General features: G+C 43.0%; 2 protein-coding genes across 9 annotated transcripts; both read left to right on the top strand.

Annotated features, from left to right (window-relative positions):
- The first annotated feature begins 4,760 nt into the window (after positions 1-4,760).
- Positions 4,761-35,820, top strand: LOC114796629 (E3 ubiquitin-protein ligase Midline-1). Of its 7 annotated transcripts, none has more exons than XM_028990993.1 (11): positions 4,761-4,911; positions 20,321-21,045; positions 23,062-23,115; positions 26,911-27,006; positions 30,275-30,406; positions 32,404-32,552; positions 32,659-32,786; positions 33,156-33,299; positions 34,333-34,494; positions 34,593-34,800; positions 34,896-35,820. In XM_028990993.1, exons 2-11 carry the CDS (start codon positions 20,380-20,382, stop codon positions 35,236-35,238), a joined length of 2,082 nt encoding a protein of 693 aa, XP_028846826.1. In that variant the 5' UTR covers positions 4,761-4,911; positions 20,321-20,379; the 3' UTR covers positions 35,239-35,820. The 7 variants fall into 7 exon arrangements, with proteins under 7 accessions (XP_028846826.1, XP_028846827.1, XP_028846825.1 ...); XM_028990994.1 differs by lacking the exon at positions 4,761-4,911 and adding an exon at positions 7,776-7,859; XM_028990992.1 differs by lacking the exon at positions 4,761-4,911 and adding an exon at positions 12,892-12,998.
- A 1,155-nt stretch (positions 35,821-36,975) lies between these two features.
- LOC114796648 (conserved oligomeric Golgi complex subunit 3-like) lies at positions 36,976-49,898 on the top strand. Of its 2 annotated transcripts, none has more exons than XM_028991039.1 (23): positions 36,976-37,176; positions 39,208-39,354; positions 39,450-39,511; positions 40,100-40,265; positions 40,359-40,433; positions 40,525-40,617; positions 40,841-40,966; positions 41,043-41,123; positions 41,307-41,350; positions 41,478-41,604; positions 41,684-41,775; positions 42,106-42,245; positions 42,628-42,788; positions 42,882-42,990; positions 43,491-43,606; positions 44,646-44,735; positions 45,470-45,590; positions 45,717-45,805; positions 46,299-46,433; positions 47,089-47,164; positions 47,343-47,470; positions 48,172-48,270; positions 48,416-49,898. In XM_028991039.1, the coding sequence occupies exons 1-23, from the start codon at positions 37,009-37,011 to the stop codon at positions 48,443-48,445; spliced, it is 2,475 nt and encodes an 824-aa protein (XP_028846872.1). In that variant the 5' UTR covers positions 36,976-37,008; the 3' UTR covers positions 48,446-49,898. The 2 variants fall into 2 exon arrangements, with proteins under 2 accessions (XP_028846872.1, XP_028846871.1); XM_028991038.1 differs by having other exon boundaries at positions 43,488-43,606; positions 48,416-49,897.
- The last annotated feature ends 11,050 nt before the right edge of the window (positions 49,899-60,948 follow it).

The following is a 60,948-nucleotide window of genomic DNA, read 5'->3' as shown; positions in this document are numbered from 1 at the left end:
CCTGTGATGGGGCATGTCGATGGGGCAGTGGCGGCCTAGCCGTTAAGGAAGCAGCCCCGTAATTAGAAGGTTGCTGGTTTGAATCCCGATCCGCCAAGGGGCCACTGAGCAAAGCACCGTCCCCACACGTGGTGCCTGTCATGGCTGCCCACTGCTCACTAAGGGTGATGGTTAAAAGCAGAGGACACATCTTGTTGTGTCTCCGTGTGCTGTGCTGTGTTTCACTTCCACATTCACCTCAGTGATTCGAACCGGCAACCTTCTAATTACGGGGCTGCTTCCTTAACCGCTAGGCCGCCACTGCCCCATCGACATGCCCCATCACATATGGGGTAGCAGGTCAGGAAGATATGATGCTGGTTTTGTTTGTGGTTTTAGATTTGTGGCCAAGCAAAGTTCCATGCTAGAGATCCAAACCCCAGCTCTTAATTAAATGTTATTCAAGACATAAAGCTACAGATTTTAGCATAATAATGCAATTCATTCTCAGAAATAATGTTTGATTATTATCGTATTTATGGTGTTATGATTTGCATAAATAACCTATCTGGGAGGCAACCATGGAATTCCAATTGCTGTATTTTATTTTCACCCCCTCTCCCTCCATATTTGACGTAGTTTGGATTGTTTTACACTGGGGTTGAGAACGTGGTATTCTGAAGAATAGGCTTTAGTAACAGAAATGGAAAGAAAAAACCCACAAACATTTTTTTGCTCCAGTGAAAAAACAGAACTGTAATGAAACAACTGTGGTTTGGTGACACTCTTCCTGGGAGAGGCCATTGTTAAAATACATCTGGCCGCCGTTGTCCTAATATGCTGCTGCTCCCTTTAGTCAGCCAGGGAATTTCCTCAGCCCTGAAAAATGTGGTTAAAGTTTGTGGGCTGTATCAGGCCCTGCAGCTGAGAGCTGCAGCGTTCATCTCAGGCCACCGGCCTCTGTGTGGTGGCTGGGAGCGAATGTGCACTGACCTAACAAGACTGTCAGGACCGGATTTTATGCGCAGCAGCACCATAGTCTTGATGTCAGCCCCTCTCCTCTGTACATAAACCATTGATTGTCAGTGACGGTCACTTCAATTGCTGCTTCGTTGGCAAAGCCAAAAGCCTTTGGTATGCTATCGAGCCAGAGCTTTCATTCAAATCTCAGCGTTTTGAGGAATATTCCTAAAGGAACCTTTCATACTTTCATGTGCAGTAATAAAACAAATGAGAGCAGTAGTAGACAGGCACTATTATTAAGGAGAAGAAATTAGTGCGGCGCCATTATTGTGAAGATGCTCCCCCAAGGATTTGAATAGGAAAGGTTATTATAAGAATTTATTTGCAGTCAAAATGAATCGAAAGGTTTCGGTACGGCAATTGCTACAAACGTAGAGCGCAGCCCACGCAGGTCATTAAAACCAGTAAAACCGGAAACAAAATACTCCACCCCCCCACCACCCCTCCAGAGTCTGGGAAATTTGACTGCACACCCAGTCTCTGAAGGTTCATGACAGTAATGAGTTTACCAATACCAGTGCATGAGATCAGTAGAGAGCTGGAACATTCGTAGCATGAGGACTGGGGTGTTTGGGGGAACGGCAGCGGTTATCAGCGATAAGTCCACGCTGGAAACAGCACGTTCATGTCAGTCCCTACAGCTGTCAAAACTGCTTTGTGGTCAAATTATTGTTATTGGTGATTAAAGGATTTGTTCCTATTACATTAAATCCGTAACCCCTAAGTTGCTTAAAATCCAACTAAAGGAACAAAATTATGTAAATGAATGTACAGTCCATCCGGAAAATACGCAATGCATCACATTATGTAAGGATTACAGCCTTATTCCAAACTGAAATAAACAATTTCCTCAGAATTCTATTTAACAGAATTCTATTATTTAACATAAAAACACCACATGTCCATAAGTAATCACAGCCTTTGCTAAATACTTTGTGGATTCACCTTTGTGTGATGCCCCGGGGCCATGGGGCTGTCACAGCAGTTGCCCATGCACCTGATTAGGGAGTCCCGATCCATTGCATGTGGCACTAAATGGGCTTTAATGGATCGGGACTCCCATAAAACCGGAATGCAGCAGTCAGTCCAAGGCGGCGACATTGAAGTGGACTCTGTTACTTACTTTATGTTTGTTTTCAGTTCCTGCCAATTGCTACACACCTGCGGGTTTGTTTTTGCTTGTTTCCTTGGTTTTGGCCCTCGTGCCAGTTTTCCATTGTTATATTTCTTAATAAATCCCTTTATGTCTTTTTGAATATGATGTTATAAGCTGGGCACACATATCCACAGCCAGTTTGGTCCAATGCTCTTTACAGCACCTCTCAAGCTCCATCAGGTTGGATGGGATGCGTCGTTGCAGCCATTTTAAGATCTCTCCAGAGATGTTCAGTCGGATTCAAGTCTGGGCTTCGGCTGCCCTACTCAAGGATATTTACAAGGATATTTCCTCCAAACGTGACACCTGGCATTCACATCAAAGAGATCACCCTTTGTCTCATCCGACTAGGGAATTTTGTTTTTCATTGTCTGAGAGTCCATCAGGTGCCTTTTGACAAGCTCCAGGTGTGCTGCAATTTGCCTTTTACTAAGGAGTGGCTTCTGTCTGACCACCCTATCCCAAATTGTTTGATTGCTGCAGAGATGGTTGTTCTTTTAGAAGGTTCTCTCCTGTCCACAGGGGACCTCTGGAGCTCTGACAGAATGACCATCAGGTTCTTGGTCACCTCCCTGACTAAGGCCCCTCTCCCCCAAATCACTCAGTTTAGGTTGCTGTCCCGGTGGTTTTGAGCTTCTTCCACTTATGGATGAAAAATGTGAATTGTAAAAATAAGAATTTAACACAATTACAGCAAATAATAGCAATATACTAAAATACAGTTACGTTTGCTAGTGTTGATGTCATTGTTAAATATTGCATTTTTACTTCAACACAGGTTCTAAAGTTTGGACAAAACTATCAAGGTCATCTGTCTGCTTTGTGATTAATGTGGCTGCACTGTATTTGTGATTGTGATTGTGATTGTGATTGTGACATAGCTACTTTTTGGCAGATACATCAATCATCCGGTCATGGCGAATTGATTTATAAAGTACTTTTGACAGAACTTTTGTGTATTTATACTATGTATACAATAAAAAAGTACTAACAGAAGAATCTAAAATGAGAACTGATGCAAAATTATATATACACATCAGCCCCAAAATAATATGAAACCCCAAAATTAACTTATAAATACATTTTAATTCATGTCATCCTTTTAACGTTCTAGATATTTCACAGAAGACACAGATGAACTCTGTTCCAAGCGTGTGCTCATCTGGTCTGCCTCAAACACATGTCATCTGCTGGTAAGTGATAATTATGCAAAATGTACGCTTTGATAATAAGCAGTCTTTTTATTTTACTGGGCCGTCAGGACTAAGGGAAATTCCTCTGGGTTAGATCAGGCCTCCTATCTGCTTTAAGATTCTTCCTTTCATGTACTTTCCCCTCCGGTTCCCCTGAAACTATGTTGTCGTAATATATATATCACTATTCGAACCACAGCAATCGGCTACAGCTGTGGTCAACATTCTGTTGGTCTGAACCCTGAACCTCACCATACAACATGTTAACATTTACAGAATTCTTACATTCCATTTTTATTCATGTAGTGAATTCATACTACATGGCAGAAGTTTGGGTCCATTATTGGACAAAAAAAAACAAAACAATAAAGAGCATGTTGCTTTTAAAAGTCTTACTTAGAAAATACTTAAAACAGTAGTAGTAGAAATATTTTAAACAAATGTAATTGGCTGGCTTTCAGTATTTCAGAATTTGTAGTAGCACAACACTTAGCCGTAAAAGCTCAAACTGTTGGTTGTTGAACAAGACATATTACATTGACATTCAATTTGCATGCCCTCGTAGGGTTTGCACCCAATAAGGAGGCAGTGTGAGTTGACAACCATAATGCTCCGCCCAATTTAAACTATAAAAACTTCCTTAAAGATTGTGTTCATTTTCGAGAAACAGATATGAGTCAATTTATATAAATCCATATGACACCTTACATTAACACTGGTGAACACAAGCTTAGATCTGTGATTGGTGTCCGTTTGAAAACCGTGCACATAGAGTATGTTGTAAGATTTGCTTTAAGTATTTCCAAGGACAGGTGCGAACTTCTGGTCTGTAGTGAATGTCTTTGCTGAGGCCCAGTCGGTGACGACCAAATGACTCTGTGAATGTTGCGTGATCAGGGTGATTGGTTTTGCTCTCATTACCAGCCCTCAGTAACTCAATCCTGTGCTCCATAATGGCAAAGCCGTTATTACATGTTAAGCCCTCAGGACTCCAAGTAAGACCCAGAAGTTTTCCCAAGAACTGATTTCCTCATTAACATCAGTCTACCGAGGCCCAGCGAGTGATAGATCTGTTCGATTTAGGAGCGAAGAGGGAACCCATTAGAAGCAGGGCATCAGGGCTGAAGAGTTAGTCCTCTGGTCTTGGCCGCAGCATTACAGGTAAAGCAGAATAATGAGAATATGATTACAGCAGCGCTAACAGAGATGGAGCATGTGGACTCTCATGGCTTTGGTGCACACATTTTTGTACCACTAACGTGTAAAAATAGTGTGTTGTTCTAAGCCAGTGAGCATTTTATGCCGGTAAGCTCGGGGTTAATAAATCATCCAGATTCTGCCTGCTCCTGTGGGAACCTGCAGGGCAGATGTTCACATCGGTTTTGTCTGAGGTATGTGTGAACACACCCAGAGCGAGGGCCGTGAGCCTCGTAGCAGCAGCCCTCCTGATGTTCTACATGCGAGCGCCGGCAGACGACTTCCTCAGACCGGCATATATCAGGACCTTTCAGTTCCTGACTGAGTGACGGCAAAAAACACACAGTCACAATGGGGCAGCAGGTAAGAAACAGACCCTATGCACAGCACCTATGCAAGGTAGTGTGGATGTAAAAATGATACTTCTTCAAAACTGCAGCAAATTCTTTTTTTTTTTCATTCACTTCATCATTCACTTTTTTGTATTGACATTGCTTCCTTGATGTGGCACATTGGAAACCTTTATTGCATCGTATAGATTTGCACACATTCTTTGATGTCTACCAAAGTGATTCAATTTGAGAAAGCCAACTGCAATTGGCTCAGTGCATCCTGTGCATTCAGTCTGGAAACATGGCAACATTACTTATGTGAGCATAAATTTAAAAAAGACTTGCTATTATGTTTCAGGACATATAATATTTTCACAGCTTACACAGACGTGCTAACTTTTAAAGGAGAGTGGAATGATGTTCAAGCGAGGAGAGGATAATCATACATTGCTTTGGGCAAGTCGTTTCTTGTACTATCGCACGGGTTTCTAATAGCGTTGGCGGGGATGCAGCGAGCTCTGCGGGAGACTGGCACAGTTTGATGTGCATGTTTGGCTAGCATCCATTTCTCATTCTTCTTTTTATTCTGCATTTATAGCATGTGGCCTAATTGTTTGATCACATGTGTTTAATCACATGGACAGGCCATATAAAGCTGCCTTTATGACATTTCGATGCAATTACTTTCACTCTCCAAACACATGTGGCAATAATTGTCAATAGATGTGACCATAAAGAGTATCACTTGGCTGGAGCATCCTTGTTTTTTCTAAGTGTGTTTTTGTGAGTGTCATTTCCATCTTTTCCTCTAGATTAAATATTAGTTCACATTTTATTGGCGGGAGTAAAATGTAGCAAGGCTAGGGTGTTCAATTAATCAATGCTGTACTGACTACAATTCAATTTATACAGTGATCTGAGAAACAAACAAGCTCCTTTGTTTCATGTATTTGTAGAATTAGGTATAGGGTAACATTCAATGTATATAACGTGGTAAATTGTAATACAAAATGAATAAAATAATAAAGTAAATTATAATGACAGATTGCTATCCTTATTACAATTCAATTCAACCTGTCATGGACTCAATAAAACATGTTAGCTGGTTGAAGAATGATAATTCTTCAACAACACATCAGGTCACATTTTTCTGTATAAAATGTTCAGTGGTGGGCTACATTACATTAATTTAAATCACATAAGCTGTAAACACACTGTTGAATGTTCTTTTGTACAATTGATTATTAATGTACAACAAATTGTTAGATTGAAGACCTCTTCAATGCCACTTTGGCCACAAAACAACATGAAATGAACAGAGAAAATTCTAAAGAAAGTAGAAAGTGAAGTGATTGTCATTGTGATACACAGCGGCACAGCACATGGTGCACACAGTGAAATGTGTCCTCTGCATTTAACCCATCACCCTTAGTGAGCAGTGGGCAGCCATGACAGCCACCCGGAGAGCAGTGTGTGGGGACGGTGCTTTGCTCAGTAGCACCTTGGCGGGTCGAGATTTGAACCTTCTGATTACGGGGCCACTTCCTTAACCGCTAGGTCACCACTGCCCCTAAAATACATTACTGTATCTGTACTGTATCTGTGCTATCATTATTCACTGTCTTTTAAAAAAAAACTTGGAAGCAATTACATTTCTTCAGCTACCAGGAGAAGAAGTGGCATCCTTTACCACATCCTAACTAAAAAAAAGAATAAATACACATAAACACAAAGTCAGGGTATATGTTATTTTAGTTCTGCTATTCCATTCCCACCATGTCTTGTTGCTGTTGTTTTGTTTTATTATTATATATTTAGCGAGAGCACAATGCCATTTTCTGCGTGATACATGGGACTGTCCAGTGGCATATTTTTCACACATGAGTGAGATTATATTAATTTCGAGACTGTTCCAGACTGAATGATTATAACAGACCACCGGCCCTGTTGGGAGAGATGCTCTTGAATTTCCCAGCTGACATCACCATGGAGCTGTCAAGAATTTCACCAAAAACCAAGGACAAGGGATTACGCTTGTCTTGCTGTAAATGTCTGCCTTCCTAGGTCTTTACCACCAGTGTGTACTGACTTTTATATATTTATATCTATTTCACATTCCATTTCCAGCCACAACATTCCTCTTGTGGGCAGAAATCGGACTGACCTTAACTTATAGCTCTTTGCAACCACGGTGGCAACCTAAAGAGTGATTAGCCTTTCCATTTACTCCAAGGTAATACACACTAAGCGTATTCTGAAACTTTACACTCCTTCGGCTGCCATTTCTTTGTCAAGATGTGTCAATGGCATATACATTTGACACAGGGCAACTTCAACATTGTTACAAATGCAGTTTTTAGTATTCCTTATTTGAATAGGAAAATCAATTGTGCTTCTGGCAACCTATGCTCACCCATAACAAGTGCAGATTTTTGCAAAATCCACTTTGCATTGCAACAGTAAAGTATTATATTGCATTGGTATAGTGATAATAATAATAATAATAATAATAATAATAATAATAATAGTACTAATAATGCAACATCATGCTGAGTTGCACACAGGATGCAATGATGCAGAAAATCCTCTCTCATTGGCCCCATCTGTGCCGACTGCTTCCCTCACCCCCCTCTCCAGTCCAAAGTCCCTGAGGTGTCTCTCATCTCTTTGTCTTCCAACTTACTCTGCCCTTTGTTTTTAGGTCCAATCCAGGAGAGAGTGTGGGGCCAGAATAAAGTTCCTGTGTTAATGGGCACAACCGCCATGAAATAACCCAATGAAAGTGACGCTTCTACGGCACGCTTCACGCTCATATGGGCATGCAGTCGCTTGGGGAGGTAGAAGAGGCGGTCAGGGGAGGGGCAGCGTGGGCTGGGTAATTGTGTTTTGTTTGGTTCCGGAGTTTCATACATGTGCTTCTAACGGAGATAACCTCACGTTGGAACATTTCATTAGGGGACATCTCAGAGACCAGAGCCTGTAAGTATTTGACATGTTTCTGTGCTTAGAATAGCAAAACATTTATTCCATTATCAGTTTAACAAGGTTTGTTAGAATAATGAAATTTTATTTTTTGTGACTTACTGAATGAGCTGACTGTGGGTTGACTCAATTGGCATTTTGTTAATGTAACAAGATCAAAATAATTCAGTTGTGTGATGCGTGCGTGTGTGTGTGTGTGTGTGTATAGTATAATGACCCGTACATATAGTATAAACAGACTAAATTCAAAAGATATAATGAACCTCTCGGACACCATGCTTTCATTCCTTTTGTCATCCAAGTGCAACTTTGAAAGGATGTTTAGGGCTACTGTCAAGGGATGCCCGCTGACACATGGCTGTTAGCTATATGTGGCCTTATTAAATTGCAAATAAATGTCATTTCCTCTGAAATAATTATCTTTCTCTTAAGTGTCAATTACCATATGAAGTTAAATGTCCCATTTACCCGTGTATGTTCATACTCCTGCATTTGTATTCGGAACTGGACCATGCCACATCAATGATGTATGAGGCTTTGTCTATGTACTATAGGCTCCAGGGCAGTAGTGTTATGCCATATTCTTTCAGCTTGGTTGGTCATCCATTACCCTGTTGTAAGGATGGCTTACATTAAGAAAAGCCATACGTATAGCAAGATGCACGGTAGAGTGAATCCATCCACAGTCTGCCGCTCAGTATGTGACAGTACCATACATGGCATTTAAAAATACCATGAAAGAAAGCTATTGACATGCTCATGGGAATAAATCTTACACACTTACACACGCACATGCGTACACATTGCACAAAACAATACAAAAATATATATGTATATATTATAATTTTTTCTTCGTCTAGCACTCCGAGCATACTCTTTGCTGACAAGTTAGGCCTTATCAGGGCTCTTAGTTTTGTAAACTCAAAATTCTATAGAAATCGAACGAGAATTGCTGGTGTCTTCCTCCTGTAAGTCGCTTTGGATAAAAGCATCTGCAAAATAAAAATAAAGTAAAGTAAATCTTTTGCTGAACCATGGGAACTGGATGTGGCTGAATGTGCACACCTAAGGCCTTGTGTGTGAATGGCTATTGCACTCAAATATCCTCCTTTGGCCAGACATGGAAGAAAACTATTTCTATAAGTAGATGCTTCTGCAGCAGCCGGAGTCGTTGGCTGGGATATTAAAAAAACAGTATAGTGTGTCACGGTAAACTTGCTGATTCATGCACGAAAGAAATTGGGGAAACAATGCCTAGAAAACACATATGGTGTTTTACCCAGTGCCGCTTGTTTCCACACAGTTATTCTGCCCTCCGGTTTTACTGCACTGCCTCATGAGTCACTGCGAATTGAGAGTCAGGCTGCATTTCATGTGGGGAAGGTTTGGAGACCTATTCCAAGCCACAACCCTAGAAATGTCTTTTTGGAATCGGTCAAATGTAACGAAGTTTCCAGTCAGGCTTATTTTGTCTGGAAATTGAGCGTTTATGGTCTCGACCTTCAAATGGGCATGTTAACTAGTTGTTATCGCTAGAATATATTGACCCATAACAACCGCCACTCAGAAATGGCATATTTAATTAGCATCTGAGTCTCTTCAGCCTGTAGGAGTGTTTCTCCGCTCCAACCCATCAAAACTCATGGTCACTTCAAGTTGAGCCACTTCAAGTCACCGCACGCGTAGGAAAATATCCACGGTTTCTCTCTGGAGGCACCAGGGTAGAGAAGGTGTCGTCTGCAGATTATGCTCATGGTGCATTTTCAAAAAGTCACGGCAATATGTTGCGGTGCCCCTGAATGAGCACGCCGTGCACGCCTGGGTATGAACTCAGCAGATGCCGTGAGTTGCTGCATTAAAAAATACAATAACTGCCCTGTCAATGACGGGTGCCGTGCTGAGTTACACCGGTTACCCCCTCCTCTGCAGACCAAGTGAAGCGCGTCAGCTGACATCAGCGAAACGACGCTGAAATGAACTGAGGAAGACTTAGCATTCCCGTCTTGATCCTGCACAAGTGTTCCTCCACGGGAACCATCACGGTTTCCCATGTCAAGTTGCCATCTTGCGAGCTCTCCTCGGGCCGCTGAAGAATGGAAAGGGCCTTCGCGGGTCTCCGTGCACGGTTTACAAAAGAAAACAAATCGCTTTTTCCTGTCCCGAGTCGGCCGTCCCTTCGCGCTGGGCAGCCTCTGTCCCCAGAGAAAGAGAGAGAGAGAGAGAGAGAGAGAGAGAGTGGGGGAGTGACGGAGTGGCAGCCAGCGCTGCGGCAGAGGACCAAACAAGCAGGCTTTCATCTGAAGGGACTGGAAGCCAAGCTTTGAAAAGATTAGAGCGGCGCTGAGGAGGGGGGACAAGACGCGGCGAGGAGCGCTTGCGCACCGCCATGGCAACGGCCCACACGATCTCGGGCTCCCAGCACTTCCACCTTCAAGAAGGCCGACAGTTTACTGCTTCCTGCTTTCCTCATTTGCTCCAGCGTACGTTCAAAGGCCGGCAGACGGTAGTTAGAACGGTGCGGTTCCACGGCGGTGGCTTGCAGACGCGCGGTTCCAATGACAGGCCCGTGCCGATTCTGTGACGATTTTGTATATATACATATAATGGATATATACAATATATATATATATATATACATTATAATTTTTTCTTCATCTACCACTTAACAATCTCCGTGCATGCTCTTTTCAGACAAGTTAGGCCTTATCAGGGCTCTTAGTTTGTAAACTCAATATTCTATAGAAATCGAACGAGAATTGCTGGTGTCTTCCTCCTGTAAGTCGCTTTGGATAAAAGAGTCTGCTAAATAAAGTAAAGTAAAGTAAAGTAAAGATTTCCATATTCCATATGGGCTGCGTGCATTCAAATGCGTGCAACAGGACGGCATGCAAAAAAGCAACGCGAGGCAGACGGAAGCTTGAAAGCAGTTTGCCGGCCCCTCACACGGAAGCCCCTGATTGACTGACTTTCTAAAGCCGCTACGTTCAAGCTCTCCGTTGTCCGCCACGGTTGCCATGCGAACGAATGCACAGGTCACAGCGGCCACAGCCCCGCACTGGCAAAGCCCGGGGTCCCCTTTTCTGTCCCCTAATTACCAATCAGAGGTGTCTCCTTGGCGGCCAGCCGCCGTCCCACCCAGCCAGGATGAGTGACGGCTTCGCCTCGGAGGAGGGGGACTATTTACCTCCCAAATTCCCCGGGGACCGAGTTAATGATCCCGGCCAACAGAACAAGGGCGAGGAGGAGTGAGGCGAGGAGGGAAGAAGCTGCCATTGGGGACTGCGTGCCTCTTGATAGAGGAGCCAGTGCGCCGGCCCGCCGGGTGCGAGAGTGTGTGAGGGTCCTTCGTGTGTGAGGGCACTTTCCTCCAAGGCAGCCAGGCTCCTCGTTCACCTCTCGCTCAAGCCGTGGACGGCAGGCTGGTAAGGCAGAGCTCGTTCGCACAAATGTGTGATGCTGTGATGAATGAGACATGATGTGTTGGGAAGGAGGACTGGGGGGTTTGCGAGAAACAATGGCAATTTCACCGCGAACAGAATGTCCACGTGCAATGTTTGTTGGCAGGAACGCAGTGTTGCAATTCACTTTTTTAAAGAGAACGGCAACTACTGTCGCCAGGCACGGACGCAGAATTGCTGATAGCATCCTCTGGGGAGCGTAGTAACCGGCAGGCAGGGCAGCAAAGTCAATTTGAATAGATAAGAGATCGCTGATGTTTTTTTAATATGACCTTCAATTCTTCATGTGTGGTTGTCTTTGTAATACTTTCGTGCTCAAACCTGATTTGCACTCACGTCAATCCACATTTCCTGAAGTGCAGCTAAAATGTAAAAAAATATTCCCCACAGTCATAAAATATGGTATAAGGCATAGTCCGATTGAGGGGGCAGCGTATGCTGTGTTTGTGTCGGGCAGCGTAGTGTTGGTTGTATTTATACACCCTGTATTACGTTTTAATATGGAACGTAAGGGCTGACGTACCTCCGTAAAGTCACGCAGAGTTAATGCTATCTGCATAATGCTCATTACAAAGCCATGTTTGTGCGCAGAATTTGCATTGCTGAGTTAGGGAATTTGCCTCAGTCTGTCAAATTCAAGCTGTGTCTTTGTTTTGTGGTTCAGCGGCGAGTCTTTTCTGTGCCAAGAAAACAGAAATCTGCTTCATGACTTTCTCAGGAGTCAACCCGACAAACAGCCGAATGCGTCAGAGGGGGCATTTTGCGACTAAAATGATGCATATAGTGTGACCTCATTATGTGGCGGCGGCCAGCTTTATTTACCCAAAGCACTGCGATGGCCGAGGACCAAGGTGACAAGGTGATCCGTGCTCGACTTGTGTGATGTGGACACAACGGACTATTCCTGCCAAACCTGTCTTGTAGCACATGACAGGGAAGCCTGTATCCTGCCACATGCCCACTGTGTGATGAGTCCACCATGCTGGAGCAACCGCTGATGGCGTCTGAGTCGACTGTTTCAACCGCAAACACATTCCTGAGTTTCATCATAGTAACAGAAATCGGCAATGTTTGCTTATGTGTGCAGCCACTGCTATTAGAGACCAGAAGTATGCACTTTTCACTTATTACAATGAAGAGTGAATATTGGGCACTGAAAATGCAGTGCTACTGTGCATTAATGGCACAGTGTTTTAAAAGAGCTAAGGATCTGTCAAAAAGAAAATTGCTAAATATCCAACTAAACCTGGCCAATAGATAAAGAAGCGTAAATTTCAAACATAAAAAAGTAAGTAAAAACATGCGTGCTTTAATTGTCATGTTCATTTTATAAATTAGAAATATACTTCCCAAAATGTTTATTTATTTATTATGATTTCTCCAAAGCTATACTGGTTTTAGTTTGGTCTCTGAGGAACTGATGACGACCTCATTTCTCCTCGACACGCCCACTCTCCCCACGAGTCCCACCCCTCCTGCGTGATTGGCTAAGGCGGGCTCCGGGCCACGCCCACTCTCGTTTCTATTGGCCGAGCCTGAGAGGCTCAAAAAGCGCCGCTGTGTTGGTCTTAAAAAAATAAAGTCGGACGAGCTGATTCATTTCGGGGTCGTTTTTTTTCACGCACTTTTTCATATTTCGCCTGTATAACTGGACAATGGGATTCTAACCATGTGGCAGGTAAATAAATACCTGTTCTTTCCATCATGCAAATTGTACAAAGTTGTCAGTGGATTACGAGATACGGTGTTTTAATGTTCAGTACTGGTGATGGGAGCATTTAAATTAGCAAGAAAATTGTAAATGAACAATAACTGAACAGCAGCAGAGGCATTTCAAAGGGAAAAGAAAAAGTTGTCTCAATAATAATTATTGAAAATAATAATTGATATATATATATATATAGCAAAAGTAAGCAGTGTGCACACTATGTGTCAGCAGAGCCCAGAAAGCATTTTATGTTTCCATGATGTGGATGTTTGCAATGTTCTGACTTTTTAGCAAATTCTCCTCCATGCGACTTTGATGGCGTTGGTGCGCGGTTGCCCACCTAACTGTGTAAAAATCTCAGGAATTTCAGTAATGTGGCATTGCACTGTGTGTATTTGTATTATTGCAGCTTTCATGGCGGTCGGATGGAGCAGGGAAACTGCAGCTTTTGAGTTGTGCACATTCATGGCAGTGAGATAAGATGAAATGAAGAAGTTGGCCGCTGTGGTTTTCAACCCCTTCGGTAAAAGTTTAAAGGCATGCAAAGGTTAAAATCTATCATCCATTAACTGCTGTTCTCCCAGTTCGGTCCCTGTCAGGCGTCCCCCACCCTCCCCGCCTTTGGTCACTTTTGCGACAGAGACTCACACCCAAAATGTTTTTTTATTCCAGGCGTACCGCAATTTATAAAACCGAACCCCAGCACGGACGTGCATGTGAAGACGGGCTTGTATGTGGAATGAAGGTGGGGCTGTTTATTTTAGAGCAGAGTGCTGGGATTGGCTGCGGTGTCACACCAACCTTCAGTGGCAACTGTCTCACCAGGTCAAATAAATAAGAAAGTGTCCTTCAATCCGTACATCATATGACAGAGAAACTGCCGCTGAAATGTCACCAGCTATTCCGGTCTCCGGTGGCACAGTTTTTAGATTTTACCACAAGATGTCACTATTAAAATGCCTTTTGGGCCAGAGTCAGATTTTCTCTTTTTCCGTGCTCGTCTGGCTCTCTTCTCTCTCCAAATCTGTCTCAGAGAAGGTGTCCAGAGGCTGATGTTGTATAATGGCCATGTGCAATAATGCTGTCTGTATTTATCCCTCCAGATGACCATAATTACTGTCCCTGTAAAGTATAGTGGCTGCAGGACAGTGTGGCTGGGAACAAGAATGCGTTGGAATTTTTTTTTCTTTTCTTCCATTCTTCCCCATGTTTAAGTGTGTTGTCGTGTCTTTTTATTTAATGCAGTTACTCTTATTTGAGCTCTTTATGCCATTTTTTTTTGCCATGAAAATACGATGCACATTGTGTATCTTGTGAGGCCTGTGAGCCACATTTTGCATGGCTTGTCTGTGCTGGATTTCTTCTCGGGCGTACGGCACAGCAAGCGGCTCGCTCGCCGCCACCGCCACCACCACCACCACGCCGGCTCCGAGGAATGCGAGCCGAGGTCCTGTTTAGAGTCTGCCCGAGGTATTTGAACTTGGGAGACTCTGGCCTGCGCCGTGGTGCATTCCAGGCCCTGCAAGTAACACTCTGCGCTCACGCCAAGAGTCCCTTCAGCGCATGGAGAGCTATCAGCTAACAGCCGCACAATACAACTTATGTCCGATAAGAAGGTTTTTACTCGTAGCCCGTGCATTTATCTCAACATTATCAATATCGCTTACATGCTTTGTCCTTAAAATCATCTCGGAGCATGTGGCCACTGAATGAGGTTTGCTTTCCAGCCATGCCGTAGGTCAGACCTTCCATTCCCGAAAAAGTGCAGAATGCGGCGCCATAAGGGCAGTCCAAATCACATTTCAAACAGACCCACACGACTGAGTTCAGTTGGGTTTTTTTCTAAGTGGAGCAGAATAAAGCCAGTGATTGGACACAGATATGTGGGAATGGCTGGATTACAGCTGAACTGGTAAAGGGTCCCGATCTCTTTCTGTGCCAAAGATGATGCTAGATTTCAGATGGAGGCTAGGCTGTTTACTCCCCCGTCACCATACCATAAAACATAACAATATAATATCTGGTACGGTGGGCCTATTGAAAATTTGGCCTGTAGCTGATACGTGGCCGGTGCCAATGACAGAAACTGGCACGTCCTCATCAAAGCAAAAAAAAAATCCTGGAAGTCCCTTTTGTATGAGGCCATTGTTTTATTGTTGGCTGGGCCTATCAGATTTCAGTGTGTCATCCAAATATGCTAAGCTAATAGATGATGGAAACCACAGACTGCATTTTAACATGTTTTCCAGCTCATTTCTCGTCCTGTATGGAAACTCATGTAAGCACACACACTCACACTCACACACACACACACACACACACACACACACACACACACACACACAGAGAAAGAGAGAAAGACGAAAGAATATCTAATATCTAACATCCCATCTAACATCTATCTGTCCCATCTTTAATTCAGCATCTAATATCTTGAGCAACAAATGTTCTTTTTTGTAGACATCCAATGAATCAAAATGGCTGTTTAATCCCTAACTAGACACATATTTGGTTTACCCATTGATCTGAAGGGGTATTCATGTTGCTTGAGTTGAGTTGAGAACATTTACATGAACTCTTTATGGACATCAATGTCATGGTGGTTCCGGGCTTTCACTGAATTTGTAGATCTGTTCTTTATATAAGGCAGAATGAGTTTGCGTTTGGGTTTGTTATCCTGAATTGGAAGACTTAATTTTGTCCAAGTTTCAATGTTTCTAATGATACTGCAAATTTTGGAGGTTTTCCTTCTTCCTTATTCCACTGACATTGTGTTCTGGACAAGCAAAACATCATTTTACTTGGTATTTGGTAAACTTGCAGACTTTGCTCCAGAAGGGTTTTAGCATGACCAAATATGCAGTTTGAAAGTGCAGATTTTGGAGCATGGCCCTCTTTCTTGGACTGCACCCTCTCAGTCAATGGAGACGTAAAACTCTCTCCAGCCTACAAATGTTCCAGCAGTTTCCAGTTCATTGAAGGCTTGGGCCTTGGCGGTTCCGGGGATAACCAATTTCCTCTTTGGTTCTTGGCAAATGTGTTGGAATAAACTCATATAAATACCTTCTGGCCCAAATTAAAGATGGGTGTTACACACTCATTTCACCCCAAAATGAGCTGTTCAAAATAATAATTCCAATCTTCCAATGACATTCAAATCCCCAATAAGTGACTGCAAACATCTGGCGATAACTGTAAATGATGCAACTCTAGTGAATCACATTAATAGCCAATGTTAATAACCATTTAAATAAATAAGCAGGGTTATTTGGGTTAAAGTGGCTCAAAAAAATTAATTGAAGACTCTTGATGACGTAGAGTTAGCCCCCTACCCACATTCGAATATAATTGTACATTGAAGCTGTTGGCGAAGTTACACTTTTATGTCTTCCAATAATCAACCCTTAAAACTATGAAAATGGAGTGTAATTGATATAAATATATAAAAGCTTTAAGATTAGTATCACAATATAAGTTTAAAAAAATAATTAATGTAACGGATAGTTTGCCAGTTATAAAGAATAAAAGAATTATGGATCTTGCAAAAGAACAGTAAAAAAGACCAACAAAGCTACAAAATAGCAGCAAGAGAGAACATTACCTTGTGTAGGCATACCCGAAATTGCCACTTTCATAGAGTCCACACCACACCAAGAGTGCAGGGCAGCGTATTCAGGCCTGTTGTGGTGTGACATTCACGAAAATGACCTTTTTTTAAAGGATTGTAAAGTGATGAGTCCCAGTCACTGAAGATCAGCAGAAGGCTCTTCTGAAGATGTATGTAATTGCGCTCACATGCCAACTGTACCAGCTCATGTCACATCTCTGGAGGGTTTAAAGAAGGCATCTTTTTTAATGCCTCCAGTATGAATCTGTGTGTCAGTGTTGAGAGAGAAAAATCCACGGAGACACATTAGAATAATCACACAGTCCAATCTCTGAGCGTCAGTGGAAGCTCATAAAGATTCCACAAGGAGAACAGATGGCCCTCTTTACTAGAATAATCCCAGGTGGGGGGAGAGCTGGAAGGTGGATGTGGGAGATAAGACTCTGACTGATCGGCTGTTTTATTGAGTGAACCAAGACGCCAGTCCCTTATGTCTCCTGTGTGTGTGTGGGTTTAGCCTATTTGCACATCATGTCTACATCATGGCATTGCATGACAAGAGTCAATAAAGGCCATTTCTACCAAAAAATTATTATTTGCTGTGCACCAGTGGTTGTACCCCAGCAGGGGACACGCACAATTTTATTTGCATTGAGATTGTGAGGTTACCAAATTCACCAAATGTCCTCTTTTTGAGTGGCGTCTGGCCGGGTCTTTTAAAATTGTCTGGCCTTTTTACCCACTCAAACATTCATCATGTCATCCTACATGCCTATTCGTGGCCAGGTCGCACAAGTGGGGAAAAAGGTTTGGAACCACTACTGTACACAGTAGTCTGAATGGAGGTTTTTCTGTGCACTATGGGTAATTTATGAATATGCCTTTGAACCATAAGGAGCTTCAGGCATGTCCAGAAGCTGCATGTCAGTGAAACCTGTTGTCTGGTGTAGGTCTTGGCTAACGGTATCTTGTATTTGTATGGTTTGATGTCCAATGAATAACATTCTGTTCGGTGTTAATTTACATTTACACTTTACAGCATTTATCAGACGCCCTTATCCAGAGCGACTTACAGTCAGTAGTTACAGGGACAGTCTCCCTGGAGCAATTTAGGGTTAAGTGTCTTGCTCAGGGACACAATGGTAGTAAGTGGGGTTTCTAACCTGGGTCTTCTGGTTCATAGGTGAGTGTGTTACCCACTAGGCTAATGTCCAATGCAGTTTGTTTGTTTGGTGGTAAAGCACTATTAGTCCAACATTTCAACATATTTTCATATATATGTCTTTCTGATTTATGACTATTGAGGACAAATGTTTGCTCAAAGAAAAACGTTTCATGTTTTAGGCTCCCTAAGCAGAGAACATTTGCTTTTACAATATCGGTTTCTCTCAACCATCTTACGTTAGACAATGGAGATGGTTCTCCAAAAATCCTAGACTTACATTTACACCATTAATCAGACGCCCTTACCCAGATCGACTTACAATCAGTAGTTACAGAGACAGTCCCACTGGAGACACTCCGGGTTAAGTGTCTTGCCAACATATTACATTTTTTGACTGGTATTTTTGTGGTGGGGTCAGCTGACTAACACTGTAACATCCTGATAAACCAGTCTGGTTTTTGTAGTGAACAGCTTGTGCATGAATCTGCGAAGTGATCTGCAAACTCCAGGTCGACCCATTGTGGTCGGGAAGGCATGAGAGGATAAAAGGTGAAGCATTGCGGACGAGTCCCCCCCGCCCACCCTGCCATCCCATTTCCTAGCAGACCTCTGCCCTGTCCCACTTGCCCTGTGTCATCAGCCATTCTGCCTTTTTAATCCCGGCTGACAGTGCCAAGACAAAGTCTGGCACAAAAGCCGGTAGTGTGCCGGCGTTGCACAGGGAGCGCTGTCCAGCCGGGGGCACAGTGGACACCGACCCGGCAGAGAGGACCTGAGGGAGAGCCAGATTCATAAAAAAAAAAAAAAAAAAAGTTTTCGCAAAAGTTTTCGCAAAAGTTTCCTCCCTCTCTCTCCCTCTCTCTCTCTCTCTCTCTCTCTCTCTCTCATTTTCACTCTTCTTCCAGTACTGGCCATATCTCCTAGGTGGAGCTGGCTTTCCTGGAATTGTAGGGTAGCTTTTCCTGTTGTGCTCTCTCTCTCTCTCTCTCTCTCTCTCTCTCGCGCCGCGTCTCTCAGTGTGTGAAGGGGCTGCTGCAGGATTAGTGGTTATGGAGAACCATGCCATCTGGATCCCCTGCCCCGACACACAAGGGCCGGCTTTGGGGCGGCTCTGAGCGCGTTTCCGCGATTTGGCTCAGAGTCCCTCCGTCAGCCGACATGTCTCTGCGGTGCGAAGCGGGGCGAGATCCACCGGTGGGTAAAGTAAACCGTGCGTGTGAGTGCATGTGTGCCTGAGTGGGGAAGGCTGTTGGAAAGGATGGGAAAGTGCTGTGTGCTGCCTGGCTCCGCGCCACCGTCTACTTTACCTGAAAAACGCTCCTTCCTTCGGTCTTTTCATTTTCATTTCATTTCACAAGAATCATCTAACAATGTTACCACACTTTATTAATGAATAATAAATAGTCATTTAAATGTTGAAGTTTTGAATGCACTTTATTATCTAAAGGCATTGGTAGAAAAATCATTTTTTCTACATTTTTATTACTTCTATTATTATTACTTCTGTCTTAATCATTTGATTTCGGTGTTTTGTATCATTTGACGGAATTTAACAGGCACGGGAGGGAATAACATGCTAATAACCTGATAACAATGCAACACTTGGCATCATCACATGTAGAATAATGGCTGGGACGAATCGGAACAATTGTCTCTTGTGCTGTGACATTGGGAGAGAAAATGGGCCGTGGAAACAATGGCCGGCCTCGTCGGCGCGGGTTAATTGCCGCATCTCCAGCACTTCAAAGAGGCTTCACGGCCGCTTTAACTTCGCCCGCGCTTAATGAGCGGGAGGTCGGCGCGGTCAAACAAGGCGGCCCGATCCGGCCCGGCCGCAGCTGCGGTGTCGGACTCGGCGGTAACAATGGCGCAGTGTGCGGCGTGGTGCGGAGCCCCAGCTCGGCATCTTTCCGCTTGGCTGAGCCGCCTGGCCTGGCCACTCCGCGTCACGGGAGGAAGGCGCGGAAACTTTCAGCTCTTTCTCAGCCCAACGTTGCGCGACCAAAACAGCACGCTGGCATGAAATATTCAGCGTCCAGAATGCGATTTTAATGTCGCTGTTGTTGCGAGGGGAAATTAGGGCTGCGCCCCGTAAAAGCCTGCAGTAAATTATGAAGGAAACCCATTTACATTTTTTACATTTACAGCATTTACCAGACGCCCTTATCCAGAGCGACTTACAATCAGTAGTTACAGGGACAGTCCCCCTCCCTGGAGCAATTTTAGGGTTAAGTGTCTTGCTCAGGGACACAATGGTAGTAAGTGGGATTTGAACCCGGGTCTTCTGGTTCATAGGCGAGTGTGTTACCCACTAGGCTACTACCACCCGATGGCATCATGGAAAAGAAATGAGTCTGATTGCGTTTTTTGCAACTGGTTTATTCATAATACTTTTTGGAGCGTTTTTCTGTTTCGACAATATTGTTATTGACAGGGGTATAACAGGGCGAACATGTAATGTTTCAATATACTGACTCCGAGCCAGCGTTTTTCTAACCGGAAGGGGTGTCACCTCTGCAGATAGCTGATCAGCTTCCCTGGATTTCGCTGACGACCCTCTCGCCTCACGTGGCCTGAAGATGGAAACGCTGGAGTCGGAGCTGACCTGCCCAATCTGCCTGGAACTGTTCGACGACCCGCTGCTGCTGCCCTGTGCCCACAGCCTGTGTTTCACCTGCGCCCACCGCATCCTGGTCTCCCACAGCACGCCCAGCGAGCCGGTGGAGTCCATCAACGCCTTCCAGTGTCCCACCTGTCGATATGCCATCACCCTCACCCAAAGGGGCTTAGAGGGACTCAAACGCAACGTCACCCTGCAGAACATCATCGAGCGCTTCCAGAAAGCGTCGGTGAGCGGGCCCAACTCGCCCAGCGAGACGCGGCGCGAGCGCGGCGTGTACGAGGGCACCGCCATGACCTCGCCCTGCGAGCGCGTGCAGTGCCAGTTCTGCGAGCAGGAGCCTCCGCAGGACGCCATCAAGACCTGCGTCACCTGCGAGGTGTCCTACTGCGACGAATGCCTGAAGGCCACCCATCCCAACAAGAAGCCTTTCACCGGACACCGGCTGATCGAGCCCCTGCCCGACTCCCACCTGCGCGGCCTCATGTGCCTGGAGCACGAGGACGAGAAGGTCAACATGTACTGCGTGACGGACGAGCAGCTCATCTGCGCGCTGTGCAAACTGGTCGGCCGGCACCGCGACCATCAAGTGGCGGCGCTCGGCGACCGCTTCGAGAAGCTGAAGGTGAGAGTCACATATAGAGGCGATCGTTGTGTGAAATATTCACATCAGTGTTGCATCTTTTTGTGCTTTAAGCTTTATATGAAGCAAATTTGAAAAGGAATTCTAATAATCCAATCTAAACTATACAAATACAATTATGCATTATATGAATTTTTTTATTAATTTGGATCTGGATCATGCATTTTAGGATTTCATGTTGTGCCACACCTAATAAAATGGTTTTTGTAGGTACAATTTGTATAGTAATAACACGTTATTAATTAGCCTGGTGGTTTAGGAAGCGGACCCGCAGTCGGAAGGTTGCCGGTTCGAATCCCCAGAGGTCCCCTTGACCAAGGTACCGTATCACTAAGGGTGATGGGTTAAAAGAAGAGGACACATTTCATTGTGTCACTTGTGTGCTGTGCTTCAATTCACTTTCACTTCACGTTGTATCATATGTTTGTAACAAATGAATAATAGTGGATACGTTTTATTAAGTGTTGTTTAACAAAAAATATAACAATTATGAGTGACTGGCAAATTTGTCTTGATTCATGCTCTGTAATCAGAGCGGTGCTTTCCATTCAATGCTAAACAAACTCCCAGCTGTCCTTCTATTCAATTCTAACACACATCACTAAACCAGAGCAATGGCAGCAGCACAACAATGCGATTAGTTGTAATAAAGCGGATCTCCTCCTGGGGTCTTGGGTCAAGTTCGTCTTTCTGCCTCTTAATTGCTGAGGCACCATTGAAAGCTGTCAGTCAGCAAACAAATAAATGAGGCCATGTTGTGGCCCCTCACAGTTCGAACATGCGTCCCTCGTGGGGAAACACATGGCACCTGACCGACAACCCTCCCCCCAAAACCTTCGGAGAATTATTAATGGTCCAATGTTAATCAGATAAGGGCAGCCATGTTGATTCATTCTTCCTTCGTTTTTTTTAATAGCGGCCAAAACACTTCTGCATGAGGCGGCAGCAAAATGAAGGGGGTCACGGTCCAAACATTCAGCCTTATTTTACCTCCAGAGACTTGTTTGCTAATGCTGCAAGTTCAAGACATAAGTACCATGTAAAAAGAGGTACTTGCATGATGGGATTGGTCTTACTGTTGGTGAGGAAAAACAACGTAACTACCTCTTTTTTATTTGTGATGATGTGTTGCCGATGTCAGCTAACGTTATGCAGGGGTTGTCAGCACTCACGCTTTCATCATTCTCATCATTTTCAAGAATTCTCACACCAGTCATTGCTTCCAAAGTATAGTAAAGTACAGTATAGTGCGCACAGCAGGCTTGCCAGATTGGGCACTTTCACTCCAACCAACCCACCCAAGTTTTCAACCCTGCTTATGCAGAACAGACGTCGCCCCGTTAAAAGTACAGACCATACTGGTAAGGTCCAGTTGCCAAAATGCGCATTCCATTACTTTTTTGGGCCGTGAATGAAATGCGCGCATTTTTGGTGAATGATGGTAAATGTTGTTACTTTTACGGTATTTAATTAGTCTGGGGCAGAGGTGGCCTAGTGGTTAAGGAAGCGGCCCCGTAATCAGAAGGTTGCCGGTTCGAATCCCGATCCACCAAGGTGCCACTGAGGTGCCACTGAGCAAAGCACCGTCCCCACACACTGCTCCCCGGGCGCCTGTCATGGCTGCCCACTGCTCACTCAGGATGATGGGTTAAATGCAGAGGACAAATTTCACTGTGTGCACTGTGTGCTGTGCTGCTGTGTATCACATGTGACAATCACTTCACTTTACTTTAATGCATTCCACTTTTAATGCACCACTTTGCACAAACAGGTTGGCGTTTGGCGTATGTTCGCCCGAGCAGCACGTCGTTGCCTGCTTGTCAGGTCACAATTCAACGTTGCTCTGAATGAGAACTTAGTCGCCCCTGAGCCGAGACTTTATGGGTGCGCGGTTAGCACAGTAGCAATGGCTTTGGAGAAGGGAGTGCTTGTCTTAACCAGTCGAGGGCTCGGTCTTAACCAGTTTCTCCTCTGTCTGATCACGCTGTCACTGCGCAGAGGAGCCCTGGCCGCTTTCTCGCTGGAGAGAGAGAACAGGAAGCTGCAGACCAGGTGACATTTGCTATACAACCCCGTCCCCCCCTGCTCTACCACCCCATCAGTAACAGACGCACACACGGAGTAGTTTAGGTGCAAAAATGTTTAAATTAAATTAAATTAACAACGGATATCGTGTTCCGTTCTAATTACAAATGTGCAAGTCAGAATGTACATATACGTTGCGCACTAATGCTTAATTACAATAGTCGTCTGCATAACAGTAACTTTAAGGTATTTGTTTGTGTTGATTTTGCAGGGTTATAAAAGAGACCCCCAGGGTGGCATAGTGTCTTATTTCGCGCTATGGCCGGGTAGACTCTGAGTAACGCTGATGGGGCGACAGACACATTTGGATTGGCTCTAGGGTGCCGTCGCCTAGCAGCTTCACACTCGATACTTTACTCTGTGAATATAATCCTGATGCATCTTGATTATCTATAACAGCGCCTGATCAAAGGAGGAATGTAGCTCTCTGTCGAAAATGGACACACGTGGCATTGGCGATATCACAAATTATTGCATATTCAGTGTTACTCTAAGGTTGTCCAGGATACAACCATAATATCAGTTTATTTGAAAAAGCGTGATGCAAACATGTCAAAAATTCATTTCACTTCCTCCCTTTCTATTATGATGTGTTTATTTCTTTTTGTTGTTTGTCAATACAGTGTAACCCTTTTTGATTCATATAAATCGATCCATCAGATACCTATCAGATAAGATTTTTACAAAAATCAAAATTTTCACTCAAATTGTAAAACCTATAATATTAATAAGTGTAATGAAAATGTTGAAAAGTGAACATTAAACTTTTAATTAAAGAGAATTAAAGATATTTCTTAATTAACTGCTAAAATGTCTTAACAAGACATGACTATACAGAACCTTTTGCAAAATTAAATGCGCATGCCCTAAAAATTTCGTAACCCCGTCCACTCTGTGCTTCTTCCTAACTCAATAGCTCTGTTCTGTTCTGCGTCCATTCCTGCCAGCGAACGACATCATAGCCCTATTCAGTTACCTGGTGCTTTCCTATGCCACAGTGGAGGGTGGGGGGGTTACATTTTTTTCCCCAACAAAGCAGAAAAATAATTCTCTGCTCAACAGTTTTAGCTCAAATGTCCATTGTCGTGTGTGCAGAACATGTCATCATTTATTTCTGCTTGCCTTACACCCTCACCCCTATTATTTCTATTATTATTATCATTATTTTGGTACACTTTGCTCTCCTGGTCCACAAGGTCAGTGTCTTCAATTATTCATGGACTACACTATTTCACTACAGTAGGACAATCCCCTGTCCTGTAGTTCCCTCCAGAGGACTTTACAGTTGCAGGTCGGGAGCCAAAAAAATGGAAAGTAATTCAAAACTGATGAAAAGGAAAGACTGGCAGTTTCCTCTCGCTAGAAAGAGCTTATGGTTCCACACCTTTGGCTCGGCGAGTCTGTTTTCCTTCCTGAGAAAAACCTGATAGTTTCCCCGCAAACATTTGTCTGCTTCCTGCCCTGTCCAGGCATTATTGTCTGATCATGCTCCTAGCCGCCTTGTCCTTCTCACTTTCACCATCAATTAAGGTGAATCAGTAAAAAAAAAATTCATTTGGACAGTGGGAAATATTTACTCGTGTGTTACCATGTACACTCTGTTTTCACATCACATATCTTTTCGGGGACTTTGAATAAAGTTGCAGGTGAAATTTGTCCGTAAAGGGGGGCGGACCATGCTACCCACAGCCATCCTTGGGCAAAGCCCAGGTGATCCTAAAAAAATGTGATAATGTCCCAAGTTGGTTTTTGTTATTAAAACAGTGGATTCTCATCTACCGCTCCCTACCCAAACTGCAGAAACGTTTCAGGTAAGTTGTAAGCTAAGCCCCTTCATCATGACAAGAAAATATCTGTCTAAATAATCCGGCTACGCCCGTTTGTTAGAATATGCAGGTAAATTTGAAACCATGCATAAAAGCAGCAGTAGATCTTAAGATGAGCAACATATTTCCTGGTTTAGCCGCCGGGTCGCCGCGGGGTACAGTCTGCTCGCCTCCATGGGCACCGCGTTACTGAAATGTTCCACTGGAAGTGCACCAGGAAATAGGTGCACGTCCAGGTTGAAAAAGTACTCATTTAATCCGTAATAATTATTTTCTAAAACAAACGAACAAATCCAGGAATATTGACAAATCACCCGGACAGCGTGTTCATTTTTTGGGGTCCATACGTGGTATAGTGCATTAAATAACACGCTATTTTCTGTGTGGTCATCATATATAGCTTGAAAAGAAAATCCACTGAAGGAAAGAAACGTGATTGTGGTCTGAATAAATGAGCTGATACACTGTTGTGGTGTGGGGCGAACTGAACATTCACATTTCTACACCAGCGACAGCACGTCTCCGCCGCTTCCCTCCGCATCATAATCCTCGGCACACTGATGCACAGATCAAACAGATTTTGACTAACAGCACAGGAAATGGCTTATGTTGCCCAGGACGCCAACTGGCGTCGCACCCGTTCTGAGCAAAGTGAGCAGAGGGGATGACAGTCAAAAAGAGAGATTGTGGATGAGAGGAGAGATGGTACTTCTCCAGATTTCTTTCTCCCCCCACTGTGGCTCCCGACTGGCAGACACAATGGGATTTCCCTGCTTTTCCGCTTTATTACATTTTCCTAATAAGCAGCGTATGCTTTCTTCCTTTTAATAACTAAACGACTTTAAATAAAATAAAGCTATTCAGTTTCACCACTGGTATTTAGGATACTTACAGTAAATTGAATTATTACAAAGGATTTAATTTTAGTATTTAGTTACCAACTGAGCAAAACAGCAGCTCATTTCCTGACAAAAAGTACAAAAATACATACTCCTTTTTTTTAATTCTTTTTTATATATTATCCCACAGCCAAACCAAGTTCTATTCTTCAGCCTCCCTCTCCTTTGCTGAAACAGCTTTCATCGCCTTTGCTGTTGCATGAATAAATTATATGTGGACAGGAGAGTGAAGATGAAACCTCGGCTATTTTTGTTAGCTCTGACGCAGGGACCCTTCTGAAATCGCGGTGTGAAGAGGCCTGACCTGAAAGACCCTTTCGGCATAAACCGGGCAGCCGGGTACCTGTCATTAATGTGGGCTGCATGGGGCCTGATCAATGCGAATCTGCATATTTTATTTTACATACAAATAAAAAATGGCACCCACAAAGTAATGCATATCTTATAGGACGTTAAATGACTTTACTAGGGCAGGAGAATTTTTACAGGATGACCAGTCTGATGTAGAAACCTAATATTTCAGACGGGCAGAGCTTATTTCCATTTTACATAGATGACCTCTGAGCACAGTGAGCAAATATGACTGCAGGTTTGGGGTTAGGCTTCGTAATCCAGTGTCGGAGATAATGTCATAAAGCTGTGAATAAATAAATGCACTTCATCCCAAAAACAGATTCATGCTGGGATTTTTGCTGATTTAAATGTGCTTACATTGTTATCGTATGTCTTTTCGGGGTTTTGGGAGGCTGTCCTTGGTCTAGTTTTCTAAATCTGTGACAGATGCTTTGTTAAGTCTCTCTCTGGCTGTGTGCTCTGGCAGACTGATGGGATCTGCGGCAGTTTTGGGATTCGAGAGGCGGGGAGGTGACTGACGTAGCCGTTGTGATGAGATGCAGGATGTCACTGTCAAGAGCTACACTGAAAAAAAACACTGGCTAAACTTTAAAAAATTGAAATAATCTGTCACACCTTACATTTTAGCATTGCTGTAATGTGAATAAACCACATGCACTTGCTCTCTCTGTGTTTCCCTCCAGCAAACTCTGGATTCCAACCTCAGCAACTTAATCAAGAGGAATAATGAACTGGAATCTCTCATGGGCAAGTTGATCCAGACCTGTCAGCATGTAGAGGTAGATGTTAATGATTTCATCATTTAATTTCAATCAATTAAAAAAAAAATGCAGACAATTGAAACATAGTTACCTCTCGGGGTGTAAAAACGTTTTTTACTAACTTCAATGAAATTGAAAACAAATTATTATCATAACCCAGACATTCAAAGTTCTGTGTATTTATGTTATTTTGAATAGTGTATCGGGCTTAATTAAAATATTCCTAAAATCACAACATATTATCTCATAGTACTGACTGTCATGTGTTAAATTTAACAGCACTTGTGTTGCTTTTAGACCAGTGGCATTGTTGTCTTGTGCGTCACACCATCTTGGTCATTATAGTTGCATATATTGGTATCCCATAAACATTATTTTATAGAAGTGTTGCACAGCTTTGACACCCATTATACATTGAAATATTTGGTGCAATAGTAATTTTTCTCAATGCTTATAGAGTTCACAGAATTCTATTGTGGACGTTCGTTTTAACAAGTGAGACTAGTTTTCTGTGTCACGTGCATCACATGGCAAGTTATATTGAACTACTGTCATGTCACTATTCCTAAGGGGTCTCAGTAACGCAACAAGGGTGTGGAGAGGAGGAGGTCCCTGTTACACATGCAACCAAACAACGATACAAACAGTGCTTTTATTTACAGTGTGCTAACAGGTTCAATAAGACAGAGGACTCAGGACAGCTAACCAACATCAAAACAGCTTAATGGAAGGGATGGGATAACAGCAGGGATAACTAAAACACGTACAAGTTACCAAAAACGGCACATGACAGGCTAACAGCTAACAGGCTAACAGGCTAACAACAAAGGGTCTATCACACAATGAAACAAGAAACACGAATGAGATCCCCAACGGAGCTCTATGCAGATCTCCGTGGACCCTGGGGACCTCCCAAAAGCATAAGGGCCTAGCAGACCCTGGGGACCTCCCGAACACCATCTGAAGTCTCTTTAAATAGGTGGAGGTGACCAATGGTAGATGGAGCCGGTAGGCCTCAACTCCTCCCACAAAGTCAACCTAAAAGAGACAGGACGCAAAAACACAGACAGACACACAGAACACATGGGAGCATACGTCCAGGGACGTAACACCCCCACCACCAAATATCAACCCTTCGGTTGATCCAAGAGTGCACAAGATAAAGCATTGGCCCTCAAAATACAATATCTGCACTATTCAACGAATCTCACAATTTTTTCGAAGGTCCAAAAACAAGCAGTGGACAACAAATTTGTCTACTCAATCAAAAATGGTGGTGGTTGTAAAATGTAAAACTTAAGCAACTATGATCCAATGAAATATTTCCCCCACTTCCACAGAAATACAAAAATGTCAGTGATGGGGAAAAAATAATAGGGCAAACTGGGCACTCCACACTGCTCTTGGGGACTAATAACCTAAGAGACAGTAGGCCCACAAACAGACGCACCGCCATACAACAGTCGTCCTAGACTTAACCCGAACGGGAGCTTTACACAAAAGCACCCTCAGTGCTTACTCTGGTACTTAGTCACATTCCATTCCAACCTGCTGCTCCAACTTTCTGAGCTCAAGCGCATGCTGACTCTCCAGTTGGCAAAAGCTGAAGCTCCTGCACCATCTTGCAAGCCCGTAGTTACGGTATTCGCATTCTGGACAAACTCTCGCTGAATCAAGCCACTCACGCTTCTCCAATGAGCACTCACGGATTTTTACATCCGCATCAGTCACTCGCCGGATCGGCAGAAATGCTTGACGAGAGCACATCAGCAGGCAGGGCTGGGAAAAACGTTCCTATTGACCATCACGCTCCACAACTGAAACAGTGTATCCTTCCACCGAAGAACCTCACTACTGAGAGTGAGCGAACACCACACGGCAATTCAAAGAGTCTCTTTCAAACACTGTGCCGAACGAATGCAGAAGGAGCACTAACGAATGTCCACAAATGATACAACCACAGCCACCACACACAAAATGAATCTTGTGCTAACTTTAGACCCACACCTGTGTGCACAAACAGATCAACTGCCCCACACAAACTTGTACGCCAAAAACAAAAAGCTGAATACTAACAACCACCCAAGCCTACACAAACTCCTCTCCACCCGAACGTATACCTGAGGCCACAAACACAACAGCAAAATTGTAAATCCGGTCCTAAACATGCCTAACACAATCTACCTTAACCTATCTGCTCTTCGGAGGGTACCGATTGGAGGCAACTTTGAACGCCGAACGTCACCCCGGTCAGACTCAAGCTGAGGCTGTCCGTGTGACGGCGTACCCCCACCCGGAGTAGCTCCAAAAGAAAGAAAGGAAAAATAACAAAGCAAAATAACAAAAGTGGTGCTCTGCAGGGAGGGCATTGCCACAGCAAAGACCCCAAGAGACACCCTAACTCACCGGATATATGATTCTGCTCACAAACACCAAACCAAGGAAAAAAACATCTTGGACGAGCCCCCATTTGTCATGTCACTATTCCTAAGGGGTCTCCGTAACGCAACAAGGGTGTGGAGAGGAGGAGGTCCATGTTACACATGCAACCAAACAACGATACAAACAGTGCTTTTATTTACAGTGTGCTAACAGGTTCAATAAGACAGAAGACTCAGGACAGCTAACCAACATCAAAACAGCTTAATGGAAGGGATGGGATAACAGCAGGGATAACTAAAACACGTACAAGTTACCAAAAACGGCACATGACAGGCTAACAGCTAACAGGCTAACAGGCTAACAACAAAGGGTCTATCACACAATGAAACAAGAAACACGAATGAGATCCCCAACGGAGCTCTATGCAGATCTCCGTGGACCCTGGGGACCTCCCAAAAGCATAAGGGCCTAGCAGACCCTGGGGACCTCCCGAACACCATCTGAAGTCTCTTTAAATAGGTGGAGGTGACCAATGGTAGATGGAGCCGGTAGGCCTCAACTCCTCCCACGAAGTCAACCTAAAAGAGACAGGACGCAAAAACACAGACAGACACACAGAACACATGGGAGCATACGTCCAGGGACGTAACAACTACCCAGTATTACGGTATGACAAGAACTACATACATCTCACACTTGTTCATAGTTCTCACCACTAGTTATGGGATAAAGTAACTTTCCCGTGTCCCGTGCATCACATAGAGAATTGTCCTATATCATACTTTCAAATATCATACCTGATATAGATTTTAAATAAGAGACACTTAGGAATAGTGGCAAGTTTTCATTTTCAGTTTTATTATCATATGGGAATTTCCCTGACATAGAGGCTAATTTGATCTAGGCCAATTCATTTGATTGTTTTCAGGTAAACGCTGTGCGCCAAGAGAACAGGCTGAGTGAAGAATGCGACGTCCTAATAGACATAATACAGCAGCGAAGGCAGATTATTGGGACAAAAATTAAGGAAGGCAAGGTAAGAAAATGAAAAATGTAACTAAACCAATTAAAATGTTTCATTTTGTCATGTCCTTACACTTCACTGTAATCTACCTCCTGATTTATCTGTTTACTGTGCTGATGATGCTTGGTTAGTGACAAGATGCATGTTGCACACAGTACGATTCGTAATGATCTCGTTTAATCAGGCTTTAATCGGCACAACAGGCTACTTCTGAACGTGGCAGGGTAAAAGCACACTGTAAAAAGCGAACACGGGCTACACTTCAAAAAATTGAAGTCATCTGTCACACCTAATATTTCAGCGTTGATGTAATGTAAATAAAGCAGCTCACAGCCGGATTGATTTAGCCGGTGTTCACTTCTTTTAAGTGCAGAGCGGGCTGGAATGAAAACATTGCGGCAGGGGGAACATGTGTGGCTCCTTGGAATCTGCATCGCCCGATCGGTTGTGGTTCAATTCAGGAAAGCGGGACAGTAACCATTAACAACTCGAAATACCAGGACAGAGATGCTGTTTCTTCGCGTCTTTTAACTAGCCTGCGATGCAGTTTGCCTGGTGTTGACCCACCCTGCCCGGATTGCCCCCTGGTCTGTGTGCATGTCTGTAACCGCCGGTTATTGGATTGGCCCCCTTTTTCCCGGTGCTGACGCTCAGTGAAGAGAGCAGATGGGCCACCCTGCCTCAGGCTGCGAACAGGCAGGATCATGATGGCCTCCTACGCTCTTCCCAAAGGCCACTAAATCCCGCCAGACGCAGAACAGGGGACGTCACCAAAGCACAGGTTTTGGCTGTTTCAGGAGGCAAACAAACTAAACTCCAAACTCCACGTGGTTGTGATGTCACCATGCAGTGGTGGCCTAACGGTTAAGGAAGTGGACAGGGTACCGTCCCCCCCCACACTGCTCCCCCGGAGCCTGTCATGGCTGCCCACTGCTCACTAAGGGTGATGGTTAAAAGCTGAGGACACATTTAATTGTGTGCACTGTGTGCTGCGCTGCAGTGTTTCACAATGACAATCACTTCACTTTCACGTGTCGGATCTACAGCCACTGTCAGATGCAGGCTTTGAAATGCTTTTCTCATTTTCTTGTTGAATTGCGTTATCCATTTTAAGAATATTTTCTCTCGTGAAAAGTCATTTGGCGGGCCGCTGAGGGCCATCGCTACGAGGCTGTGCCATGTGTAATGTTGGTGGGAGGAGAAGGGCTGTTTCCTGAGCTCCTCTCCGAGGAGCCCCGCTTCCTTCCTCGCCTCGTGGCGGGGTCAAATGCTGCTGCCTGACTCCGGAGGGAAAAGACTCATTACCATGGGAACCGTCTCTTGCACAAACATCACTATTATACACTGCCGTTTTAGCGGAATAAAACATGATTACTAGAATATTAAATAAGAACAAATCAGCTATGCAACCCCGAGGAATGAACACAGTTAATGTCACAGGCCAAGGTCAATTATTATTGTACAAAGCATACAAAGAATAGAAAAGAGTAACATTACACACTGAAAAAAAGAAAACACTGAAAAAATGTGAATGAACCACGGTCAGTAGATTACAGTAAAATTATATATATATTTACTCATAAGCATAAATTAGCAAGATAATGTTTTAACTGCTGCTGTAATGATAAAAAGCACATTAAACAAAGACAGATATGACGAGTAACTTTTTTTAAATTTTGGCTGTATATACAAGGGACAAAGCAAGTAATAAAAATCTGGTACGGAAATGTTTGGTACAGAGCATTTTACTTAGCACCTGACCAAAACGCGACCGGAGTCTATCATACTTTGCTGCTTAAAAATGATCAGTTCTGTGTTTTCAGTTAACATATGTACCTATATTATTTCAGTTTAGAGTTTTTTTTTTCAGATGTTCCTGCAGGCTTTTTTAAACCAGTACATTGTTGATGCTTTTTTTTTTACTAAACCAGACTATTCATTTAAAAGATGAATGAAGTCTTAATGCTACTTTTTGTTCAATAATCTCCACAACCTCCCGAATCCGCCAGGTTGTTCGCCTGAGACGACTGGCACAGCAGATTGCCAACTGTAAGCAATGCATTGAGAGATCATCGTCACTTATCACACAGGCGGACCAGACCCTAAAGGAGACTGACCACGCCCGCTTTTTGCAGACGGCGAAAAGCATCTCCGACAGGTGAGGAGATGATTCCACCCATATAATAACAGTAAATTAGCGTATCCAGCTAATGGACCAAAATAGATCTTGTATAATAAAATACATTTACATGTTTATGCTACAGGGTATCCATGGCAACTGCATCATCTCAGGTCCTGATACCAGAAATAAACCTGAATGACACATTTGACACATTTGTACTAGATTTCTCCAGGGAAAAGAAGATGATGGAAGGCTTGGATTATCTGACTGGTAATTAATCACAGAATCAATATATTTAACCATATTGTTATTTGTTGATGCATTGATTACTCATATAGAGCTGTAGTAGTGAAGCTTTACCTAACTTCAATATAAAAACTCATGTTGCTGTTTTTTTTATTATTATTACTATTTTCTGTGGCAGCAGATGTAGCTTAATGGACCAAACCATACAGATACAGAAGGTGTCAGGGCCTATTAGAGAATCAGTGTCAGTGGAATGAAAAATAAATAATACTGTTTATACTGTAATGTAAAAATACTGTTATTATTTCAGTATTATTTTATTTCTTCTGTGTTGAAGGAGGTTCACATGAACCAGTTTTGCAAGGAATTCTGATATTTTTGTTGCTTTTGCAGCCCCCAGTCCTCCAGCCATCAGAGAAGAACTGTGCACAGCTTCCTACGACACGATAACGGTCCACTGGACCTCCGACGATGAGTTCAGCGTGGTCTCATATGAACTGCAATACACCATCTTCACCGGTCAAGCCAACGTTGTTAGTAAGTCATGTGTGCATGTACAGTAACCATTTTGTGTATATTTTGCTGGCCTTTGTGATTACCGAGCATGTCCCACACACAGTGATGCCTGGTAAACATATCAGTTTTAGTATGTCAATTACAAGTTGATGATGAACAATCTGAAATCAATTTTCATATTTTCCAGGGTCAGAAAACCCTGCGTTTATAACAGATCTCCAATGATAAGATGAAGGAAGGAGTAGCTGCTTTATATCTCAAGTCTGGATTACAGTCCACATGCAAATTAAAGGGCAACTGTTACCCCATGGCTCTTACGACCCTGCAGACTAAAAAGATCAGCGAGCAGCATGGGCTCAAACAGGGTCACAGCATGCGCAATCAAGCAAGGAACCTCTTCCGCTGCTTAGCCACGGCACACTGATTGTGCCGTTTACATTTATAGGTCACACGTCATATACTAAAGCCAACTGCAACAGTTGTGATTCAATCTACTGTACACCCTTGTCCTCATGAACTACTTAATTTGATGTCCTATATTTAAAAATAGGGGGGAAAAATTATTATATATAAAAGATCTAAAATTATATATATAAATATAATTATATTATATATATGTTTGCCACCCTGTGGCTGTAATTAGACATGCATTTTTTTCACCACAGACCAGTTTCATATTTTTCACTGGCACAATAAATACAAGTCACCATAACTTATCTGTGAGAGCTGGGGCTAGCTTTGTGGGTTTTGTTAATTTGAGAGAGATCTGACCATAGTTGGTAGTATTCACCATTTAAAGAAAATTGTTATATCACCGCTTCTGAAATAAGGATTATTTAAGGAATTGCTGTTGGCCTTTCATCTCGGTTTTCAACACTGAAATGACATTGTTTTGTCCATTTTTACAGCCTTTGACAAGAGCTCACCCTTGAGCTCATCATTGGGAAATGAACAAGTGATTTTAAAGGAATGATGGGTGTAATCAGGATGTAAACAGTAATAAATACTTGTAATGGTGAGATTGGTCATCCTTTATTATTGTGTTGTGACACAGGTTTGTGCAACTCGGCTGACAGTTGGATGATAGTCCCCAACATAAAGCAGAACCACTACACCGTGCACGGACTGCAGAGTGGCACCAAGTACATCTTCACTGTGAAAGCCATCAACCAGGCCGGCAGCCGCAGCAGTGAGCCCGGCAAGCTCAAGACCAACAGTGAGTACCGCCTTCTTAAGGCAGGCACGTCTAAATGCGGAGAACATAATTGGGAGTTTGACAGCGACGGCGGGGTGACACATTGTCCGCCTTCACAGGCCAGCCATTTAAACTTGACCCAAAGTCTGCCCACAAGAAGTTGAAGGTTTCTCACGACAACTTGACAGTGGAGCGTGATGAGACGTCCAGTAAAAAGAGCCACTCTCAAGATCGATTCAACAGCCAAGGCAGTTATGGGGTCACAGGAAACGTCTTCATTGACAGTGGACGACACTACTGGGAGGCTCTGATTGGTGGAAGTACATGGTAAATGTTGTTACGTATTATGTTGTTACGTATTATGTTGTTACGTTACGTAATGTTGCGTTACGTTATATGACTACTTCCTTGTGTCATTAAAGGTTTGCGGTGGGTATTGCCTACAAGTCAGCACCCAAACATGAGTGGATAGGCAAGAACTCGGCATCCTGGGTTCTCTGTCGTTGTAACAACTCTTGGGCGGTACGTCACAACAGCAAGGAGATACCGGTTGAGCCCTCGCCACATCTGCGCCGGGTGGGCGTGCTGCTGGACTACGACGCAGGATCTCTGGCGTTCTACGATGCAATGGGCTCTCAGCACCTCTACACGTTTGAGATCTCATTCATTCAGCCAGTCTGTCCCGTGTTCAACGTGTGGAACAAGTGTTTGACTGTCCTCACTGGACTGCCTATCCCAGACCACCTGGAGATAAATGACCCCTAGGAGTAAAGCTTGCAAAGACACATTTCTGTGAAAAAAAAAAAAAGAAAAAGTTATTACTGTTGAATAAATGAATCCATAAATAACAAACCAGAGCCTCAGACATAGTCAACATTGTTCTGGGAAATAATTCAATGTTGAACCCCTTTTCTTTGGAATTTTTGGAATTATTTGCACATTAATATTTCACAGTATTTATGCCTAGTTGGTTTGGGGATTTGTTTGTGAGGAAACAATTGTACATTAATGTTTTTAAAAATGAATTTAGATGATTAAAACTGTGATTATGTGCTTGTCACCTCTTACTGCATGGTAATCAAATAAATGTTTAAATGTATCATTTTTCATGTGCCAATAGCAATACAATTTATTCTGTACTTTTTGGTCAATAATTTAATAAAAATGTCTTATAAACCTTCAATAAAGCAAAGGGAATTGTGAAGAGACTTTAAACTCATGAATGCAGACAGGGTAACGTTTTTCAGAAGAATGAGAAGTGAGGCCAGATTCCGTAGACTTGTCACTAATTTGCTTCGTTGTACATTGGAAATGTTGCCCTACATTAAAACAATGGTTTGAATGAAGGATAATGATGACTGTTCATTATGCTAATCAAATTACACTTATCAGGTTTCATAGTGTCTGTGCTTCAATATCTTAAACTTCTGTCAGAAAAATAATATTATAGCCAATCAACAGTTGATTTGTATTTCCTTCATTTGTATCAGGAAGTGTCTTGAGTAAAAATACCACATATTAAACAGGCCTTTTATTTATAAGGTCCCCATATTTTTAATAAATTGCCCCTCGGGGACAAATAAAGTTCTTTGAAATTGAATAATATGCATTTGTGTACTAACTTTAAAGGTCCCATATCGACAGTCCAGACAGGTCAAACCAGACAAAAAACAGAAACATGCAAGACTAAATAGCATGACTAAATAGAACTGAGTGCGTGTAAGAGTCTGTATGAATGGCAAAAACAGAGCCAAATGCTGATGGAGTTTTGACGGTTGGTAGAACATGATAAAACTGATGGGCACAAGGATGATGCTATTAGAACGAGAACAACATACCGATCCGGTTCAAGTCAATTAAATTAGTGAAAGAAAGGCTATTTCTGCTTGAATTATGGATCTGCGCGTTTATGGAAATAAGTGCTCCATCCATCTGTCCACCAATATATCCGGGTCCAGCTCACAGGGACGTTGAAGACTGTGGATAGACTCATATGATGTTGTATATGAAAGTGTATGAAAAATCTGTATGTGAGTCTGTGCTGTCATTGTTCATGGTCCTTTTTTATGAATTATAATATTTTTATTTTTATTATTTAACTTGCTACTGTCATGACGGACATGACCAGGGGAAAAAGAGGAAAAGAGAGAGAGAAAAAGATGACAGAGGCGCCCTCTAACGGCAAGACAAAAAAACCTGGACCGCCACCCTCGGGAAGTTCGTTGTATAGAAAATAATAATAAAAACGGTATATTGCCATATTTAAAGTTGTTCTTTTTTATCAACCAACAGAAGAACAAAATACGATACAAAAGCGATTTTAACAGATCAACATAATGTGCACTATTTGTTCTCACTTTTGTTTGCGTTTAATAGTTGTGCAAAATATTGTAATTCACCGGTTCATTAAATTAATTTCGTGCGCACTTTTAGTCACGCTCGTTTAAAAGAAAGGGGGCGTTTACTATCCCTAACCCCGCCCACTGTTCCCGGAACAGGAAGCAGCGTGGTGACGTAGTACGTTGTCGGGTGGCGATGGCGTCTACGGATCAAGCCCTGCTGGAGCTGACAGATAAAGAAACCCGCGAGAAGCTGTCGCACTGGGACCGTCGCGCTGACCCGATGGCGCCGCTCACCGAGAAGCAGACCGACTCGATTCTGGAGATCCGCGCCGCGGTGGAGACGCTGCCGCTCCCGTCCGAGGTGAGTTTCTGGCTGGCTAGTCGGTTGCTCCGTCAGCTCCAGACCTGGCTCCTCCAGCCTTCCTTCTCTCCGTAAAGCGCACCAGTCCGGCGCTTTAACTCGAGGCGGCCACCTCAGTGCTCCGCCCTGTCGGACCTTTTCAGCGGGCTCGTTCCTGCCCGGAGACTGAGGAGTGTTAGCTTCCCGGCTAACCGCTGGACGCGCCACGTAGCACCCGTGCGTCCAACCACACAGAGGGGGCCGAGCCGCTGCAGGCTGCGGACCGGAGCGGACCGCCACCGTTTCGAGACTCTCCCAGCTCGCTGGATCGGTCGTTTGTGCCGGAAACATATCGACAGTAATTCCGTAATTATTCATGTGTTTTTGTGCGGCCTGCTGGAAAAAAAAAACGTTTCCAATAATGAGCCAACCTGCAGGTTGTGGGCGTGTCGCAGCAGTCCCAGTCGTTTTATTTTAAGGTCCCCTGACGTTTGCGAAGCACTCGTTGCCATGAAAATGAACTTAATCCCCCCAAAACACACATTTCCACTGCATTCCAGCCATGCCACCTGCTGAGATGGTTTCAGTGGAGATCATTCTGAATTAGAAGGGGCAGAGGTGGCCTAGCGGTTAAGGAAGTGGCCCCGTAATCAGAAGGTTGCCGGTTCGAATCCCGATCTGCCAAGGTACCACTGAGGTGCCATTGAGTAAAGCCCCATCCCCACACACTGCTCCCTGGGCGCTTGTCATGGCTGCCCATTGCTCACTCAGGGTGATGGTTAAATGCAGAGGACAAATTGCTTCACTTCACTTTCTTCACTTCCCGCATATATGAGTGTGATAGAACTTATAGTACACAAAACACTGAAGTGTCAGTTCCGCCTTAAATACAGCAGGCTGCAATACTATTTACTTAGTGGCAGTGGTGGCCAAGCGGTCAAGGAAGGTTTCCGGTTCAAATCCCGGTCCGTCAAGGTGAGCAAAGCACCATCCCCACACACTGCTCCCACTGCTCACCAAGGGTGATGGTTAAAAGCAGAGGACTCATTTCATTGTGTCCGTATGTGCTGTGCTGCAGCGTTTCACAACAACTTTCACTTTTACATGCAAATTAGCAAATTAGAAGTGAAAGTGAAGTGATTGTCAGTGTGAAGCACAGCACATGGTGACACAACGGGGCAGCTTCCTCAACGGGTAGGCCACCACTGCCCCAAATTACCTTAAATGTCCATATTAATCATAATTTAATTTTTATTGTTTTTTAAACAAGCGCCCTTTCTCAATTCCGTGCACAGTTGCCATGTGACAGGTAACACTTGATACCATTTTTAATGGTTCAGCATTTTCAGCATTTTCATCACCATATGCAGATTTAAAACGTTCTTTATTTCTGAAACAGATTTCCGGGTTGTAAGCCTCGCTGAACGGGTACCACAGCCTTTTGAGCAGTATTTAAGGTGGAACTGATCATTTAAATTAGGAGATAACTTCATGTTTTACTCTGTGATCCGGTTATTAAATGCCACTCAAGGAGAATCTCCCTCCCTCGCAAAATGAGGTCGACCTTATAGATACCGCCACTGTTCGCCAGTTTTCAAACCATGACAGTCGGTGGAGTTACTTTTTCTAGGCCAGGGGTGTGAAAAAGCACGAGAAATGGGAGGGAACCTTTCCTCTTACGGCGTCATAAGGGGACAGATTCCAGATCCGACCGTCTGATCTGCCGCGCTCTGAACGGTGAAGCAGTACGGCCAAAGCCCTCTGTATACATATTGCCATCTCTACCCAGGCTAGAGGAACTCTCATTAATGTTAAATAATTTCACACAGGGGAATTAAAAAAATGTAAATTAATATAGATGATCTGCCCAAACATTAACAACATGCCGCACATTTGTTCAGGACAGAGTTTAATCAATTTAATGATTGTCTGATTCAGATTGGCCTTTCATATGTTCACTGACTGAATATTTATTCATGACCGCGTTCTGTTTCCTCGGCACTATAAAGGCAGATAAAGTGAAAGTGGGCTACCTTTCTTTTCTCCCTGCAGTTGCCCATTGAGGACCTCTGTAGCCTGACGTCCAGCTCTCTGCGCTCCTCGTTCACAACGACGGTGCCAGCGTCTACCGAAGACGTCCTGCTAAAAGGCTTTCAGATGCTGGATCTGGAGAATGACAGGATTGAGACGGCACAACAGGTCTCGCTCATTGAAACCGTATTGGAAAAAATGCCCCATCCAGTCTTCCTTAGTTTTGTTTTGTATGTAATCGTCTTCATTTTTCTTGCATATAGTTTTTTTCTTGGTTCTCCAAGCTGCAAATTCAGATGGACCAGGATGAAGGGGCACAGTACAGGTGAGGAAAAACCTGTGAACTTTTAGGTGGCCGTGCAGGAAATGCCTTCTTTGTGGTGAAGGCTTTATGCATTATGCTAATTTAGTAATTTATTTGAAACTGTAATTATTACGACTCTCTTTCTAGTAGCGGTTGTTGCAATGAAAGATTAGTCTGTCTTTCTGTATGGATCTGAATGGTCTACTGGTTTTGATAAAGCTCTTTGCTCACACCGTCCCCGGAGGTTGTGGATTTGGATATTTTTCATAATTGCAGCCTATTATACTAATACGTTATACTATATAACTAATGCAACGCCTTCCTGCAAGTTTCCTGCAATTACACGTTTCATCCAGAGGGGTCCTCAAATCCTCCAGTAACTTTTGACACACTTTTCTTTGTAATCTTGAATTCATGAGAGAGGTTTTCAGCCCAGTCATAATAAACATGCTGCACACAGTTCAGTCAATTTTCTTGTATGATTCAGATTTTCATTTTGTTATTCACGCTGACTTAATTTTCCGGCTGTCTGGTCGATTTTGTGTAGTTGATCAGGAAAGCAGAGCGTCATGTGCCACGTGTCCACATCTTTCCTCCTCTGGTCCACAGAAAAACACGGGACACTTTGAACTCCTACCAGGATCAGTGTGATGCCATTTTGAGTGACGTAAATAAAGCACTACAGCACTTGGACTCCCTGCAGAAGCAGTACCTGTTTGTCTCCACCAAGACGGGAACCTTGCACGAGGCTTGTGAGCAGCTCTTGAAAGAGCAGGTTGGTGTGCTGAGAAGTTCCATCGCTCCGCGATCTTCGAGAATTCTCGTCAGCGAAATAATTGCAGTTAATCATACCCTGAATTCATTACAGTCTGCGCTTGTCGACTTGGCGGAGAGCATCCAGCAGAAGCTTTCCTTTTTCAACGAGCTGGAAAACATTAACACGGTGGGATTGATATTCAGCTGCTTACTTGTGTAGCCCAGCGGCTGTCACCTCGGATTTCGATTTGTAACTCTTCCTTTTTCTACCCCTCCAGAAATTAAACTCCCCCACCCTGTCTGTAAACAGTGACGGATTTATACCCATGCTTTCAAAGTTGGATGACTGTGTAGAATATGTTTCCTCACATGTAAGTATGTTTATTGCCATGGTAACTCTTTGGAATTTCATCCATTCATTGTTTTTCTTAGATCTCCACATTCATGTAATACTTGTCTGGAAATCTGGAACCTATCGGACCTTCTCCAGTAATTTACTAAAAGTGCTTTTGTTGAAATTGTTCACTTCCTAATTGAGAGGTTTGGTGCTGCATGTAAAATATTTCTTTTGAATGCTTCTTGTTGCTGTTCCAGCCCAATTTCAAGGACTACCCAGTTTACCTGAGCAAGTTCAAACAGTGTCTGTCTAGAGCCATGCATCTCATGAAGACCCACACTGTGACCACACTGCAGAATCTCACCACCCAGCTCACTAAAAGGGTACAGAGGGTAACGTTCTTGTGTTCATCTGTTTATGGCTGTGGCTTTTCACTGATGTTTGCATATTTATTTAAAGGATCCGCTGGGCACGGCAAATGCAGACAATGCCTTTACACTATACTACGTCAAATTTAGAGCGGCAGCACCAAAAGTCAGGGTGAGTTTGGTCTAAAATTACTAACTGGCCACTTTCAGGTTCACTGTTCTCGTATTTAGCCAATCGGTCATTATGCTTTATCGAACTCAACAGTGGGGTTTACAGACTCTACAAACAAAGCATGCATTCCTATTAAAATAGCAACAGACATTAAAATTTTATTTATTATTTATTTATTTTTAGACTCTGATTGAACAAGTAGAACAACGGTCAGAGAAAATTCCAGAGTAAGTTATTTTTGCCACACACTTGCATGTTCATTATATAAATGTTCCCGTTATATAACATTAACGTTCTCTCTAAGTGTAGTACGTTTGTAGACTGTGTATCAGTTCGTCCCTGTGTCTTACGCAGCTATCAGCAACTACTGGACGAAATCCATCAGTGTTACCTGGACCAGAGAGAGCGGCTTCTTAGTCCAAGCATTACCAGCACCATCACGGACCTGACCAACCAGAACAACAAGGACCACTGTGCTCTGGTAAAGGTCACTACTACTCATGTGTGTTCAAGTTTGTCAGTCTTGTCCCAAATGAGCGAAGAGATTTGTCCACTTTCAGGTTCGCAGTGGCTGCGCCTTCATGGTTCACGTGTGTCAGGATGAGCACCAACTCTATAATGAGTTTTTCTCCAAACCCACGCCAAAGCTAGAGTGAGTATGTGAGCAACTCTCCTAAATTCCCAGTTAAAGTGTAACCTGTGTTTTTATTTTTAACTCAGCCCAATAGGGGGCAGTATTTCACCAGGAAAAACAATCAGCCTCTCACACACAAATCCAAACCCCGTCACCGGGAGACCAAAACTAAAATAAAACTGATATGTTGGTGGCAGCGCGTTCCTGGTCAGAGACAATGGGGATAAAATATTAGCTTTAGCAGAGAAGAGGAATGAGATGTTTTTGGTGACCCCTCGCCTGCTTCAGTGCAGAGCAGGTCTTTTGAAGTGATAATGAGATGGGCTTTTTTTTTTGTGTGTTTTGTAGTGAGCTGCTGGAGAAGCTCTGCTTGTCTCTGTATGATGTCTTGCGTCCACTCATCATCCACGTCATCCACCTGGAGACCCTCTCTGAGCTCTGCAGCATCCTGAAGCATGAGATGCTTGAGGACCACGTGCACAACAATGGTACTGCTCTCATTGTTTAACCACAAATTACCCACAATTCAACATCGTTCAGGCCTGACCTGGACGCTCCCTTGTGGGCGTTGTGCGTGTGTGAGACCGTGGGGTTCTGTATAAGGCTGTGTGTTTGTCAGAATGAGATTGCTGGCAGTCTCGTCTGGTCAGTGTCTGTGTGTGTGTGTGTGTGTGTGTGTGTGTGTGTGTGTGTGTGTGTGTGTGTGTGTGCACGCACGTGACTGTGGTGTTGAGTTTATAAGTTTGTGTGTGTGTGTGTGTGTGTGTGTGTGTGTGTGTAACAACTGTTGGCTGGACATGTTTAAGCCTCTGCTCACATTTGGAAAAACTATTGGCAGTGTTGTTTACTGTGTGTGTGTGTTCTCTCCAGCGGGGCAGCTCGGAGCCTTTGAAGCCGTGGTAAAGCAGATGCTGGAAGACGTGCAGGAGCGGCTGGTCTACAGAACTCACATCTACATCCAGACAGACATCACTGGCTACAACCCCGCACCCGGGGATCTGGCCTACCCTGAAAAACTGGAGATGATGGAGGTGTGCGCCTGTCCCGCGTGTGTCTGCCTCTCACTGTTCTAAGTATTTATTCCTGTTTTTTTTTTTTTTTTTTTTTTTTAAACTTCTCCCCAGAAAATTGCCCAAAGCCTTAAGGAGGAGCAGTTGAAGATGAGGACTGCAGACTCCTCATTCACTGACGTGCAGCTTGAAGACACAGAGTCTAAGAAAGCCATGAACTCTGGTAAGTATTCATCAGCACAGAGGGACATGCTATGAATCTGAGCAATGTAAATAATAGATTTTTTTAAATATGGATATTGTTTGTCTCGATTCCACAAGACCAGTGTTTACATTTTGTAATTGGTCACTATTACAATAAAAAGTCCTTCATTGATATAAATATTTTATGATGCTCATTTGAAGAGAAATGTCATTCTATATTTTATGCTATATTGTGCTTTACTTTCATGAATTGAATCCAAATTAGTGTAGCTTTAACTTGCATAATCTTTTTTGCATTAATATAGTATTAGTAATAAGTTGCATTAGCAGCAGCTTGGTGCAGCTGAATATGAATAATATGTGGTTTATTGCAGCCCTACAGCAAACCTCACAGCATGTTCCCTTCTCAGCACCTTCCCCACACACACACACACACACACACACACACCTCCTCCGAAATGAAAGCTGGTCTGAAGGTTTCACTGTTTGTCCATCTTGCATGTTCCCGGCTAAAAGGAGGCGTGGAAGGTCCACGCTTGCAGACGTCCATCTCTCCCGCTGACCTGCACGGCATGTGGTATCCCACAGTCAGACGGACCCTGGTCTGCTTGTCAAAACTCTACCGCTGCATCGACGTGAGTGCTTGTATTGAAATAAGTTTGACTTCATCTTGGCTGTGTGAAGCTCACTTGACGTGCTCAAATATAAAAAATGCATGAAAAATGATCTTGTCTGTACTCTGACTTATGCTGCAAGGTGCATTTTGTGTGTGTGTGTGTGTGTGTGTGTGTGTGTGTGTGTGTGTGTGTTTTTATGGTGCGCACAGAGGCCCGATAAGGACGATGGTCCCAACATCCAAGTGATTTAGACACACACGCCACACACAATACACACTGCTTGAAACTCATCAGATCTCAGACCAACTGAACATCTATGTGAGATTTAGGGGCAGTGGTGGCCTAGCAGTTAAGGAAGCGGCACCGTAATCAGAAGCTTGCCGGTTCAAATCCCGAGCTGCTGAGGTGCCACTGAGCAAAGCACCGTCCCCACACAGTCCCCCTGTCATGGCTGGCCACTGCTCACCAAGGGTGATGGTTAAAAGCAGAGGACTCATTTCATTGTGTCACCGTGTGCTGTGCTGCAGTGTTTCACAATGTTAAAGTTAAAGTGAAGTGATTGTCACATGTGATACACAGCAGCACAGCACATGGTGCACACAGTGAAATTTGTCCTCTGCATTTAACCCATCACCCTGAGTGAGCAGTGTGTGGGGACGGTGCTTTTTGCTCAGTGGCACCTCAGTGGCACCTTGGCAGATCGGGATTTGAACCGGCAACCTTCTGATTACGGGGCTGCTTCCTTAACCGCTAGGCCACCACTGCCCACAATGACAATCCCTCCACTTTGTACTCACTTCATCGTGTAAACCAGAGTGTCTTTGGGAGTAATAGGTTCCATCCCTCTGCTACAGGAAATCTGGGTGTACATCACCACGCTGTAATACAGTACTTTTTTTTCCTTAAATTTTTCATCCGCCTGTATCGCCTCTATCTCTTTATTAGAAACTGCAGGGTTACAGTCAGGATACAGGAGGATGATTGGGCTCTTACGGCAAAGTCCTCTGCACCCTTTCCACCGTAATTCTTACTAAAGTAGCGCTGTCTCTCTCCTCAGAGAGCCGTCTTTCAGGGCTTATCTCAGGAAGCCTTATCTGCCTGTATCCAGTCGCTGCTGAAAGCCTCTGATGTCATCCTGAAGAACAAGGTCTGTAGCGCTCTTCACCAGCTCCATACCCCCACTTACACTTTTAACCTGGAAACCGTTATTACTATAATCTTACTCGCTCTCTCATTTATATATTTATACACACGCACACACACATAATATGAAATCTGTAATAATAATCATATATGTTTAATAAGAGAATAAATGTTTTGGATTTAGTTGCTGGATTTTTACCTGCCTGCTGAGCGGACCTGAGTCTGTTGTCATGAATAAATCATAGGGATCTTTATATGGGATAGAATGGGCCCTGCTTCTGTTCCATTATTCAATCACACACACGTGCACACACACACACACTCTCCCTGAATATCCTGCCATGTAAATACACTGTGCTCGGATCCGCTACGTTGGGTAGGGATTTGATGAATTTCAAACCAGATGTCAGGATGGCTTTCTGGGATCAAAGCGCGGCCCTGCGAGAGGCTTGTCTAACGAATCCTTCATCTCGCCAACCTGCCGTAGCACACAGACACCTCCGCCGCATTTCTGAACGCTTTCCCGACAGCACCTCGGGGTGCTTTAGTGTGTATATCAAATGTGCTCAGAGCTGCCCGTAGCGCCGGCTGCTGCGTAAGCGAATATCCCCCCCCCCGCGCTGATTAGTCAGCAGCCGCTCCGCGTTCTGTTTAGGCTTTCGGGATGAGGGAGAAATCGGGCCTTCCGGGGTTTGTTCGGGTTGCATGCAGACACGCCCCCTGTGCTCCTCTCCGCAGAGCCAGATCGACGGGCAGCTCTTCCTGATCAAACACCTGCTGATCTTGCGCGAGCAGATCGCGCCGTTCCACACGGACTTCGCCATCAAGGAGATCTCCCTGGACCTAAAGAAAACCCGAGGTCGGCCCTCCTACCTGAGCTGCTCATTAGCATGTGCCATGCCGCAGTGCCCCGGTCCAGGCACTAGAGGGCACTCTTGATGTTCCACAATCTCTCCTCATCCACTTTTTTTTCTGGCTTTCTTAGATGCTGCATTTAAAATCCTCAACCCCAAGGCTGTGCCTAAGTTCTTCCGACTCAACAGCCACAACGCCATCCTGGAGTTCCTGCTGGAGGTAAGGTTCTTCAATTCACGTCCCTCGAGGTCCATGTACTGCTGGTATATATATATTTTTTTTATTTCCCTGTATTTTTCCAGCTTTCTACCTGTGAGTCAGGTGTGATTCGCATGTCATTCCAATCAGAGTCAGCAGGAACCTGCGAGAACTGAAAACACGGCCTGGATTTGGGTTGTTAAATGATTATTAAAGTCCAAAACAGTGATTATTGTCGTTCTTTCTGAAATGTTGTTAAGGGTTGGCCAACGCATCATCCACCATTTCAAACAATTAAGTAATTTTGATCAATTATTGATAGCCATAAAATCAAAGTAAACATTACTGTTATTCAGGGTGAAAGATTGAAGTTGCTCCGAGTTACATATCTTTACGTATCCGGCCTCCTCCAAACCACTCCCTTTTATTTTAATATGATGTGATTTAAATAATGTGTATATATTGCACTGTACTGTATCAAGCTAAAAGCCCGAACTTTTTTCTGCCATCTCAGGGCACCCCAGAGATAAAGGAGCACTACATCGACTCAAAGAAGGACGTGGACCGGCACCTGAAGTCCAGCTGCGAGCAGTTCATCCAGCAGCAGACTCGCACCTTCGTGGGGAATCTGGAGGAGTTCCTCACCAAGGTGGGTCTGGAGCAGAGCCATGCGCTGTGTCTCTCTCTCTCTCTCTCTTTTTCTTTTCAAGGAGACCAGAGTGGTCTCGGGGTTTGAACCCCCAACCCTTCAGTTAAGTCCGCTTCCTTACATCTTAGTGGGATACACAGACCGCTCAGCGGTCATAAGTGAAGCTGCCTGCGTTAAGTGTATTTGTCTTAATTCTGTTTTACTTCGTTGAAGTCCAGCGTCATAGTTTTTCCTTTAATTTGTAATAAAAACATGACCAATGAAATCTAAAATCTGCATGTAAGACCATCAGACTTACTGATCTCTCCACTGTGTAAAGTGTAGAGAGCAGCACTGTGTGCTGCAGAGACAACATGTTCTATAATTTAATAACTGTGTTATTAAATTATGGCTGGTATGTGAAATGTAAAGCTTTGATTTCATTTTAACTGGGGCGGGGGGAAAAAATCAAAGCAACGTTATCGCAAACACAGTTGGTTTGATATTTTGATTTATTTCCCATCAGTTTGGATCCTTTGTCGTGTTTGTCATGTGACTGAGGCAATTCTCCGAGTGGCTTGTGATGAATGATTTTCACGTTGCCGAGCAGCGGCAGGCTGGGTGTGCTCAACCCCCCCCCCCAGGCCTCGGCTGACTTGTCGCTGTGCTCTTCCAGGTGTCTGCGTTGAAAACCATGGCCATCCAGGGGGGGCCAACGTACAACCTCTCCCAGCAGCCCTGGGCGCAGCCCGGTGAGTCGCCTCCGATCAGCATCAGAGCAGACGAGCCCCGAACCGCCCGTCTGCCGCGCCGTCAATACTCGCGTCATCAGACAGGCTGTTCGCTTTCCACTCGGGGCTCCGGATTCAAACTCTACTTGCTGTTTTTTTTTTTTTTTTTTTTTTTTAATAAATCCTCTCTGTTCTGCAGCCAAAATCAATGACCTCGTGACTGCGACATACCGGGTGTTGAAGAGCAAGCTGCCCAACACGCTGCAGAGCATGTCGTTGTACTTGGCGAACAGAGACACCGAGTTCATCCTCTTCAAGCCAGTCAGGGTGGGTGAGCGGCGCCGTTGACCCCCAGTTGTTTTGTAGGCCAGTGTGGTTGTTCGTTTATACACGTGTGTGTGTGTGTGTGTGCGCGGTCATGATATGTACAGTGTGTACGTGCATAGTGCACGTGTCCAGAAATCAGATGACCTCATCAGACAGTGTCCTTTGTTTACAGGCAGCTTCACACTTACTGGCCTTCGTATGAAAACGTACTCATTAGTGACACTCCGATCTAAGCCGGGAGGGTAGCGGCGTCACTATGGTTCCCATTACGTCTGCATAATAGACAGATATTGTATTATTTGATATTTTGTATAAATATTTACATTTGTTTGTAAATATCCTACACACACTGCTATAATATATATATATATAATTTTTTTTTTTTTTTTTTTTTTTTTTAAAAACCACTGTACAACACTGACCTGTAGGTCAAAACCCCCGAAGCCAACACATTCACTTTAAAACAGCTGATTAGTGGGGTCCATTGAGATCACATCGCTCGTTACTCATTAAAATTGTTCATAAAAATAATGTTAATAATTTAAACATGATTTTTCGGCCCTCAATCCCGTTTTTCCGTGCCCAAACATATTGCTTGGGAAGAAATAAATGGATTGACGTTTGGAGCAGGAGAGCAGATGCGTGTGTATGAAATTGCGTCGTATCAGGCGGTCTTTGTTAACGGGAACTTGTCTTGGCAGAATAACGTTCAGCAGGTATTCCAGAGGCTGCACGCCTTTCTGCTGGAGGAGTACAGCGGAGAGGATCTGCAGATCATCGCCTGCCCCTCCACGGAACAGGTAAAATCCCAGAGCAATCCCCACATCCGCTGCAGTAGACCGCAGCCCTGCCTCGGCCCGCCAGATGGTGGCCCGCACAGGGATTCCAGGGCACAGAATTGCAAATGAAGTTTATTTCTCCCAACATGTGTTTCGCCCCAACCAGATCAATCTGCTGCTGTCTGTAAATAAGTAGGGCCAAGGCGCGGCTGGCTGCAGGATGGAGCGGCGCTCCCACGGGGCCGGGCCTCGGCGCCGGATCTACCCGAGCACTCATCACCAACGGCATAGACCGAGGAAAAAGAAAAAGGAATGGAAAAGCAAAGAAGAAGTGAGTGGAGAAGGGTTACACAGCAGGACCGGCTCCAGAGCTACAGGCCCCCTGTGGGGAGAGGCAGTCTGGGGAATAAAGCGGCGGTTTTCCACAGTCACACTTCACCAAAGACGAAGCACAAGCCGACAAATACCACCCGGAAAACAGAGTGAATCAAGCTTCAGGTGGTGGAACTGAAAGTTTTTTTTTTTTTTTTTTTTTTTTTTTAAGAAAGGTACGATGGGTAATCAAACTGTACCGAGCTGGGACTTGTTTTGCTCTGCTTCTGGAAAAAGCGTATGCGTCGGCTTCCCTCGCCCAACTCGGGTTTATTTAACGTTAAAGGGCTGTTCCCGGGTCATTTATAAAGGGATTTTCTTACTTAGAATGGTTGTCGTCAATTTCAAACTGTGAAACCCCTTATTTCAGAAAAGAGGGATCTGAGATGGTTCCATATCGTCTCTAGTTTATCTCGTAACCCCCTAAAAATTCAACCTTTTTTTTTTTTTTAAACTTGCATCATGTTACATATGCTGAGATACATTTGGCATAAACTGCTTCAGCGGCCCAGCATTAGAGCTGTCTAATAATACATATGCTTTGAAAAATTATATATATATTTATTTGAACCTGGAAGCTGTTAAGTGGTTTTGACGCTTTGTCATTTTGATAAATGACTGTATGAAGGGTGCGCACAGGGCCACAGCTTTGGAAAGCAATTTTAGCCCTACAGCACGAGCCTGGCCTCACACCGACATATTTCTGTCTCATCAGATTTACAGTAAAGGGCCGGACACGTTCGGATCGCTCAGTCATTCCGTCGGTAGTGGTTTTAGTGCACTACACTAGTCATCTCTGATAACTCTTGAGAATCAAACAGGGCTTTTTTATTTTTAGTTTGGACTTTAGTCCTGGGGTAAAATATTTATTTCACGTTCTGTCATCGGGTTTGCTTCCTGTGGGTGGACTCAGGTGAACAACGCATCCTTCTTTCCTAATGTGACCCTAAAATATCTCAGCTCCATCTTAGTCAAGGGATTGTTCTTCCATCCCTTACCCTCAGTCAGTCGTGTGTGTGTGTGTGTGTGTGTGTGTGTGTGTACGTGTACCTGCAAATATGTAAATTGGGGGGGGTAAAAATCATGTTTTGTATATAATTTTTTTTATTTGGGATTCTTTAGAGACTTTATTATACTGGCAGACATGAAGGGGATGGTTTTGCACTGTAAAGAGGGATTCAAACATGTCCGCTCATCATGCAACGCAGAACCTTTACTGATTTAAATGAAAAAAAAAACTTTCAATAAACATCAAGGTTTGTATGAAATCTACATTTTACTGTCATGATTTTTTTTCTCGCAGTTTCCTTCCTCCCGAAAAAAAAAAAAAATTGTTATCTCGAAGTTCCGCATTATAATTTTGGTGTGTGTATGTTTTAAAGATTAAATTTTCATATTAACGCTGTGCGTGGGTGGGTCTTGTTATGTAAATCCGGAGGACTCTTTAACTTTCACTAACTACCAAGCAGTTCTTCCTTGTTTTATCCATATATTGATGAGAAGTGAACTACCATGTCCGTCAATTAATGACATCATTAAAGACCCTGTTTTAACTTTTATTTATGTAAATCCTGCCCTTAGGGCAACATTTCTGAACTAAGGCTAAGTATTTAAAAAAAAAAAAAGCATGACCTAGACATCAAAAATAAGTGTCTAATTATGACTATAAAATAGTAGACAAAGGCATAATAATTAGCAACAGAAGTATTGAACTTTTAGAATATTGTATGTACGAATGTCAGCGAACAGATAAGGTGCGGTAAACGTCATTGTGGCTTATGCCCGGTAGTGCAAGCAATTGAGTAAAATGAATGCATTAGGTCAGCGTCCATAAATATAGTTAAAAAATAAATAAATTGCAAGATTACCACAATTCTAATGCTTAATAGTCAATGTCAGTCATTGTAAGTAAATGTTAACTGAATGCTTAAATGAAAAATGCCTGCCTAACTACCAAACCTGCTTTCTTATTTTTCATAACTGCAGTATTTATTGGCATTTGAATCATCAGAATGCCACATCTTTCATATTATATAATTATGTCATCATTTGGTATCTGTGCTTTCCACTGATTCTTTTAGATTCTGCATGTGAGCCATTTTGCTTTATGGGGTTTGGTGCGGTTCAGGCCAGACTTTTGGAAGGGGCCGCGCAGATTTTTAATCTCTGCACTTTCCTCTGGGTGATTCCTCTGACCCTGGCAACATAACCGCCTTTGTTTTCCCGTTGGGAGAACAAGACGAATCATGCAGCTGCTTCAAAATCCAGACACCCAGTCTAATGATGCATTGCGGACGCTTATTCAGCACCGAGGCTCACTGAAAGTGATGACCATGGTTTACTGGACTGTGCCGAGAGCCACCTGCCTGGCTCCCAAGTTTGAGTAGATGCCCTTGAGTTTGGTCCTGCATTGAAGCGTGGGTTTGTAAAAGCACAAGTCCATACGGTCCTTTTGTGTGGATGCCGTTTCACAGATGCCCAATCCGGCTGGAAGAGCGTAGCAGAGGAACTTGGACCAGATGGCTGTGGTCCAGCCTCCCCCAGCACCTCCTGAAACCTCCCATTTCACTGCACCAGGTGCCGCCCAGCTGGGTCAGAGCTACCACAGTGCTTATGCAAGAGCTTTTCCTGCAAGAACATCAAGCTGCATGCAGCTTCATTCCTTATGTTTAATTGTCTTGCTTAGGGACACAATGGCAGTAAGTGGGGTTTGAACCTGTGACTTTGTGCTCTTTTGGTTCATCTTACCCACTAGGCGACTACTACCCCATATACACCATTGGGCCAATATATAATTTAAAGCTGAGAGAAATAAAAGATGGAGGCTATGCCAGAGGCTATTTTGTTTGAGGAATCAGTTTCCTCTAATTGACAGATTATTGGCATCATCGTAACCAATGCCAACAGAGGGTCATTATCATGGGTAAGAGAAAACCATCCTTTGGAAAACCATTAAAGAATAAGGATATTACATCAATGTAATGAAATTTACATTAATACATGCAAGTAAAGGAATATACTAGAAAAAACGGCTTCGCATTTTCCACACAGTGTGTTGTTTCCTGTTGTAAGTAAAAAGCAATATCTTTACGACAAATTCATTTTTATTCCACATACCATGTGCAATGTAACACTACATTAAGGTTTAAAGAGGTGGTGATTCCATAAAAAGCTATGAATCCACGTCCTGTTAACTTCCTGCAGGGTTCCTAAATTCCCTGGATGACTTGAGTTATAAAGCATACACGCCTGAGACACGCAGACATGACGTTTAAATCAGTTATGATTGTAGCAACACAAAATCCAACTCCGTTCCACCGGGAAATACAGCAGGAAATGAGTTGCCATTCCGATTGAAAAACTGTATGTTCTTTTTCATGTGAGGCAGATAGACTGGGCGATCCGTTCTGAGCAGTTCCTTTAGCTAAATTACGAACCAAATCAGAGACCAGAAAATAATACTCCCTGCCTTCTTCCTGTGGGAGGGGTGGCACGTCTACAGGATTAATGTTTTCCATTTCAGGAAGCCATGGTTCTTCTCGAGTCCTGAAGACCTCATGGGAAAGTCGATAGCAGATTGTTTTCCCGTGAAGGACTTTTTTTTTTTTGCCTTATACAGCATGGAAAATCAATGATCTCAAGGAGGAAATAGGGGACAGGAAGCTTGAATGTTAGAGAATATGCAGATGTCAAGGGCATAAATAGAGCTGAAATCTCTCCTATTTCTAATTATTATTTTTTACATCCAATCGTCTTATCTTAAGAATTCCAAATCAAAATGTACGATTTTGAAAGGAATCTTCTTCCATCGCTGTAGATGCAGGTCTTGTCCCCCTGCCTTGATGGCTCTGTACATATAAACTGAGTTCCCACACTCACATGATACTGAAAGGACTTTGAGACTTTCAATCGGTAGGTAGAGGGACACAATGGTAGTAAAAGGGGTTGAATTCTGGTTCATCTTACCCACTAGGCTACTAGCACCCAACACATCTGGGAAAAGCGTGAGATGGCCCTGTTGCTCCTGGACCTCCACGTTTTGTAAAAAGGTTTATATGGTCTGAGACTAGTCCTTTACACCAGTAACTTTCTTTAAAATGAAGAAGTTAATCAATTTCAAACAAAACATCAGAGACCAGAGCATCGATCAGCATAGAGAGAGAATGAGAGAGAATTAAAATTAAATGAAAGGAAAGCAAGTGATATCCTTGGGACGCACCTCATGTAGGTCAGTAGAACGTGTTTGTTCAACACTTGGGGTTTCCTGGGCCAAACTCGCATGGATTCGGGTCTAACTTACTCGGCAGCTCCCCAGGCGGCTCTGAGTTGGATGTCTTTGAGATCTATAAAGTCAGCATTAAAGCTCTCGGCTTTTAAATACATTCAAGGCCCATTTCGGCTGCCAATTTTAACTAGGCTTTCAAAATCCTAACCATGTCAAGCTCCTCCACAGACTGTTTAGGCTCTGCTGAGGCGCACGTGTGCATGGATCAGAGATTGTTATTTCATCCTCGCCCTCGTTCCGCTCTTTTTTTTTTTTTTAGCAGCCAGCTAGAAAGTTTCTCATTTATTCTCAAGTCACAGAATTCCATGTGATCTTGGACGGAATATAAATTACTGATACAAACTCTGTGTGAATTATTAAAAGTGCTGATGTGAGATAAAAAAAAAAAATTAAATGAGCACAGCACAAGTGCTGTCATCTGATAACACATCTAAAAGTGAAAAGAACATGAAGATCTGGAACAAAAGACTAGTACTTTATTGCAGACTAGGACGTTATTATTGCACAGCAATGGATCGCAATCTAATTTAACCAAGCCAGTGGAGACAAAACGGACCGGACCATCTCTGGGCCCACCAAGAAAACGTAATGAAAAGAATACATTACAAATCCTAATAAAAAAATAGCCAAAATCCAAAATCCCCAAGTAGCTCAATTGGGAGAGAGTTAGACTGAAAATGTAAAGGTCCCTGGTTCAAATCTGTCTGGGCAAAAATTGTGGGGGCAGAGGTGGTCTATACGATGAAGTGATCGGAGGGTCACAGGTTCGAATGAATGGATTCTAGCAGAGTTTCTTCCACAAGGCAACGGCTGAAGTAATCACTTCACTTTCGCTTTCTTTTTTCACTTTCACCGTAGGTGTCACACATTCACCTTGGAAGCCCCACAATCTCTGTTGTTTTGGCCCAAATGGGTACATAAAGAGTACACTCACTGGAGTTGCCGCATTGTGAATTTCAATCTTACTGAGAGTGTTTGTTCAAGGGTGATCCATCTTTGTCAATCTTTTCTTCAATAAACTTTTAAAAGTCCAACAGAATCAATCAGCCGTCAAGGTTCCACTGAGATACCATCCCCACACACTGCTCCCCGGGCGCCTTTCATGGCTGCCCACTGCTCACCAAGGGTGATGGTTAAAAGCAAAGGACACATGTCATTAAAGTCGTACTGTAATTAAAATTGGATGTGAACAGTTAAATACAATTAAATCTAAATAACTTTATCAAATTAGATTCACATTTTTTTTGGAATAGTTTGTCCAAATCCTCCCAGCACCTTTTCAAGCCTGTAAAGTGAATGTCAAAGTACTAAACACACACCTGAAATGTCTTGCTCAACATTCAGTAATAAATTATGTGTTGCTAAACATTATACATTTCTGAAAAAACGTATAAATACAATTTTGAAAAAAGTACATTATTTATTTGTTGTTTTTTTTAATCTGAGCGTAGCCTGTGGTGTAGAGTGGGTACAGAAAGTATTCAGACACCCTTCAATTTTTCAGTCTTTGTTATATTGCAGCCATTTGCTAAAATAAATTAAATTCAGGTTAATTTTGTAAATGTAAGGTTTAACATTAAGGTTAATTTTGCAAACGTAAAATTAAAATTAATGTACACACATCACCCCATATTGACAGAAAAACACAGATTTTTGACATTTTTGCAGATTTATTAACAAAGAAAAACTGAAAACGTTACAACTATATTGTTGTAAATGGATACTTATACAGTGGGTACGGAAAGTATTCAGACCCCTTAAATTTTTCATGTTTTGTTATATTGCAGCCATTTGATAAAATCCTTTAAGGTCATTTTGCTTCATTAATCTACAGACAGCACTGCATACTGACAGAAAAAAACACAGAATTGTTGACATTTTTGCAGATTCATTAACAAAGAAAACAGATGCAGCTCCCTGCAGCTGCAAAACATCCCACAGCATGATGCTTCCACCACCATGCTTCACTGTTATTGGACTGTATTGGACAGGTGATGAGCACTGCCTGGTTTTCTCCACACATACCACGTATACTATTTAGGATTAAGGCCAAAAAGTCCTATCTTGATCTCATCCGACCAGATAATCTTATTTCTCAACATCTTGTAGTCATTCATGTATTGCAAACTTTCATGTGTCTTGCACTGAGGAGAGGCTACTGTCTGGCCACTCTGCTATAAAGCCTCGACTGGTGGAGGGCTGCAGTGATGGTTGACTCTCTACAACTTTCTCCCATCTCCCGACTGCATCTCTGGAGATCAACCACAGTGATCTTCTTTACCTCTCGCACCAAGGCACTTCTCCCCTGATAGCTCAGTTTGCCGGGAAACCAGCTCTAAGAAGGATTCTGGTCTTCCCCTTTCATTTAAGGATTATGGAGGCCACTGTGCTCTTTTTTTGTAACCTTGGCCAGATCTCTGCCTTGCCAGAGTTCTATCTCTGAGCTCTTCAGGCAGTTCCTTTGACATCATGATTCTCATTTGCTCTGACGTACATTGTGAGCTGTAAGGTCTTATATAGACGGGGGTGTGGCTTCCAAATCAAGTCCTGTCAGTATAATCCAACACAGCTGGACTCAAATGAAGGTGTAGAACCATCTCAAGGATGTTCAGAAGAAATGGACATAACCTGAGTTACATATATAAGCATCACAGCAAGGGTGTGTTTTTCTATCAATATGGGGTGCTGTGTGTACATTAATGGTAGGGCTGCAACTAGCGATTATTTTAATAATCGATTCATCTGTTGATTATTTTTTTTAATTAATCGTAGAATCGGATAAAAAAAAAAACAAGAAAAGCAATCATTTCCAACCCTTTATTCAAAAACAGAACCAAAATCTTTAGAAAGTGCACAAACATGTTGCTCCTTGAGTTGTTATAATAATAATAAAATAAAATAAAAATTGACTAACACAAAAAACATACACATGTATGCTTTACATCTGCCAAATATAGACTTTTTAAAATAAAGTGCCACCTGAGCTGCCAGAATGATAAATAATTTATAAAAAAATAAAGAACAACACAAATCAGAAAATTTAACAGGATTTGTTTGAATGTCAGAACTTGTTCTCTACACTACACTGCAGATGCACACACACGCAGACGCACACACTCACAAACTCTCACACTGACACACACTGCAAAAAATGCTTTTCTGACTTAGTAGTTTTGTCCTGATTTTAGTCCAAATATCTAAAAATTCTTAAATCAAGATACATTTACTAGACACATGAAATAGCATAAGAAATTGTCTTGTTTTCTGAAAAAACATCTCAAAATTAAGTGATTGTTTGTTTAAACAAGCAAAATTATCTGCCAATGGGGTAAGAACACTAATCTTAATGAGATATAATCTCAAACAGAAGTTTTAAGTATCACTTAATTTTCTCATGCCATTTTTTTGTCTAGTAATCTTGATTTTTTAGACATTTGGACTGGAAACGAGACAAAATTACTAGGTAAGAAAAGCTTTTTTTGCAGTGTAGCTATACATGACAACAGATTGAAAAATGAATGGTCCAAAAAAGGCTAGTGAATAAAAACATGTCTTTAGTCTTTTAATGCAAAGTAACTATAGCACCCCTGCTTTACTACTGTTATTAACGAGCTAACGCTAACTTGTCATGCCTGTCAAGCTGGATAACGAGTAAACACCAGCACCAGGGACATTACGTTCCTCACTTCACAGCGGAACAAAAGTAGGATTCTGTAGTGACCTGCTGCTGAACTCCATTCCTCCTCATCAAACACGCGTTTCTGGTGCAGGATCATTGCCGTGGTGATCCTGTGCCGTGCCATGTCGCTTTTGCACAGATTTGTCTGCCTCCACCATGTATCTGTCCTCTACCTCCGCTTGTTTTTTAAAAAAATGTTTGCTCCGCGCTGTCTATGAGGCGCCAAACTGCTAGCATCTGTGCGTGAGAGAGACTGAGTGTGTTCACTCCGCTCCGCGCTCAAATAAAATTTTTTTTTAATAATCAAACATCTCCGCGTCGCACGACATAACGAATCGATTAGGAAATTCGTTGCCAACTCTTTAAGTAATCGATTTTTATCAATTCAATCGATTCGTTGTTGCAGCCCTAATTAATGGGGGAAAAACGTACTTAAATGATTTTAGCAAATGGCTGCAATATAACAAATAGGGAAAAAAGGGGGTCTGAATACTTTCCGTACCCACTGTATATAAAATTATATTTTGCCTTTGCGCACCTATCACATGTTCTATAGCGGAACCAGGGACCCGCTGAACTGTGAGACATTGATGGTTTGTCTGTTGTTGCTGTTCCAGGTGACCAAATCACATCTTGACTCATAGCTTGAGTCAAACCTGTTACACAATCTACACTAAATCTTTAATACAGCATGAATAATGTAAGAACACAGGGGATGGGGACTGCCAGTGTTTTCCCGGTGGAGTTCAAGTTGTCTGAATTGGAGTGTGTTACTTAGTGCAATGTGCAGCGTCAAAACCAAAAGTCATTTGCTTGAGCATCACTGTGACATGTTCTATTATAAACTAGACAGGGTAGCTGTGTGTTTGTAGAGGATTCACTAATAATAAAAAGACTTTTAGACAAAAAAACAAAATCACATTTTAATCACACACTGTCTTCATTGTTGTAATACATTATATTATAATACATCTGTTCCTCAGTAATATGTGCAAATAGAATCAGATTCGGGACCAAGAGAGACACATGGGCAGGGTGCTGCCCTGATGCTGCCTAGGGCAGTGTGGTGTAAGCGTGGACCAGGTGTGCCATGGAAAATGTTGGGACTATTTAAACAGCGTGACTGAATAAAACAAGAAGCCATAAAAATTGGTGACGTGCAAGGATTTTATTACAGTTAATGAACGTTGCTCGGTGTAACTCACTTTCACATTAACTACTCTATTGAAGCAGCTGTCATTTTCAATAAATTCATGGATTTATTTAAAATTTTATTTGATATAAATCCAGAGTCAAAAAAGATTTTTTTAACCCTCATTATCTATTTACCAAACCAAGTGGTTTATGAAGGTAATTAGCTAACATCATGTAAGAATCAGTGCAAATAGGCTTCATAATTCTTTTGATAGTTTTAATTGCAGATAGTATGTTTTTTTTGTTTTTTTTTACATATGACCTCACTTCCTGGAAACTTCACAAACCTGGTTTGTATTTTGTTATGGACAAACTTATCTGAAATCCAAAAAAAAATATGTGATCAATTTTTTGAGACTCGGCCTAGAGATCATCTGTGTAAATATGTGTGTTCAAGCACTTTTAAATGAAATCCACTATCGGTGAAGGGCTCTACGGCAACAGCTTCTTAGGACTTTTCCTGTGACTTTTAAAAAATGTTATATAGTTCTGTGGGTCGCTGAATACTCCCATCACCGCTTCAAGTACTATTTTCCAATTTTCTTTGTTTGGTGATCATTCTGACTATTTAAGAGCTTGTGGCATGAATTTTTGCGATTGTGTTTAATGCAACGCTGTTGCCTTACCCAAAATAAACAAGCATTTTTCCTCGAAGACTGCAGCCTGTGTGTGCAAAATGTCACCATCTGTGCAATGAGGTTTGTTTTATGGGCACCGGACAGGGCTGAAATCCTGTCCAGCGCGGAGAAAAATCTCCAGGCGCTTCATTTGGAGACGTCTCTGCAGCATGCCTAGTCCTGGCAGTAGAAGGCTTTCTGAATGTAAAAGCTATTTAAATAGGCAATCATTTTACTTTATTTGCTGAGTGGTGCAGGCCAATGCTAGGCTTGTAGCCCTGTCCATTCAGATTTCCTCTGGAGTCCGGGTTTAATTAATCATTGGAATATAATTGCATTTACTCTTATTAATTTTTACTCTTCAGGAGCAGTGGTTACCATCAATATTACAGTGAGCTTGGAACCAATGAAAGTAAGCTGACCGTTGTCCCTAGGCTGACTGAAACACTGATAAAAAGACTCGAAATGCTTGAATGCTTGGCTCAGGGTCAGGCAAGCCGACACCATCGTGGACTGAATGCACCCACAGGAACATTCTAGAACACAACAATTTTATTTTATTACGAGTGACAGAAGCAAGCTGAATTCGAGTCTTTCACTGAACTGGCTGTGCATGTTACATCCTGACAGAACCATGAGAAAAGTGAAGTTACGTGGAATTATTGGAAGACACAGCAGAACTTTTTTGAAAATAAAATAATAAAAAAATCATGTATTGCAAAGAACAAAACATGGTGCATGTAGTATGACCAGGTTTTGGAAAGCCACCCCAAGTGTTTTTGCAGTCTAGTCAAAAACGAGGTCTTTTCTCAATTAATTCTGAACATTAACATATTTGCCATAGCACAGTCCTTCCTCTTGCTGTCCCCTGGCATACACAAGAACATTTCCAATGGGGAATAAAGTGACGCACAGGTCACCATTTGGATAACAGCCACATGTGCTGCTCCCCATCAGGAGGACCTCTGATATCCATCCGTTAAAACCGGTGCTCTTCTCGCACAGTCCAAACCTCAGCCTGAGAGACTCTAGCAGGTTGTCTTGATCGTCCTCAGCCACGGACAGAAAAAAATGAACACTGGCCGTCATATTCATATTCTGCTTCACTGTTGCTCCCCCCCCGTCCTTCCTCCTCCTCCTGCTATCATGGGGGATGCTTTGAGCTGTCTGACTCTGGGAGAGAAAAAAAAATGGTGTAAAATGTCCAGGCAGTCTGCCCACGGCAAGGAACTGGACCGGGCTAGATATGAGCAGTGAAATTATTTATTTATATCTGGAAAAATCCATAAAAATGGACATGCCAAGGAAAGGGTGCTTTTGATTGCCTGTTTCTTTTTTTTATGTTTTTGCACTCTCTGGATTATCTATGTTTTAAACTGGTAGAAAATGGAAGGCAGAGCGAGAGACAAGAGGCTGTTAAAGACTCCACTCTCTGGCTTTTGTTTTAAAGAGGGGCGTAAGTGGCTCCTCGCGAGCTGCTGCCTTCGAGCCGACAAAAGAACATGATTAAACTTCTCTGCTGCCCTTTTCTGCTGTTTGCCCACGGCCGGTGGGCGAGACCGCAAACTTCAATTTTCCTATTTACCCCCAAAAGAATCGGCTTTCTTTTGGTTTTGCGGTATAACAGCTGGCTCCTTGCATGCAACCTGGTGGCACATGTATGTCTTTCTGTCTTCTTTAGGGTTTGGGGATTATTTCTAATGATGGGAGCTGGTTAGATGTTAACTTTGAATATGCATTCTGATGAAAGAGCAGATTTGAGAGCACTCAGCGGCGCTGCTTTTGGATCACTCTCCAGTTGTTCTCGGCTGATGAAGGGCCTGCCGAGCCGGTGCCGGTAATCACACAGAATGTGCTCTTCAGAGCACTCAAGCTGCTCCCCAGAGATTTTGCTGCCGGGAACAATGGGGACCTTAAAAAAAAACAGTCCAGTGTAAATGCAACAAAATGTATGCAACAACGTCTTATTTATAAGAAGAGTTCATATGTGAAATAAATCCTCGGGTTTCTAAAGAGTAAAGACCATTTGAAACTTGGACCTTCTGGACATGGATCCAGGCTCATCACCTGTACCTGCCCTCAAAAACTCTCATTTCATGAGAGAGAGGCTTTGGAAAATGTAGGGTTAAATTTACTTTTCTCGTTGGACTGGAGGAACACGAGTGGCTCCTGAAAAAAAGCATTATTACAGGGGTCATTACTAAGTAATAAGGGAATTTTGCTGCTTCCCCCAGATGCATGCTGGTTTTTAACATTTACCCTCTGGATCTCATCATCTGGTGTTTAGAGACAGCTATTCAGTTTTTGATGGTGTCCAGCCAGCTGCTTATCAAATTCTGTGCCATCAAATGAATTGCATAACAAAAAAAAAAAAAAAAAACTTACACATTGATGCATTTTGTCTACAGAAATGTGTATATAATTTTTTATAAGTAGCCACTTTATTTCATTCATATAGAAATAATTTTCTTTAAGAAATCAATGTTGTTGTTGGGACATTTATAGCTTCAAAGGTCTAAAGAGAAAAATACATTTCTTCACGAGGAAAAAAC

This window comes from Denticeps clupeoides, chromosome 9, assembly GCF_900700375.1.
Source record: "Denticeps clupeoides chromosome 9, fDenClu1.1, whole genome shotgun sequence".
NCBI classification, from domain to species: Eukaryota; Metazoa; Chordata; class Actinopteri; order Clupeiformes; family Denticipitidae; genus Denticeps; species Denticeps clupeoides.
Note: the sequence above shows the minus strand (reverse complement) of the source record. Positions and strands in the feature narration are given on the sequence as shown.

What these genes read in the sequence shown, in the direction of transcription:
- LOC114796648 (XM_028991038.1), top strand. Translation starts at nt 37,009, where the DNA reads ATGGCGTCTACGGATCAAGCCCTGCTGGAGCTGACAGATAAAGAAACC. An exon ending in CCACCCAGCTCACTAAAAGG is followed by an intron (nt 40,967 to 41,042) that starts GTACAGAGGGTA and finishes ATTTATTTAAAG; the next exon opens with GATCCGCTGGGCACGGCAAA. An exon ending in CCTGCCCCTCCACGGAACAG is followed by an intron (nt 48,271 to 48,415) that starts GTAAAATCCCAG and finishes CGCCCCAACCAG; the next exon opens with ATCAATCTGCTGCTGTCTGT.
- LOC114796629 (XM_028990993.1), top strand. Translation starts at nt 20,380, where the DNA reads ATGGAAACGCTGGAGTCGGAGCTGACCTGCCCAATCTGCCTGGAACTG. An exon ending in CAAAAATTAAGGAAGGCAAG is followed by an intron (nt 30,407 to 32,403) that starts GTAAGAAAATGA and finishes CGAATCCGCCAG; the next exon opens with GTTGTTCGCCTGAGACGACT. An exon ending in CTGATTGGTGGAAGTACATG is followed by an intron (nt 34,801 to 34,895) that starts GTAAATGTTGTT and finishes GTGTCATTAAAG; the next exon opens with GTTTGCGGTGGGTATTGCCT.